The 72,089-nt window shown below is 46.4% G+C and overlaps 1 long non-coding RNA gene across 1 annotated transcript; it reads right to left on the minus strand.

The window, feature by feature from the left end:
• Nucleotides 1-14,193: 14,193 nt before the first annotated feature.
• Nucleotides 14,194-28,088, minus strand: LOC125638327 (uncharacterized). The gene is made up of 3 exons (XR_007357201.2): nt 27,589-28,088; nt 15,813-15,903; nt 14,194-14,402 (listed from the first exon to the last, which is right to left on the minus strand). It is a non-coding gene; the product is annotated as an uncharacterized LOC125638327 (long non-coding RNA).
• Between the last annotated feature and the right edge of the window lie 44,001 nt (nt 28,089-72,089).

Consider the following 72,089-nt stretch of genomic DNA (forward strand, 5'->3'; position numbering starts at 1 on the left):
CAATTTGCAGTTACACCAGAAAGGACTATTGTAATAAAGAATAGTGAACTTTACTTCTGAAGATCTTTTGTCTTCTTCTTTTACACTAATCACTGACGGGGATTTCCCCTCTTCCCCTCCACCCAATATTTATTTTATTGCAAACATTTTAGCTAAAGTGATTAACTCAATTTAAAATTTCAACTGTTTCCTTGCCAAAGACTTCAGGAATTTTCATTATTTCCTTTGGGAATTCTGAGGCTGTGGTTAGCCAGTTTTGCACTCAAGACATTAGAATGCCAGCGCAACTTAGGACTTGGCTGAAAAAAGCTTTTTCGACATGAAAGAATTCCAGAGTTTCATAAAAGGAAGTGTAGTACTTGAACAGATATGTTGATATAAGTAAGGTCTTAGCAAAATGAAAGCCACTCTATTATTTCTTAAGTATCAAAGAAATCTATTTGTAAAGGTGTTAAGCCCAGCTGGAAGAGTACAAACCATGTCTATTTATTTGTTGTATATTTGGGTGTTTTATATCTGGTTAGACAGCCAAGCCGGTATTACTCAGCTGGCTGGGGTTTTAGTCTCTGGCTTTTAGGCAAACATTTTAAAAAGGCTAAACTTATCCTGTACTAATGATTTGACGGGTCTGAAAAGCTTAACAAAGCTATCATTTAAAAGAGAACCTTCTCTCGCTGTAGGTTACTTTAAAAAACTAAGAACTGCACATTCAGGTCTTTCTAAACAATGGGGTCTGAATTCTTCCCTGTTATCCCTGTGCAGCTCCATGGAGGGCACCGTTTGGTCTTGGTCATTGATTTGTAATGGAATGGCGAGCCAATGGCTGGTTACACTTTTGCAGCATATTGGACCAGATCCTCAGGGCCTAGACTAGTTATGTTTGACACAGGACCTGTGGAGAGGGGCTGAGGTAGCATTACATCACCTTTCTACTCCCCATAACAACCTGCCCCATAAGGGACTAGCAACTCCTAGGCAATACATAGACCTGGAGGGGTTTGATTGAGGAGTGAATTTGGACCAGCCCAGGCAGGCGTTCCACACGTAAGGGGGATGCCTCATTCTTTGATAAAATTGCCACTCTGGTTTGTAAATGTTTGTATAACAGGATAGAGGCCATCAGACCTAGCTCGACACAGTGCCTTGTGCCAGCTATTTCCCGGAGCAATTAAAGGTCAATATTAGGGGAAATCATTCATGATCTCCCTATAGATTGGCCGTAAGGGAAAGGGAAGGCAAATTGGTCATTTTGATCAATAAAGGGTCTTACCCAAGGGCCAGAAGAGAAACCAAAGCCAGGCAAGGAATCCCGGGGAGTTCCCTCCGCTCCTCACTGTGTGTACTCTACACCTATCTTTCAAGCTAGCCGTTAAAGGTCACAGAGAAGCGGAAGTTTTGCCAAGTTCTTCATTTACGTCAGCACACACTAGAAAACCACACGCTGCTTGTCAGTAACAGCTTTAAGAGGCCCAATTTAATGTGCCCGGATCTGAAAGGGCTTTCTGTTCTCATTTCAAAGTTTCCTCTCACCTTGAGCTAGCTTGTCTAATTGTAAACAAACATGAAGTAAGGTCAGAAATGAAAGGGTTTAAAGTGGCTGGTTTCTTTTTTAATGAGGAGCCCAGGGCTTTTGCTACTGCTAAAAAACACAGGTAATCCTGGTTTTATTTTCCTGTTCCTTAAATTTACGGTGATGTCACCCGTGTGGCTGAGTGGAGTCATTTTCCAATGGCGTGAGTGAGTCTGGGCGTTGCTAGTTATTATCAGTTTATTCATGATCTATAAAAGTGTTTGGGGCCAGATCAGCGGCAGGCCTGGGTGGGTGCTCAAAGGGAAAGAGGGCAGGGCCCTCTCCGATGCCTTGTGCTCCACACATCCAGTGCTGGCTCTGGTGCTAAGGGACCACGGGCTGCCACGGAGTGGGGGGTGAGGTGATGGGAGAGCTGTAGCCGCGCACCATTCCCCTTGCTCCTCCTCCACACCGGCCCCGTGCCTGGTGAAGTGAATGCTGCGCCCTTTCACAGGGCATGGCGGACATCCCGCGGACCCACGTTGTGCCTGTGTAACCCATGGGCCCGTGTGTGTGACACGTCTCCCCTCTGCGCCGATCCACAGAGGATACGAGCCCCCAGTTTGAGAGCCTTGACAATGGTCCGGGTGTCTGCATCCATCTGAGCTATGCCCTGCACAGGATGGGGGGTGGGAAGAGGCAAGTGAGTCAGGGGTCACTGAGCTCCATTTCTGACACGCCCCCCCGGTCTTAGCTCCACTAGAGCAGCTTCGAGTAGCTCCAAGCACTTCTCCTGGTTCCACTAGCAGGAAGGGTCCCCAGGGATCACTGGAATGAAAGGAGGTCTGACCACCAGCCCACCCCCTAGGCCATGTCAGGGCAGGAAATAGGAGGTGTAGAGCCGGCTAGCCTAGCTTTACGCCACCCAGACTGTCCCCTGTGCCTGGAGCTGCTGCTGCGGCACTTCACCTCCAGGCCGGCTAAGGTTTGGCTTCTCTTTCTGCAGGCACAGTTTGCAGAACAACCATTGTGCCCACACTTCTCCACCCCACCTCTGGGGGCTTGTGCCTCTCTCCCTTCCGTCCCTGATCTGTGCCGTCCGGCGGGCAGTTAGAGGCTCAAGAACCCAAATCCGTGCCCACAGTTAGATTGTGGAGGCAAAAACATGGGCAGAAATTGCACCCATCAAGACAGAGACTGGCCTTCTAAAAAGCTGGCCCTAAATACCCAGGTTACACAAACACCAGCTTCTTTCAGCCCCATCTGCCCATTCAAGCCCCAGTGGTGACAGGAGAGTATCCAAGAACCAGCTTGACTTTGGAGCCAGTTGACCCATCAGCGTCTCCAGTTCTCTGTGAGTGGCAGTGAACTGTTCCTTTAAATTAATGCTGTATTTCTTTTTTTTTTTTCCAAGTTGTCTAGATACCAGAGCAGCCTGATAGCAACGAGGGGTAATTAGCAACACTTCGCAGCCTTGAGAATTGATTGAGAAGATCTGTGTCTTGAATAATGGCCACCAACAGCCAAGCTGGAGTTTTGTTTTCACATCATAGGAAAAATACCAAGTGCCAAGGCGTGTGGTAAACCAAAATAGTTTATGAAGTGTGCAGTTTTTGGAATAGGGGTAAGGATGAACCAGAAAAATGTCTATTAATAGAGACTAAAAAACCAGATAATCACATGACCCAATCCAAAAAAAGCTTCAGTGAAAAGTTTTTGTTGGGCTTACGAGCCCTACTCATTGCTGTAACTATGTGCGGTATGTCTTCTTTCACAAAATGTCTACATCAAATATTTTTAGGCTTTTCTCATGTAAGGATCTTAAGTTGAAAAGCTTGTGAATATGACTCAAATATTAGCCTTTCCAGCACTGTGTAGGATGGCTAGATATTTCCCAAGGGCCAGATTAGGCCATCTCTGCTTTCAGGGAGCAGGGTCTTACTCCACTGATTTCAACAGTGCGTTACTCCTTGCTACTCAAGGTGGCAAAATCTGGACCTAACTGATGGCCAGATTCTGCCCTGGCTCACACCTGGCTCAGCCCAAACACTTTGGACTCAGATCACTGAGGCCCCAGCAGTGTTATTACGTCTAAAACTGACTTGGCAAAGGAATTTAAGGTTAAATTCTGCTGTCACAGCCTGATGCTGGAGGGTGCAGTGAGCTCGCTGGACCCTCCACTCTCACTGATCCTCCAGTCCTATCAGGTCCCCAGTTACACCAGTGTAAATCGGGACTTGCTCCATTGAAGCTAGGGGTGTTGTGCTGGATTTATACCAGCGTTGCTGGGAGCAGAATCTGGCTCTTTGTCTTCGGGTACAGCCAGAGCACTGGATTATAAATATTCCCCCTTCCGTATTCCTGGTCTGCAGGTGAGAATTGGGAGCCACAAAGCACTTAGCTTGCATTAATCCTAAACATGTGCATTGTCCCGATGGACTGCTTACGTGCTTAAAGTTAAGCACGTGCTTAACTGCTGTGCTGGAGTGGGGACTAAACTGGGATTTCTTTTGCAGGCAATGCAGACCCTCCAGTTAGATGTGCAGCACCAGAGTAAGAATGGGCTTGCATCAGCACCAATTAACCCAATGCTCAGAAGGGGTTTGCACCGACATAACTACATGAAAGGAGCTACACCAGTGTCAATGTCCTTAGACTAGACAACCCACAAAGCTCGACACTTCAGTCCATTACTGATAAAAAGAAACTGACATGATGGCAATGAGTTTTTCCTTTTTATTTTCTTATAGCCCTGAGGAAGGAAGACTTGATTTTTTTCTGATCCACCCAAAAGAAACCACAATAACCACAGCTGCAATTATATATATATAAAGCTTTCTGGCAATTCTTTCACATTCTTTTTTGAGCTTCTTTGCTGCATTTAGAAGAACAAATGATTTTAAGACAAAATGCAAAGACGCTTGTTTGGACACAATATTCAAAATTAAATTTGTTAAAGCCGACAGAGAGCAGTTATTAGCGGATATTGGCTGACCCATGCCACACTGTACTCAAGTAATACTATTAGCAAGTCAACAGGATCCAGGTTAGATCAAGTTTCTTCCTAAGGTAAGAGCCACTTTTTCATAGCTCTCTAAATGTCACATTGTAATTATAAAAACGGGCCCCAAAATGTGTGCTTTCCTAAAACTATTTTTGGTATTGAATCATTTTAGGATTTTTCCTATGTCCTAAAAAGTCACACAAGTCAACTATCATTGATCACAAAGCAATTTTCTCATGGATTGGATGATGCCAATCTGTCACCAATCTCAAATCCTTTAGATTCGATGAGTTTAGAATAATACGGTAGAAATTAAATTTAAAGCAATAAGATTCCCTCCCCTGCAAAGACAATAAGGAGATCTTCAGTTTTATGCCAGCCAGATATTTAGTATAATCTTCAGCTCCTAAGCTTTCCTGTCCTGACACTATGCCCATTGAAGTCAATTGCAAACCTAGCTTTGCTTCAGTAACCCAGGATCAGACCGTGAGAGAGAGAGGTTGGACTTGTAGTTAAGGCACTTGACTGGAACTCAGGAGATCTGGCTCAATTCCCAGCTCTGCTACAGACTCCCCGGGTGATCTTGAGGAAGGTCACTTCATCCAGCTGAACTTCTGGTCCCCGTTTTGAAAATGAACCTGAGTCTATCTTGTCTCTTTAGAGTGCAAGCTTGCAATGGGGGTTCCATGCACCACTTGCGTGCTTCCTTGAGTCTCTGTTGGGGAATGTAGCTCTCGCTGAGTCAGGTGCCCCCTTGCTGCTCATTGCTCGCTCTGTAATAGTCTTTCTTCCGGTCACTTGGCCCTCCGGCCAGATCACTACACAGTCCACTCCTTCGGGGGGGCACAAAGTTCAACAAGATCATTGTCCAAATGCTGCTGCCAGATGGTGTTCAGCCAGATGGGGCTCTGTGCTGCAACACCAGTGGCTGGCCGAGGAACCTGGGGCTGGCTGTTATACTGGGTTCCAGCCCAGGACCTCTACAACCAGCAATCCAGCTCTGCTCACTCCAAGGCCCTGTTGCTGTTTCCCTGGGCTCCTTCCTGCCCAACCTCTCAATCTTCTGTGGCCTGCTTCTGGGTTTACATGGGAGTCTACTCTACTCCCCATGGCTACTTCAACCCCCACCCTCTTATTAGACTCCTTACTCCAGGGGCAGCATCCTAGTTCTTAGTCTCCCCCGGGCTTCCTTCTTGCTCCTGACGACCTCCCTCCTTCCAGGGAGTGACTGCAGACCCCTTCCCCTCTAGCTCCCTTCTCCTTTCAGCCTCTTGGCTTTCTAGTGCTGGCCCAGCCCAGCCCCGGTTGGGCTTCACTCTCAATTAACCCTGGCTCTACCTCTCTCAGGTAACCTAATTGGCCAATCAGGCCCTCCTTAACATTATTGTTGCTGGTGCAGGGTGCACGCCCCATCACAACGCTCTTGGGGCATTTCCCTCATAAATTCCTGCTCAACCTGGGCACTGTATCAGGGGCATGATACAGACACTGTTAAGTTCTCTGGGGGCAGGGACCATCTTTTTTCCCCTCTTTTTACTGCCCCTAGCACTGTGGGGTCCAGGCCCATAACTGGGGTTTCTAGGCCCTTCATAGAATCATAGAATCATAGAATATCAGGGTTGGAAGGGACCCCTGAAGGTCATCTAGTCCAACCCCCTGCTCGAAGCAGGACCAATTCCCAGTTAAATCATCCCAGCCAGGGCTTTGTCAAGCCTGACCTTAAAAACCTCTAAGGAAGGAGATTCTACCACCTCCCTAGGTAACGCATTCCAGTGTTTCACCACCCTCTTAGTGAAAAAGTTTTTCCTAATATCCAATCTAAACCTCCCCCACTGCAACTTGAGACCATTACTCCTCGTTCTGTCATCTGCTACCATTGAGAACAGTCTAGAGCCATCCTCTTTGGAACTCCCTTTCAGGTAGTTGAAAGCAGCTATCAAATCCCCCCTCATTCTTCTCTTCTGCAGGCTAAACAATCCCAGCTCCCTCAGCCTCTCCTCATAAGTCATGTGTTCTAGACCCCTAATCATTTTTGTTGCCCTTCGCTGGACTCTCTCCAATTTATCCACATCCTTCTTGTAGTGTGGGGCCCAAAACTGGACACAGTACTCCAGATGAGGCCTCTTGCAGCCCCCAGCACAAGGGGGCCCCAGTTTTGGTTGAGAGCTCCGATCTCTACCACAATGCAAAAAATGAGTAATAATAATATCAACATAACACAGTTTGTTTCCAATTCAATATATTGAATTCTTGTTAAACTCTCCTAGTTATGTGTCCTCCTCTCTCTCTCTTCCACACAAAAGTAAACCTGAGTTTGTTATCTTTCACGCTGAGTTCCCCAGGGTAGCTATCAGTTAACACAGATCTCTTTATGTTGGTGGGGAGGAGAAGACAGGAAATGTCCCATGGGCTTCCAATGTCATAGTGAACTGTAACATCTAAGCAAGAATGATTTGCATGGGGCTGAGGGTGGGAACAATCCAATATAATATTGCATTGGCTTTAAGATGCTGTAGCCTTGTCCCTGTAGTTGGCTATTTTCCCACATAAAAACTGCAACTGAAGAGGTGAAATTTACAAGTCCCATGACTTTCTGCCGTTTCTCTGACAGGCTAAATCATCAGCGCATGTGGGCTTTCATCCTGCATTCCTTACTCAGGCAAATCTCCCCTCACCTTCAGGTTCATGGCAAGAAATTCTGGGGACAAAGAAGCCAGCAGGCAGCTAAATTTAGAGTTACCAAGCTGCCAGCAGGAAATTCAGGGTTGGATTTGAATCTTATCATTTCTATAATAAAGAAGCCGTGTCAGTTCCACAACCCTATCACCACAACACTGGGGTAATTGCTATGGTCTTGCAGAGTATTTGCTCCAGAGGGTTATTTCTGTCCTGCCAACTATAAATTACATGCTAAATGTAATAAACTTATAATGAAAAACGTGGCCTCCTCAAAGTAGCTACCAACAGCATTTTAAATTTGCCTGTTTATTGCTAAATTATGGAGACGCAATAATGAATCCATAGTTAAGGTCTGGTTCTATTTTGCTCTTAAAGCTGGGGGTTCAATCCTCAATTTTTGTGGGGAAAACAGTGTATCTGCCAAAGATTTTCAGGACTCAGTAAAGCTTACATTTTCTGAGGATTTTCAAATAAACTAGTTCATTTCAGTCCTAATTGACTGAAAATTGACCTTTAAGAAAGACCATATATTGAGTCTCCTAATTTTTTAGATGCCTCTCACTTAAAAACCACAGACTATAGAAAGCCAAAAGTTTATATGAAGTGCGAGTTCAAAGGCCTCTTTAGACGTATGTGATTATTTTTGTTGATGAACAGAGAGAAAAATAATTAGCATTGTCTGTCAAAACTGAAGGCTTCCAGGCGTTGCATAGCTAACTGAGAACATGATTTACATTGGCTTCTTCTATTTTGTCTAAAATACCTACGGGCATCAGCAAATTTCCGGGATGACTAGCATAGCATGTCATGGGGGAACATTTTCAAAAACACCTAAATCCCATTTTCAAATGGGAATTATGGCCAGATTTTCAAAGGTACTTAGGCTCCTAAAGATGCAGATAGACACCCATTGGGCTTTTCATAACCATTTAAACAGGTTAGGTGCCTAGCTCCTATTGAAGTGAAAATTGACAGGGTTCATAAAAGAACTAGATAAATTCCTGGAAGATAGGTCCGTCAGTGGCTATTATTCAGGATGTGCAGGGATGCAACCCTATGCTCTTAGAGTTCCTAGCCTCTGTTTGTCAGAAGCTGGGAGTGGACAACAGGGCATGGATCACTTGGTGATTACCTGTTCTGTTCATTCCCTCTGAAGCACCTGGCATTGGCCATTGTCGGAAGACAGGATTCTGGGCTAAAGGGACCATTGTTCGGACCCAGTATGGCCGGTCTTATGGGGCTTATGCGTCTAAATCGTGTAGTCACTTTGGCGAATTTTACCAATGATCACTTGTAGCTTTTAAAATGTTGCTAATAGGATTTATACCGAGTTCTAGACAATACAACTGTGCCACACATTGTTTGTAGTTCATTCTCAGGACACTAGAGTGAATAAACTGAAAATCTCATTTTTGAACAGACAGGTGACTTTGGAAACCTACCCCCCATTTTAACTCAGAGTTAAGGAATTCTTAGGGCAGGCCTACACTACCGCTTTTGTCGCTATAAATTACGTCGCTCAGGGGTATGAAAAAGCCACCCCCTGAGCGACTCAAGTTACACTGACCTAAGCACTGGTGTGGACAGTGCTATGTTGGCGGGAGATGCTCTCCTGCAGACATAGCTACTGCCTCTCACAGAGGTGGAGTCGGCATAGAGCATCTTCGTCAGCTGAGCTACAACAGAGCAGCTGCATTGGTTCTTCCTAGAGTAGACTAGCTCTCTGGGACAGGTATGGAGGTATGTAGACCTCCCTGTCCTTGTCTTGAACCCACGACTTTTCACTGTTAGCTTGTAATTTGCAGTGTTGTTGCAGCCATGCTGATCCCAGGAGATATGAGAAAGACAAGGTGGGTGAGGTAATATTTTTTATTGGACCAACTTCTGGTCTCTTCTTCAGGTCTGTGGAGCTTGAAAGCTTGTGTCTCTTACCAACAGAAGACAGTCCAATAAAAGATATTACCTCACCCACCTTGTTAGCTTGTTAAGGTATTTTCAAACAGGGAGTTTCTTGGCCGGTCATTCATTGGCAAATCCTATTCCTTCACCCGTGGAGATGCCAAGAGAAGCTGTCTGGAAAATGTTTCCTTTCTTTTTTAAATTCAGCAGAAAAATTTTGATGAAAGTCAACATTTTTTCACTTTCATCAAATTCTTAGCCAAAAATGTTCTGACGTGATGCCAAAAACCCGAAACAGAACAAAATTTGGCAACCAAAAAGCTTTCTGCTGAAATGTGCAAAATTTCATTTTTCTGGCTTTTTTGGTTTTACGAATGAAAACTCACAAATTTTAGAGGAAAGCAGACACACTTTCTGCTGTCAAAAAGGTCAAAACCCCAATTTTCCATTGGGGAAAAAAATGTCAACCAGCCCTAGGGCACAGTACGTAGCAGGCCTGGCATGGTTCCCTGCATGGGATGAATAGACAGTGGCCTGGGAGCCTAGACTTGGTGTCCGTACCCCCATATACCCAGGAGGACAGCTGAGCAGAAGATCTCTGTGTGAAATTTTTCAGACAAATAATTTATTAGTTGAAAAATGTAGTTTCAGTCGGCATAGAACTATTTGGGAGTTTGACCTGATAGTTTTGGCTGGGGAAAAGTTTGTCGGGGCCAGCAAACAGTGGGTATGCTTTGATTTACCAGCTCCCCTTTAGCCCAGGGGTTAGGACGCTTGCCTGGGATGTGGGCGAGCCAGGTTTGAATCCTTATCTTAGAGTATAGAACTCAGCTCTCCTGGTGAGCAGCCCAGCCACCATATTGTAGGCTATCCTGTGGTGGGCTGCACTCTCAATATCTCCTGTTGAAGTTATTCTGCTTTGTATTAACATTTAAATATTCATTGGGCCAAAGAGAGAGACAAGAGCAGCTCTATAGCCTGGTGATGAAAGCGCTTTCCTGGAGGTGCGAGATGTGGATTCAAATATTCTCTCTGCCTGCTTCAGAGGAGGGATTTCAATCCACTCCTCCCAGCTCTGCTGTTATCCTGTGCAGAGGAGCATAGCAGGAGCACAAGCTATGGCATCTCTGACGGTGCTTACCTTTCTGCTCCCCATGGATTTCAGCTCATCTACCAGGTGTGACTTGGGAAGGCTTGGATTTGGATCTGGCTGCCAAGTGCCTGAGCATTTGGAGTTGGGCTGTGAGTCGGTTATAGAGCTGGGACATTTGGAGCTGCAGGTTATTGGCTGGATCCCATCTCCAATGTGAAGCCTACGTAGACATGTTTGCTAACAGGCAAAAGGGTTCCAGGTCTACCTCTGAAAGGGAAAAGTTGTTATTTACGATGGGCGGGGGTGACTATAAAAGGAGGAGCAATGGAGAAGGCAGACAGGTACATTAGCACAGGGAATGGTGAACCTTGCAGACATTGGACCACACTCGTCTGTGTTGTAAACCCAGTGACCTCGGGGAGTTGAGAGGAATTGGGTCCATAAGGTTTCCAGTGGAAAAAATTTCTAAAAAAAAAAAAAAGTTTCCAGTTACAAGTTTCCCTCCCCCAAATTAATACAGAATGGAGAAAAGGTAAATTCTCCCAAGCCCAAACACCCACTTCCTAGCCTCCAACCCAAGACATGAGGCAGACATTGCAGCTGCAGTAAAAATACACTAAATTAAAAGCATGTACATGATGACAGATGACCACTCTAACACCAGAAAAGAAAACCCAGGGGAAAAGCAAGCCAGACTAAGACAAACAAACAAACAAACAAAAGAGCTTTGAAGGTGGGTGGCTTCCATGTACTACCGTTTGCCATTGACTACAACAACGTCATGCTGTGGTTTGTAATTGAGTGGATGCGAGGGGAGGGGAGGAGCCTTTGAGGTGGGTGTGGTTAGAGGGCATTTAGGACTGTGGTGTGTTGGGCTAAGTATGGAGATGTTCTTATTGCGGCACTTGACTTTGAACACAAACGTTGTCCAGAGTGTGAGGTCGGGTGCCAGCTGAGCGAAATGTCACAACAAATAGTTTTACATTTGAGTCTGAGTCAACAGAGAGCAGCCCCTGGTGTAAAGGCTCAGTCCGACTTGTCTTGCCTATTGTCTAAGAGGGCTTCTAAAGAAGTCATGGATTCATGGGGGCTGCCCAACCAGGGGTGGGTTTGGAGAGAATTGAGTCAGGTGAAGAGCTCAAGTGGGGAATCTCACAAGACCGTGGAAGGAAAGAAATGGAACGGTTCCAAACAGCTGTCTAAAGATCCATTTGTTTCAAAATAAAAGGGCATGGACAGCGATGGCTGGACCTGAAAAACACCTCTGAGCAGAGTGAAGGGAGTACAGGGGGTGGGTTATGAGTTTACCAGGGAGGAGGACAGGTGGGGCCAGTGTTAGGTTTTGTAGGGCCCTCCAGAAAGTAAAAAATGCAGGTCGCCAACCATCTCCCTCTCTGTGTCTCAGCCCCCAGGCTCTGTGGCTGGGTGAGAATGAGAGTGAAAGAAGAGAGGGGTGGGAGAAAGGAAGGGAGAAATGAGTGACGGGAGAAGAGTGAAGATCCTACTTCAAGATCCAATATTTTAATACACATCCCTAGAACGCTGTGCGAGCTTCCAGCGGGTGACATAATACAACACCAGCTGACTCCAAGGAAGCCGCATCAGTGTCCTTTATGAAGTACAGAGCCATAAGGTTCCTTGTAACATGTTTATTAGCATTGATCCTTATTACGTGGAAAACGTATACACTGAAGATGCACGCAGTGCTTCAGACACTGTCAATCAGAATCACCAGAAAGGTTCAGATTCGGCTGGTGTCTGTGGTGAAATTAATACACATTGGATGCATTTTGGACACGTAAAACTTGTTAGGAGCATATTTGCAGGCTAAGCCCTACAGACTCCCTCCTGTGGTGTAATTATGGTCTGTCAGGCAAATAGGCACTTTACAGTATGTGCAATAACTCAATACAGGATAGACTAATCTACTGCATCAGATCTCACGAGTTCCTGTAATCAATTTAGACCCAATCTGGGAACTAACAGCGTGTTGTTTAGTTGCAGGATCAGGGCCTCGTTCCTTTCTCTACAGCAGGAGCAGAAAATAAATTAAGCTGCAGAAATCCAAGTCATGTCAATGATCTGACTTGCAAGTTGCAGAAGGTTAACTCCATTAGTTGGCAGCGGTAGTAGACTCCTACCCTCTGACGGGGCCTCCCATGCGCCCATTGTGGAGTACAGAAATATTTTTGAACCTCCAAAAGCATCGTTCGAGTTTGGGGTGCAAGGTTGGGGGCATTTTTTAAAATCTTTGAACTGATGCTGGGCCTACGAGGAAAGCAAGCCAGCCAGCCAGAATTTCACTCCAGAAAAGATGGCTATAGAATAGACTACATGAGCAAATGCCACCAACAAAATTAAAGCCTGTGCCCCTGCCCACGGAGCCACACTTTTGAGGAGAGAAAATGAGACTGACTAGTGAATGGTGTGAGAGAACTTGGAATAGCAGGTTCAGATTTTCTGTACATCACCAGGAAATTAAATATCTGTGTTCATGTCACGTGTATCTCCAAACACTCACCTAGAACCGGATCCTGCTGTCATTTACACCTGTGTACGGTCTTCCTTCAGGCAAGTTTTCCTTATTCAGAGCAGTATTTAAGCACATGCTTAAGCGCAATTGAAGTCTATTGGGGTTTAAGCACACGCATAAGTGCTGCCCTGAATTAAGGCCTATGATGAGGTTGTGTGGCCTAGTGATAGGACCCCTGGACTAGGACTCAGGAGATATGGGTTCTTTTCCTGTCCCTGGCCTGTTGGGGGACTCTGGGTGTCTCTGTGCCTCAGTTTCCCCATCTGTAAAACTGGGATAATGATACTGCCCTCCTTTCTAAAGCACTTTGAGAACTAAGAGGTAGGTGGTATTGTTGCCAAGAGTAAATACAGTGGAGTTACTCCAGTGTGAAAGTGGTATAAGTAAAAACAGAATGCAGTCTGTTAATTTGGGGGCTAATGTTAAAAATTCCAGTTAGAGACACCCAAAAGGACTTGTTCAGATTTTTTTAAAGTAAAGAGTTAATTAAACCCAGAGAGAAATAACTAGTGTTTTGCTTAAAAGGCTGAGGTGTGAATGACCAAAAAAGAAAGAGGACTCGCATGAGGACAGAATTCAGTGTTGTCCCTTCCTCACTGCATTTCCAAGAGAGAGGAAACATCTCTTATTAGTTATTATTTGTATGACTGAGCACCAAGGAGCCCTAGTCATGGACCAAAAGATGGACCTTGTCCCCTTCTGATCTAAGTATAAGACAAGAGACAACAGACTGACGGGGATTGTAAGGAAATGAGACAACACTAGTCAGCGTGATCAGCAGTGGTCTCAGCACACCAGCAGTTAGCTGCGAAAAGTTTTTTATAACATCACAGCCAAGGAGAGTTTTGAGGTGGGATCTGAAGACGGATGAGGCAGCTTTGTTGAGAGAGAGAAGCTATGGTTGATTGCAACAAATGGCACATAGAAGAGTTTCGAATCATAGCCAGTCTTGGTCTGCACATGGGAGAGCTGAAGTATTTGCAGTGTGATGAGTTGCTACCATGCATCATATTCCACGTGCTACTAAAAAAAAGACAAAAAAGAAAAGCGAGGCTGAAATCTTTAAACTGCTTGTTTGAGAGAAGATTCAGTAGCTACCCCTGGGTTACTCTGCTGAGCTGCTGCAGGGACCTCTCTCCTCATTTGATCTTAGCTTCCAAGACTTCTGTTGCACCTCACTAGAAATATGGTTTCCCCTTGCCACTGACGGGTCCTAGGGAGTCTAGCATAAGGGATAAAGTGACTTTTGGAAGATAAACGACAGCAAATGAACATGCCGCAGGCAAACACAGAAGCATCATCAGCGGAGGCTGGCTCAGCCAACCACTTCACTGGGCGGAAAAGTCCCGCCACATCCGTACCTAGAGAGCGTGTTGTCACAATCCAGATACAGCTCCTGGCCTGATTCTGAGGCGTGGGCACTTTTCTAGGTTAGCAGGAGAACGGAGAATACTTTGTTTTATTGCTTCCCCCGCCCCTTCCCAAGGTTTTGTTTCTCACTCAATTTCATTCACCAGCTGCATTAGCCCTGAGCTGGGCCTGGTCATCTCCAGGGAGAGCCTTCGCCATGCTCCTGATTGAAGCTCACAGATCCCCTGATGCAGATGCACAGCCCTGATTGGTATAGGCCTGCCAGGGGCTTTGTGTGCTGCAGCAGGCCTGCCTGTGCACTGATACATAACTCCTAAAAGAGATAAGAAGGTAACAATATTATCTGAATCAGAAAACAGACTTGGGGTTTGTTTGCAATTTGGAGTAAGGCTCTTTATACTTTCCAGACCGTTTCCCCCATCTTTACTTCTAGCCATCTTTAATAACCGTGACACACAGGAATCGAGGATCAGTCCAACGGGCCATGTAAACTCTAGCTCTGCCAATGGTTAGAATTAGAGGTTTCTGAAGGAGGTGCAGGAAATCCCGCATTAGGCAAGTATGAAATAACCAGCCCCCAGAGAAAGTATCTTCCTAATCGCCGTTAGGTTGGCTTAGTGCCCTGAAGTTTGAGAGTTTATATCCCTTCCAAAATGTTAGATTTTGTTTTAATCCTTCCTAGTGTAACTCTGTGGCAATGAGTTCCACTGGCCAATGGTGCTTTGTATGAAGCAGTATTGTGTTTTCTCTGTGTTCATTTCCTGGCGTGTCCCCTTGTTTCTGCATGCTCAGGGAAGGTGGATAGAAGTGCACCACACTTGTCTCAGTGCTGTAGTGTTCTTTGGCCAGACAGTCATTTTGTACAATATCGTAATTTGGACTGTGTTCCAGTGTTAATCGGAAACTCAGCCTTGTCTTCCATGAGTCAGCATGTCAGTGTATTACCCCACTCAGATAACCATGAGCTATTGTTTTTAAATTTAAACCAGAAGGTTGGATAGACAATAAGCCCTGACCTTCAGAAGGACTGAGTAAAATATTTTACATGATCTAGAGGGAAAAGCCTTAAATTCAGTGACTTTGCAAAGCGGATTTGCTGAAAGGCTGATGCTGTAGTGAAAGCAGACAGCTGTGAGTGGTGAGTTCCAGGTTCAATTCCCTGCTCCACCAGAGATGTCTCATGCAATCACTTGTGTGCAACACAAGGAGACGAATAGTAGGAGAGGGACCTAGGTGCAGTGATGGATTAACACTCAGTCGAGCCTGAGTCCAGTTGAACCATAAGGCTTCACACTGCATGTACCGGGGTCCCTGGCACTCCTGGTACCTTGGCCTTCTATGCTACTTGCTGCTCCCAAGACACTTTGGCAGAAGATCCCCACTGCACGGATGTTGTGCACATCCATGGGACCTCACGTAGCCCAGCCATGGATCCTACTTTAATTCACCCCTGACAAGAAGCTCTCTCCTTACACCTGCTTGAGGGCTGGGTACCACATGGGTGGGAAGTGCAGGTGCATGACCAGTTAACGTGTGTTAAAGATGCTAAACCCTGCCGCTATTAGCTGCTAAATGATGTTTAAAACCATGTTAATTAACATGCATTAGCTAATATGGTTTAAAACAACCTACTATCCTTGTCTAGGCATGCCCTATTTAAAATCCAGACACCCCTGCACAACATGAAGATAGCCCATACAGCAGCTCCAATCTTCTCCCTGACCTGGGGTGCTCCAAGGGTTCCTCCTTGTAGGCCGCTCTGCTCACATACTAGATCTTCTTTCCTGAAAGCAACACTTCCTCCGCTCTCATACCTAGGCAGGGAAACAAGTCACCTGATTTAGTGAGACAGCAGAACTCACTTTCTCCTCTCCCAGCAGGGTGAGGCCCCAGCTAACAAGGTCCTCATACACTGCTGTCCTGTTACATTCCAGTTCCCTTTTACATTTCTGGCACAGCACCGTGGTGATATAACAGGTATTTTTGCCAATGACATTTTGCTGAGGACTTGGACTTACACAAAGGGTGAAATCCTGTTTCCATTGACATCAGTGGGAATTTTGCCATTGTCTTCAACAGGGCCAGGATTTCACCATAGCGTCTTTTGTGCAAGGATCACAACGTGCTATATAAGATTAACTAACGACTGCACAGAATGGGACTTTTGCCTGACCTCCCCTACGGACTAGTCCTCTGCTCCAGTGGGGCACCAAAAAGACATGTTGAGTGTTGTGGCATTTGTAATGGTACTGGAACAAGCTGGCCACAGTCAAGATGTTTTCTGCGGTACTCATAAAAATCAAATAAACCAACAATGTGTTGAATTAACTTTGCTGGCAGGGGACATTGAGAGTCTATTGGTAAAGTAACTGGAATGTGATGCTTTTGCTATGCAGGTCATTTCTAGGGGGAGTGTAGCATTGTACTCCTGTGTATGAACCAACAAAAGAATGTAAATGTATGAGAGTCTCACAGTCAAATCAAAATGTCTGTGTTTCTTGGTCACCGGCTAGGGATTAGTAAAGCACCATTAACCCTCCTGTAAAAACACACCAGCTCTGGCTTTCTTTCGTCCCAAACACAGGTTTATAAACACAACCTTATCACTCAGAGACTGTTTATCTTCATGTGCTATAAATGGATTCCAAAAAAGCACCAGTAGCTAATGAAATTAATCTGCTGTTTGGGGATACAATTTTCTCCGTCCAATCAAAAAAAAAAAAAAAGACGGAGATAAGAGTAACAGCAGAGTTTAGTTTATTTTCACTGCTTCCCCCATTAATTTAGAAGCCTTGTTAATAAATTTTAAAAAGCTGGGAGGGAAGGAGAACATATCTATGACTTTTCTTGTTGTTTAAACAAGCTTTCTAAAAGCAATTCAAAGGACAGGACTTTGTAGTTTGGGCTCTGGGAAGATTCTGAACACATTTTGTAATTTATGATCATTCACTTGGGGAAGAGGTTAATGGCAAAGGAACCCTAATTATAGACTCCCTAACTCAGCACAGCATACTTTGGGCTCCATTTTTAATTATTTTCTATTTATATTCAAGCTTCCAGGGGCTAATTGCCCAGCAGAAGGCCGCCAACTAACCTCGTCCACTAAAAGCTTCATTTATTCTTAATAACATGTTTATATATCTAGCATCATTTTTCATTAGCAGGTCAGGTTTGTCATGCATGGTTGGTAAGGAAATGATTAAGGAATCCCAGAAACAGTGGAAGATCCTATTAAGGAACAGCAAAATTTGTATGGTAACAAAACACTTTCCCCACTATTTGAAAATCAGTTCTTAGATATAGTCAGTGTACAGCAGTAGACCAGCAAAACTTGGCGACCACACGTCAGGTTGCTACGTCCCAATTAGTCATGTAAGCCTTGACCAAAACATAAATTATCACCAGAACTGTTGTTTTTATCAATGGGAAAGGGCCTTGGGTACAGAAGAATTGAACCAATACGTCTCACACAGGTAGGAAAATATTATTGCAGACTGTAAACTTGTCAGTACTTAGATGGGTAACTCATATCAAGTTGCTATATCGCAGTGTCCAGGCCAAACGCAGTGTCCAGGCCAAATAAAGCTTTTGGGGGGGGCGGAAGGAGTGCTAGAGGGACTTCCTAAAAGAAACCTCACTGCATGAATGGAAAACAAAGGGAACTGGGGCTGAGTTAGGAAGATGAGTTAGCTTACTTTTATTATTTATTCAGATCACAACAGGCCCTAATCATGGACCCAGGACCCTGTTGTGTTAGGCACTGTACAACCACACAACAAAAAGGCAGTCCCTGCCCCAAAGAACTTACAGGCCAAGTACAAGACAACAAGGTCATACAGACAGACAAGGGAGTCCCAGGAAACAAGGTATTAGCCAGCATGATAGCCAGGGATCTCAGTGTACCAGTTGCCCAACCGTTGCGTTCATAACCAGACTAACCAGCTTTCAGACATGAATCCAGTTCATTATCTAAGCCCAACCATCAACACTTATCAATGCAAAAACATCTATAGATCATGGAACTACAGCGCTGATTCCATAGTTAAAATGGGAGAACAATCACCCCCGAATCCAGCTGCTCACTGACAAGGAAAGGTCATGTCACCAGCGATGTTCCAGAGAGAGCTGGTCGCCTGATACAGGATCATTCTTTTGGCAAAACTGGAAGTGAGGCTGAGCCATTTCTGAGCTATGTGACTTCTCACAGCTGCGGGGATTTCACTTTCTGAAATGTCGTGGGAGTGCAGCTGGCGGAAATGTTTTGAGGAGTAATGAGAAATTTGGTTGAATTTTTATGAAGAAAAAAAAAATGAAAGGAACATTTTGGACAAAATGTCCCCTTCTTTTTTATGCAATTGTAGAGATGCTTGAAATAGCCAAATTCAGACATTTTGATCATTTCAATGAAAAAACAGGTTTCAGAGTAGCAGCCGTGTTAGTCTGTATCCGCAAAAAGAACAGGAGTACTTGCGGCACCTTAGAGACTAACACATTTATTAGTTTTTTTTTTAAATGGCAATTTCTTCCTTGGCTTTTGGACCACCTCAGCTTCTAAGATTTTGGTTTTTGGTTTTCAGGGAGGGGATGTGCAGGGCCATCCCTAGGGAGGTGTGGGGCCCAGGACATAGACACTGAGCTTCTAATCTACTGTGGGGTGTTCCCCCTGGCTCCACCTACACCCCACCCCCACTCCACCCCTTCCCCCAAGGCCCCACCCCCTCCCTGATTCCCACCTCACCCCCGCCTCTTCCCCACCCAGTTCCACCCTCTTCACGAGTGCGCTGCACCCTCGCTCCTCTCCCCTCCCCCCAGCGCCTCCTGGTGCTGCGAAACATCTGATCCACGGCAGGTGGTAGGCACTGAGAGGGAGGCAGAGGTATGGATCAGTGGGGCCTGCTGGTGGGCAGGAGGTGCTGTGCGGAGGGGGAGGTTCTGGTAGGGGGGCTGCCAGTAGCTGCTGGTGGATGCTCCAGTTCCGGAGCATGGGGACCCCCAAAGTGTGGTGCCCAGGGCAATCGCCCTGATTCGCCATACCCAAGGGACGGCTCAGGGGGTGTGACACTTCCTGCAGTACCCAGGTTGTGAGGCACCTCGCTACCACCTGCCCTTCGGCTGAAGAAACCTTGTCTGTGCTTGCCATGAGTCAGTTCCCTGACTCCATTGGCCAAAGTCAACACATGCACTCTTCTAGGCCTACGCAGGCCCTGCTGTCTCTTTACATAGAATCATAGAATCATAGAATATAAGGGTTGGAAGGGACCCCAGAAGGTCATCTAGTCCAACCCCCTGCTCAAAGCAGGACCAATCCCCAACTAAATCATCCCAGCCAGGGCTTTGTCAAGCCTGACTTTAAAAAGCTCTAAGGAAGGAGATTCTACCACCTCCCTAGGTAACGCATTCCAATGTTTCACCACCCTCTTAGTGAAAAAGTTTTTCCTAATATCCAATCTAAACCTCCCCCACTGCAGCTTGAGACCATTACTCCTCGTTCTGTCATCTGCTACCATTGAGAACAGTCTAGAGCCATCCTCTTTGGAACCCCCTTTCAGGTAGTTGAAAGCAGCTATCAAATCCCCCCTCATTCATACAAGTTAGTAACAGGCACTCTCCAACCCCGGAGACCTCCGAGCATCTGCCTGAAGTGTCCAGTCCCTGATCCACTGGTCACTCACAGATTCGCTGCTTTCAAACAAGCAGTACAGCTCACATCACCGTTCCACTTAACACACAGCACTTAGATATGTTTATGATTAAGGCTAAGATTTAGTCATGGGTATTTTTAGTAAAAGTCATGGCCAGGTCACAGGCAAAAAAGCAAAAATTCACAGCCAGTGACCTGTCCATGACTTTTACTATAAATATCCCTGACTAAATCTTAACTGTTCCTGGGGCCCTAGGGTGCTGCTTCTCTGGAGGGCTCTGGGGGCTGATGGCTGGCCCCTGCTCCAGCAGTGGGGATTGACTGACCCTGGCCACCTGCTGCTCCAAGGCCCCTGGGGCCACCCCCAAGACTGCTTCTCCAGGGCGGCCCCCAAAACCGCTGCTGCTCCGGTGGCCCCCAGGGCCAGCCACACTGGCCACTGCTCAGTTGGCTCTGGGGCCGGCTGCTCGGGCAGCCCTGAGGTCAGCTGCACAGGCCGCTGCAGCTGCAGAAGTCTCAGAGGTCCCAGAAAGTCACGGGATCTGTGATTTCTGTGACAGACTCATAGCATAATTTATGCTGAAATCAAATAAAGGTTATTTAATGAAGTGTTGAGATTCATGTGATAGCAAGTAGAAGTATTGGAACTAAATGCGTACATGTAAAATAAAATCATAACACGCCTTCTATAGCCAAGTCTAACTTAACTAGATACTTTCCTGTCTTATGGAGCAATGCTCATCCGACATCTTCCCAGTAACTCACAGCCAGGCTTGGCGTGATCTTCTGATCACGAGACATGTCGTGCTGTCAGCATGCCTCCTGGGTGAAAGATACAGGGTATCTGTTTGCACCCCCAGATAAATCAGAACAATCCATTGTCCTTATTTATAAGCAGGCTGTCTCCCCCACTGGTTGTTTTTTCCTGAATATTTCTTTCTTGTATATTTCACAATCTCTTAATCAGCGTCTGGCTCAGTATGAAAATAGGCCTCCATTGTGAGGCACACAACACACAATGACCAGACAGGGAGATAAGCCTCTGTTACCTACTGCCTGAAAGGAACCTCTCCAAGACATGTCACTTCCTGGGGACCTGCCTTAAGAACATGTTTTCAGTACCGACACAACTCCTTACATGTCATCCATACACAAATGTTTGCAATGATTATGACAACCTGTGGGCTACTGGCTCTCAGTAGAGACCTTACATACCATCCTTTAGTCAATTATGCATATATCGGACACAGACGATCCCTGTAAAATCCTGTGCATCCCCTCTGTTCTCTGCCAGATGGCACCAAGCAATCCCTGGGTCACAGGGGAGGTGATGGTGGTGTTTTGGGGGCCTTTGCATCTTTCTAAAACAGCTTATGTTGCATTCTCTAGGCTTCCAGGGGAATTTAGGCCTGATTTTAGAATAATAATAATAATAACAATGGCCATATTGGGTCAGACAAATGGTCCATCTTGCCCAGCATCCTGTCTTCCGGCAGTGGCCAGTATCAGATGCTTCAGGCGGAATGAATAGAACAGGGCAATTTATCAAGTGATCCATCCCCTGCTGTCCAGTATCTGTCTTTGGCAGTCAGAGCAAGGGGTTGTGACCCTGACCATGTATTCCTACCCTTTGTTTCCTATCTTTTAACTGTTTTCTGATCCATGAGAAGACCTTCCCCCTTATTCCAAGACTGCTTACTTTGCTTAAGTGCCTTCGGTTTTGAAGGCTTGTCAAAGGCTTTTGAAAGTCCAAATACACTTTATCAATTGGATCACCTTTATCCACATGCTTGTCAATCCCCTCAAAGAATTCTAACAGATTGGCGAGGCATGGATTTCCCTTTACAAAAGTCATGTTGCCTCTTCCCCAACATATCGTGTTCATCTATGTGTCTGATAATTCTGTTTTTTAGTCTAGTTTCAACCAATTTGCCTGGTACTGAAGTTTTTGCCAGCTGCTAAGCATCTCCTGCCATGGGAGGGTGAAATGAAGTCAATGGGCAAGAGGAGCTTAACACATTATAGAATCTGGCCACTGCTGCATAGGGGTATGTTGACACCTGCTGAAAGGATAATACAAAAATTATTCATTACAAAAGAGGCTAATTTCTGGGGGCTGATTCTCCTGTCTTCTCCGTATGAGCCTGTAGCGTTACAGACAAGGGGACCGACTGTCAGCCAGCCGGGATGAGGGCGGTCTAGCCTAGTGGCAGGACCAGGCAGGAGGCCTGGTGGCTGGAGCAGGCAGCATGCCTAGTGGCCAGTGTCAGTCACCAGAGCCAGGGGTCAGAAATGGAGGTCAGGAACTGGGTACCAGAGCCAGGGGAGTCAAGCCAGAGTCCGTAATCAGGAACCAGAGCCAGGGGTCAGAACCAGAGGACAGGAAATGGAGCAAGCAGGGTATTAGGCAAAGAAGGATTCAAGGCAGTGATGGGAGCGAGGCGAGACTCGGTGCAAGGCAGGAGCAGCAGGAACAAGCTAAGACAGGAGCAGGCACAGCGGTGGGCCTGAGCGTTGAGAAGCCAGTGAGCTGCTGCTGTTCCTGGCCTCAGAGCCAGTCTGTTGGCTTTGGCAGCCAATCAAGTTGTGTGGCTAATCAGGCAGCTGCTGCAGGCCAGCCGTGAGGCTGCCTGGAGACTAGCTCTGCTGCAGGCCCTGGTTCCTGACACCGACTGCCATTCGCAATTCCAGCAGAGTATCTGCTGAATACGGAATCAGACGGTATCAATGTTCAGTGACTTATGAGCAGGCCCGCACTTGTCACCTAACCCTGGAGAGCTCAGAATTCTATTGTCGACCCCCTAAAAATATAGTTCCCCACTTGGTATGTGACGTCTCTATGGCCAGGCCCTTGGTTCAAATCCAGCTCTGTTGAGTAAGAACCGAAATTTACCACCATCTGATGGCTCTTAATGGTAAACACAGTCCAGTGGAAAGGATTATTACAGATCATCTTATCACTTCCTATTGGCATTGAGGTATTGCCCAAAGGCTCCAGTCAGGGATCAGGACTCCATTGTGCTGGTCCTAGACCAATGTAACCCACGGATGAGTGTGTGAGTTACAGGTTTCTCTCTGTGCCCGATCTGGTCTGAGTCTGCTACAAGCTGTAGCAGCCCATGGTTCAGTGCTGGAGGTGCCTGGGTTAGCCCCTACTGTGTTGGCTAAGATGGCAGCAATCACACAGACACACAGGAAAATTCCCCTCCCAGCCAGGAAGGCACAGTTGGCACTTGGTTGGCTGCCTCAGCAAAGGGGCTGCTGACGGAACAGGTATAGGGACTGAGCTTCCTCCTCACCCATGGAAGTGTGGTCTCTCCAGAGAAGGGCTGAGGCACCCTGGAAGGCCAACCCGCACTGCCATTGTCCAGGCTGTGCTTCTCTTATAGATAGCTACAGGACTGCAGGGTGGGCGCCCGAAGGAGTGGAGTGGCCAACTCCAGTTGGCTTCAGTGGGATTGAGGTGGCTAAGACCCTTAGGTTTCTTTGAAAATCCCAGTGTTCATCTATGATCCCAAAGGAGGCAAACACTGAAGAGAGGACACTGAAGAGAGGACATTGCAGTTGGAATCAAGGGTAACTTAATATCCTCCGCTCCCTCCTTTCAATAACTCAGCATGCACCTCCTCCCAGTTTCAAACTGCCTGTGGTTTGTGTCACTCCAGACATGCCTTCTCCACACAGACCCTCAATACTCTAACCTTCAGGGTCCGTTTGGACTTGCATTTTTCCCTTCATTCTCAGTGGGGGCTTCAAGACGTATGTCGATCCTCTCTGCCTCGAGTAGCCCCAGATCAGGAGCCATTGCACTGACTTGAAATATGGAGGTCAGGGGATTTGCTGCCGCTATGGAATTTCACGCAATTGGATTTCAGTGGGAGGCAGGCATCTGATCTGGGCCAATCCATTAAATATCTTCCCCCCTCCCCCCCTCCATTTTTTTCCCTCTCTGTACTTCTTCCAGTCGCTTGCATTTTATATCCCCAAATGGGGACACTCAAAAGATGAATATAAATGTGTATATGTAAACAATATAAACACGTTGTCTCCTTCTAGTGGCTTGACCACATAAAGAGATTTATGAGTCTGCTAATGGGCCCAGTCCTTTACTGCAAGGAACAGAGGCTTATGCTTTTAGATCCGGATATTCTGGGTCCAGTCGCCATGGATAGTCCATCCAGGGACATCATCACAACAGTCTGTGGGGTTGTTACCCTTTTTGACCTGAGCGGTTAGCTAATTTGAGTGGCATTGCTGGTTGGGTCGGTTAGGTGGAGAAACCAATGATGGAGTCAGATATTTCTTTGATGCAATACTGAGTATTTACAAAGAATGTACAAAGTCCTGCTTCCCTGAACACAGTAGCAATCCAATAGGAGATGGGTTCTTTGCTCACGATTCCAAGTCTCTTTCAGCCAGCACTTTAACCAAGCAGCTGTCTCTAGACTTTTTCGCAGGGCCGTGCTACCAGGGTAGCTGTGTCTGGGGCTTCTGTGCTCCTTCTCTGTCTCCTTCTGTCTCTTTCGGTTGCTTCTCTCCCACACATACAACTCTGCCGAACAATGCCCCAGCCCCTGTGGTTGCTATGTCAGTCTCCAAGGGAACCCCTGAGCCACAGCTTCTACTCAAGTCTTGCCGTGTGCCTGTGTTTTGGGTGGGTGATCCTATTTGGTTCCATAAAGGAGCTTGCTTGTTTTTGTCATTTATCCTGAATGAAGGGTCGGGAGGAGGGGTATGACACCTACCAGCTTTCATGCGGTTTTACCTAACCCCCAACATAATATTTGTCTTCTCATTATCCCCTCTTCTAGATATATTAATCGGAGAATTAACTAGAGTCTTGAATTGCCAAATAAAATGTTTTTGCCAGTCCCACAACTCCTTAAGGAAAGTTTTCCTCTGTGAAGGAAAGAAGAGATTTGTATCTATAAAGGATCATGAAAACAAAGCACATATTAGCTCATTAGGCTATGCTCTTGGATAAATGAAGCTTGTAAGTCCTTATGGCCATATAGAGACCCATTGCATTCAACGTGATTCTGCACAAACATAAGGAGCTACCCATGCAGGACCCTTAGTAGGATCTGTGTCTAGGAAGGGGACAAGTTTCTACAAATGCATACCAAAATCATCCTGATTTCTGCTGTCGTTTTCTTTTAAATAAGCATTTTAAATTCATTACTTAGTGCCCATGAAAGGCATATTAGTTGGGCTTTACTGGAAATCAAAATCCTGGATTTGGCCACTGAGCCAGTCAAATACCAGGAGAGAAGTGGTATAATACCACACCAGTGTATGGGCTCTGGCCTGGTGTGGGCAGCTGTAGAATTAAGAATGAAGGTAGTTCGGTGCCCATTCAACTTTAGAACTAGGGCCAGTCCAAAATTCTGTTTTTTGATGGAAACTTGGCTCTGTGACTCAATGAATTTTTTCATCAAAAGTGTTTGCTTGCCACAGAAAATTTAGATTCCCCCCCAAACAAAACAAACAAACAAAAAACCTCTGAAAACAAAACAAAAACAACCCCACCTAACATTTTTTAGTTTTGTTGGCTGAAAACCTAACCACTTTGGAGCAACCCCAAAATATTTCATTGCGGAAAGACCACTGCAGTGCCTCTCGGGAGCTGAAGTTTAGTTGCCTCATGACCTCATTGCCAGGGGCTCTTGTGAAGGCCAAAAGTATAACTGGGTTAAAAAAAGGAGTAGATAAGTTCATGGAGGATAGATCCATCAGTGGTTATTAGCCAAGACAGTCAGGGACACAAGCCCATGCTCTGGGTGTCCTTAAACCTTTGTCTGCTAGAAGCTGGGACTGGACACCAGGGGACGGATCACTCAATAATTGACCGGTTCTGTTCATTCTCTAATGTCTTTATAGCCTCCTTCTTCTCCATGGGCCAGGCTCCCCACCCTTACTACAGCTCCCGTGATGCACCATGGCCATGGGATTCCCAGGATGTACCACCTCTTCTCACCAAGAGGGAAGACTGGTGTATCATGGGAAGATGTAGTCCAATCAGGGTTCCGCAAGCCACTGAATTCACCTATACCATTGAATACACGTGGCATGAGGCCACCTGGTCACTAGCAGCCTGGGCTAATTTATAACCAAGGTAAATGTTTTGCATCCCGTTTATCAATTCCTTCATCCTACCAAATAGCCTAGGGCAAATGGTCTCCAATCTTTTTATGCTCAAGATCACTTTTTGAATTTAAGGGCAACCCAGGATCTACCCTGCCCCTTCCTGGGAGCCCCGCCCCTTCCCCAAAGCCCTGCTCCACTCACTCCACCCCCCCCCGTCACTCACTCCCCCCACTCTCTCTCACTTTCACCGGGCTGGGGTAGGGGGTTGGGGTTCGGGAGGGGGTGCAGGCTCTGGGCTGGGGCCGAGGGGTTCACAGTATGGGAGGGGGCTCTGGGCTGAGCGTGGGGCAGGGGTTGGGGTGCAGGAGGTGGTGAGGGGTGCAAGCTCTGGGAGGGAGTTTGGGTGCAGGAGGGGGCTCCGGGCTGGGGCAGAGTGTTGGGGTGCAAGAGGGGGTACAGGGTGCTGACTCTGGGAGGGGGGTCAGGGCTGGGGCAAGGGGTGCAAGTAGGGGTATGGGGTACTGGCTTCAGGAGGGGGCACAGAGCTGGTTTGGGGTGCTGGCTCTGGGTGGGGGCTCAGGGCTGGGGGTTGGGGTGCGGCGTCCTGCTGGGCAGCATTTACCTCCAGCAGCTCCCGGTTGGCGGCTCAGCATGGCTGCCACTAAGACAGGCTCCCTGCCTACCTCGGCCCCACGGCGCTCCTGGGAGGGGCCAGTGCACCCCTGCAGCCTGGGGGGGGGGGGCGGCATGTGGCTCTGCACGCTGCCCCTCTCTGCAAGCACCGCCCCGCCCTGCAGCTCCCATTGGTCACAGCTCCCCATTCCCGGCCAATGGGAGCTGCGGGGGTGATGCTTACAGGCAGAAGCAGTGTGCGGAGGGAGACCCCTGCCCCTGGGGCCACGGGGCCATGCTGGCCACTTCCGGGAGTGGTGTGGGGCTGGGGCAGGCAGGGAGCCTGTTTTAGCAGCAGCCCCACTGCGCAGCCAGAGATCACGATCGATTGGGAGATCCTCCACGATTGCCTGGTTGGTGACCACTGGCCTAGGGAATACATTTCTAATTGTACAGTAAAGTCGGTACAAATTGCTTTAATTTTTTTTAGTGTAGGACTTGGATTTTCAAAGGTGCCTAAGGGAATGAGGCACTCAATCCCACTGAAAGTTAACCCAGCACTCTGTCGTGTCATGCTAATTTCTACATTAAATAGAATTTCACCTTGCTCTTTTCTGGGCCAGCATTCACCCTTGACTTAGAAGAAGAAGAATGCTGGCTGGAGGAGGAAGAAAGGTCTTGAGATGCAGTCACTGGCCTAGGACCCTGCTAATCTTGGGTCGTTTCTCAGCTCTCCCACAAGCTCCCTCTGCCCCCTTGGAGAAGTCACTTAGGGCACAATTTCCAAAAGCATTTAAATCCCACATACTTTCAATAGGAGTTAGGTCCTTTAGAAAATGGTACCCTTTACTCTCTCTGTGCCTCAGTCCCCCAACTGTAAAATGAAGATAATAATTCTTCCTTTCTCTTACTCTTGGTCTATTCATGTTGTAAACTCTTTGGGGCAGGGACTGTTTCATGCTCTGTGTTTGTACAGCACCTAGCACAATGGGGCCCTGATCTTAGCTGGGACCTCTAGGCATTACTGGAATAAAGATACATCACAAAGCAACCAAAGAATCTGAGGCCTGGTCTACACTCTGGGGGGGATCGATCTAAGTTATGCAACTTCAGCTACATGAATAACGTAGCTGAAGTCAACGTACTTAGATCTACTCACCACGATGTCTTCACTATGGTGAGTCGAGTGCTGCTGCTCCCCCGTTGACTCTGCCGGTGCCGCCAGTTGATTTATCACATCTAGACTAGACGCGATAAATTGACCCCTGCTGGATCGATCGCTGCCCGCCGATTCGGCAGGTAGCATGGACATATCCAAAGATGCATGATCTTATCGACTGCAAATTGTTATGTAGCTTGAGACAACAGAGGTATGTACAACTGGTAAATCTTCAGCAAAAATCCCCACTCCAACAAGTTATAACTTTGTCTTTATAACCACAGTTTGTCTTTTGAAAGCAGAATCAAAAATGAATTTGGCTGCCTGGGATCACTTGGTTTGTAATGATTTCATTTCCCCCTTCTCCACTTCCTTTATAGTTTCTATTATGTAAAATCCTAAGAACTAATTAGAAGTGGGTGGATCAAAGATTATACATTTTAATTTTCCTTCCAGCCTCACCCACTTAAAGTAAAGAATCCCGCATAGCCCATTAAACTGTAGGTACTTGCTGACAGAAAGGAAACCAGCTGGTGAACAACTTCTGTTAATTATGTTGGAACATACTAAGAAGAATAAAGTATGGGCCTTAATGACCTTTCCCTTGGTGGCAGAATCCAGTGCAGAGTAGACAGTTGTGGCCATGAGCCAAAAGCTAATGGTTAGTATTGGCACAAAATGCTTAAGCAAACTAGTACTTATTAATTTCCCTTAGCAGCGAAAGTATTCCAGGCATTCTAAGTATAAAGCGTCCTAGCACCTGCATGTAACCAAGCTCCAAAATATTCACTTAGTGCATTATTTAGAGTCCCTTAGAAAATGTGCACTTTGCATGTTTACTTCCTTGTGGTATTCTTTTCATTTTGTCCCATCTGATTTGGTCCCAGCTGCCCTTTTGTTTGGTTTTGTTGTTTTAACAATCGCAATATTTAGATAGAGCCTTTTGGCAAATGAAAATGGCAATTATTTCATATCCTTGAGACACAGAGAGATACGCAGAAACGTATGTCCATTGTGGGTCACATGAATTGAGTGCACATACTGTACGTTCATTCTTACATATCTTGTCTGTTTTAGCTTATCGGTTAAACCAATATTGGGCTTTTTTCAGGCAGATGGCTTTGGAGCCAGATCCAAAACCAATTGAAGTTGATGGAAGTCTTTTCACTTACTTAAACATGTTTGACTCTGGATCAGAGCCACAAAGTATCTGGAAATCTTGATTATGAATTACCCATCTGCCTTATTACTTATCCACTGTGAATCTTTATTTTATTTATTAGCATATTTTGCAAGGCATTTGGACTTGTATTTCCAGGGAATAAATTGGGGGAGGGGAGGAAGCAAAGGGGAGAAACACCTCATAAACAGTGTATTTCCACTACAGCTATGTCCCTCGATGTTAAAAGAAAAAAAAATCAAACCTTTGAACTGCGTTTTAAATTAGATGAGAAATGTACATGGATGCTGTTTGAATCCATTTAGTGTCCAGGCTTGTTTACATTCTAAAGTGGAGAGTTTCTGCACAGAACGATTGTTCATTTCAGGTAATATTTCTTCACATCACCACTGCAGACTTCAGCTGGGAAAGCATTTTCTAGGTATCTTTTTGCTCACTTATTGCTCTGATAGTAATAGGTATAGTCAAGGCAAAACATCAGTAGTAAATTAAAAGCTGTTTATGTCTAAATCCTCCCATCTGTGTCTTTTGGATAAAAGTCAACCATCTTTGAAACCACATGCATCAAGCAATTGGCTAAATGTCCTTGTAGACAGGCTGTCTCCTATTTGCATTTGAAGTGCTGTTCTTTCTGTTTAAACTATAAATGCAATTCACTTGTATTATTTACTTAACCTGTTTATAGATAGGGACTATTGCATAACTGAAAATAGGTGTCAATGTGCTAAAGTTGTCAAAGTGCTCTAAAGTATCCTTGTGTGAAATACATGAGATTTATTAAAAACACTTGAGTTACAGCTTATCCAACCCTCCCCTCCCCACACTTTAGCCACCCCCCTCGCCCCCCCGATCATCTTTGAAGTTTGCTTGTTGGTCAGAAACATGTTGCATGCTAGGGTACACACCTCTCATTGAAAGGGCTATATGTAATCTACATGACAGGTTTAATCAGTCCCTTGGTCTCTTAGAAGTGCAGCTGTTGGTAAATTCTTTTTTGTTAATGTAATATTATAAGGCCTTGTCTACACTACAAAATTAAGTTGAATTTATAGAAGTCGGGTTTGTAGAAAGAGTTTTTATCCAGTCGATTGTGTGTGCCCCCACACAAATGCTCTAAGTGCATGTAGTCGGCGGAGTGTGTCCACAGTACCGAGGCAAATGTCGACTTCCGGAGTGTTGCACTGTGGGTAGCTATCCCACAGTTCCCGCAGTCTCCGCCGTCCATTTGAATTCTGGGTAGAAATCCCAGTGCCTGATGGGGCTAAAACGTTGTTGCGGGTGGTTCTGGGTACATATCGTCAGGCCCCCGTTCCCTCCCTCCCTCCATGAAAGCAAGGGCAGACAATCGTTTTGCGCCTTTTCTCTTGAGTTACCTGTGCAGACGCCATACCACGGCAAGCATGGAGCCCGCTCAGCTCGCCGTCACCGTATGTCTCCTGGGTGCTGGCAGTGCATTGCTACACAGCAGCAGCTCATTGCCGTTTGGCAGCAGACAGTGCAGTGTGACTGGTAGCCGTCGTCGACGTAGTCCTGGGTGCTCTTTTAACCGACCTCGATGAGGTCAGGGGCGCCTGGGCAAACATGGGAGTGACTCAGCCAGGTCATTTCCCTTTTAAGTTTCGTCTCATGGCGATTCAGTCCTACCGGCAGTGAATTTTAATCTGCAGCCAGCAGAAGACGATGGCCAGCAGTCATGCTGCACCGTCTTCTGCCGAGCACTCAGGAGATGACGAAGGCTAGCGGCCGTACTGCACAGTCTGCTGCCAGCAAGATGTATAAAGATAGATGAAGTGGATCAAAACAAGAAATAGACCAGATTTGTTTTGTATTCATTTTCTCCTCTCCCCCTCCGAGAAATCAATGGCCTGCTAAACCCAGTTTTGAGTTCTATCCTTGAGGTTTTGAGTTCTATCCTTGAGGGGGCCATTCTGTTTCTCGCAAAGCCACCCCCTTTGTGGATTTTACTTCCCTGTAAGCCAACCCTGTAAGCCATGTTGTCAGTCGCCCCTCCCTCCGCCAGAACAACGGCAAACAATCGTTTCACGCCCTTCTCCCTGGATTGTCCGAGCAGGAGCAGACACCATCGCACAGCAAGCATGGAGCCCGTTCAGCTCACCGCAGCAGTTATGACCACTGTAAACATCTCGTGCATTATCGTGCAGTGTATGCAGAACCAGCACCTGAAAAACCAGGTGAGGAGGCAATGGCAGTGCGGTGATGAGGACATGAACACACTTTTCTCTAAAACCGCGTTTCCCCGCAATTTGGAGATCATGGTGTTAACGGGGCAGGCTCATGCCATGGAACGCCAATTCTGGGCTCAAGAAACAAGCACAGAGTGGTGGGACCGCACAGTATTGCAGGTCTGGGATGATTCTCAGTGGCTCCGAAACTTTTGCATGCGTAAGGGCACTTTCATGGAACTTTGTGACTTGCTTTCCCCTGCCCTGATGCGCAAGAATACCAAGATAAGAGCAGCCCTCACAGTTCAAAAGTGAGTGGCAATGGCCCTGTGGAAGCTTGCAACGCCAGACAGCTACCGGTCAGTCGGGAATCAATTTGGAGTGGGCAAATCTACTGTGGGGGTTGCTGTGATGCAAGTAGCCAATGCAATCACTGAGCTGCTGCTATCAAAGGTTGTGACTCTGGGAAATGTGTAGGTCATACTAGATGGCTTTGCTACAATGGGATTCCCTAACTGTGGTGGGGCTATAGACGGAACGCATATCCCTATTTTGGGACCAGACCACCAGGGCAGCCAGTACATAAACCTCAAGGGGTACTTTTCAATGGTGCTGCAAGCACTGGTGGATCACAAGGGACATTTCACCAACATCAACGTGGGATGGCCGGGAAAGGTTCATGACGCTCGTGTCTTCAGGAACTCTGGTCTGTTTAAACGGCTGCAGGAAGGGATTTACTTCCCAGACCAGAAAATAACTGTTGGGGATGTTGAAATGCCAATAGTTATCCTTGGGGACCCAGCCTACCCCTTAATGTCCTGGCTCATGAAGCCGTACACAGGCACCCTGGACAGTAGTCAGGAGCTGTTCAGCTATAGGCTGAGCAAGTGCAGAATGGTGGTAGAGTGTGCATTTGAATGTTTAAAGGGTCGCTGGCGCAGTTTACTGACTCGCTCAGACCTCAGCGAAAGCAATATTCCCATTGTTATTGCTGCTTGTTGTGTGCTCCACAATCTCTGTGAGAGTAAGGGGGAGACATTTATGGCGGGGTGGGAGGTTGATGCAAATCGCCTGTTGCTGAATATGTGCAACCAGACACCAGGACGGTTAGAAGAGCACAGCAGGAAGCGGTGTGCATCAGAGAAGCTTTGAAAACCAGTTTCATGACTGTCCAGGGTACTGTGTGACACTGCTGTTTGTTTCTCCTTGATGAAAACCCACCCCCTTGGTTGCCTCTAAATTCCCTGTAAGCCACCCGCCCTCCCGCCTTTGATCACAGCTTGCTTGCAAAGGAAATAAAGTCACTATCGTTTAAAAAACATGTATTCTTTATTAATTGATTATAAAAATAACTCACAAGATAGCCCAGGTGGGGTATGGGAGGAGGGTAGGAGGGAAGGAAAAGGCCACTTTAAAACTTGTTGAATGCCAGCCTTCTGTTGCTTGGGCTGTCCACTGGGGTGGAGTGGTTGGGTGCCCAGAGCCTCCCACCCCACGTTCTTGGGCGTCTGGGTGAGGAGGCTATGGAACTTGGGGAGGAGGGAGGGCGGCTAAGCAGGGGCTGCAGCGGCAGTCTGTGATCTTGCTGCCATTCATGAACCTCCACCAGACGCTGGAGCATGTCCGTTTGATCCCGCAGTATCCCCAGCGTTTCCTCATGCCTCCTCTGATCTTCCTGCCGCCACCTCTCCTCATGTTCATCGGCCACCATCCTGTACTCTGCTACTGTGCCTCTCCACACAGCTCTGTCAGTGCCTGGTGACTGCATGAGCTCAGAGAACATGTCATCGCACGTGCGTTTTTTTCGCCGCCTTATCTGAGATAGCCTCTGGGATGGAGGAGGGAGGCTTGAAACATTTGCAGCTGCTGGAGTCAAAAAAGGGAGTGAAGTATTTAAAAAGATACATTTTACAGAACAATGGCTATACTCTTTCATGGTGAACAACACTATTCACATTACATAGCACATGTGATTTTGGTACAAGGTCGCATTTTGCATCTTATATTGAGTGTCTGTGGCTTTGGTGTTAGAGATCACACATGCAGGGCTGGGCAACAGAATTCGGCTTGCAGGCGGCCATAGTAAGCCATAGTCTTTCAGCTTCTGCAACCTTCATAACAGCAGCCCCCTCCTTTCCCATACCAAGCAAAGCCCGTTGAATTGGCCATTTACTAGTGCAGTTTTCCTGTTAACGTGCAGCAGCAGAAACCAAACTAATCCCCTCCCCACATCCAATTTTCTGGGATGATCGCTTTTCCCCTCCCCCACACCGCCTGGCTTGTATCAGGGAAGATCCCTACTAGCCAAACGCGAACAGCTCAGCGCCAATAGCCCCCCCTCCCACCACGTGGCTAACTGCTGGGAGGATTTCTTTTCAGCCACAGGCAAACAGCCCAGTAGGAACGGCCACCTCTGAATGTCCCCTTAATCAAATTCCCCTATTTCAACCAGGTTACCATGAACGATATCACTCTCCTGAGGATAAGACAGAGAGATAAAGAACAGATGTTGCTTGAATGCCAGCAAACACCGGGACCATAGGCTGCCAGGCTTTGTCATGCAATGATACCAGATTATTTGCAACTAGCATGGCGTGGTAAAGTGTCCTACCATGGAGGACGGAATAAGGCTGCTCTCCCCAGAAACCTTCTGCAAAGGCTTTTAGAGTACCTCCAGGAGAGCTTCATGGAGATGTCCCTGGAAGATTTCCGCTACATCCCCAGACACATTAACAGACTTTTCCAGTAGCAGTACTGGCCACAAATGCATCCCAAGTCCTCAGGGCTACTTAATCTTTAAAAAATGCTTGCTTTTATAACATGTATTATATTTTAAAAGGTACACTCACCAGAGGTCCCTTCTCCGGCTTCATTGGGTTGGGAGGGTATTTCAGTCAGGGTGAAAAAAAGATCCTGGCTGTCAGGGAGAATGGCGTGCTGTGTGCTCTCCCCAAGCTCGTCCTCCTCCTCATCTTCCCCATCTGCAAAATCCTCAGCCATGGCGGAAAGTATCCCATCCTCAGAGTCCACGGACAGGGGTGGGGTAGTGGTGGCGGCCCCCCCTAGAATTGCATGCAGCTCAGCGTAGAAGCGGCATGTCTGGGGCTCTGTCCCGGAGTGTCCGTTTGATTCTTTTGTTTTCTGGTACGCTTGTCTGAGCTCCTTAAGTTTCACGCGGCACTGTGTTGCATCCCTGATGTAGCCTCTGTCCCTCATGGCCTCGGAGATTTTTTGAAATGTTTTGGCATTTCATCTTTTGGAACGTAGTTCTGATAGCATGGATTCCTCTCCCCATGCAGTGATCAGATCCAGTACCTCCCGTTTGGTCCATGCTGGAGCTCTTTTTTGATTCTGGGACTGCATGGTCACCTGTGCTGATGAGCTCGCCTGGCCAAACAGGAAATGAGATTCAAAAGTTCCCAGGGCTTTTCCTGTACACCTGGCCAGTGCATCAGAGTTCAGAGTGCTGTCCAGAGCAGTCACAATGGTGCACTGTGGGATAGCTCCCGGAGGCCAATACCTTTGAATTGTGTCCACACTAACCCTAATTCGAAACGGCAATGTCGATTTCAGCGTTAATCCCCTTGTTGTATGTCGAAAAAATGGCTTCGTTGTATGGACGGGTGCAGGGTTAATTCGGATTTAATGCTGCTAAATCCGACATAAACTCGTAGTGTAGACCAGGCCTAAGAGACTTAAGTTAAAACTGGAGCTTCCATTGAAACCTCATGTCGGTCTCAAAGACGAGTATTTTCTGCGTCTAACTGGCATAAACGTTTTTGTGGGGCAGCACTGGGAAATGCTGAATCACAGTTTAAGGGACCATTTCAAAGAGAAAATCCAGCTAATGAAGGCATTGGAGAATAATCCATCTCCTGTTAGCACCAGTTCTCCCACAATTATTATTAATAATTATTTGCATCACACTTGCACCCAGAGGCCCATTGGGCCAGGCTGTTACACACACAGAGAGTAAGAGACAACACCTGCCCTGATCTTACAATCTAAATGGACAAGACAACAAAAGGAACTTCGTATTCCTATCATTTCACAAATGGGGAAGGCGCACAGCCTCAGTTGGGCAATTTGCCCAGAATCACATAGGGAGTTTGTGGCTGACCTGAGATTTGAACCCCAACCTCCCAAGTTCCAGTCCAGTGCCTTAACCACAGGCTCATCCTTCTCTTTATTGGGAAAATAAAAATCTGACCTGCTTTGCAGTGCAGATGCTGCTTTTTCGATCACAGCAGAGGTATAAAGGAACACGTTGGGGACTTACAGCAATTCTTTCTAACTACAGATTGTCCTGCCTACAAGTGTCATAATGTCAGCCCTGAAACATACCCTCAAGCTTTCCTTCAGCAGAACAAACATAACCCCCTAGAACAGTTCTCTGACAAGTAAATAAAACAGAGGAGTAATCATGGCTGGAAAATCACTAGGTTCTTATTATGACCTCTTGAATCGTTGTTAGAGATGCTGTGAAGAAACGTAGGGAATGTTACAAACAACCCACTTTGTGAAAGAGACGCTGGAGGAAAGTCTGTGAATGAAAACTTCTGAATGTAAACTACAGTCAGTGCGAAGCACTCACGTGACTCTGGCAATCTGGACGGTCTGAATGTATTTTTCATCATGTGCTGGTGGGATGAATGAGGAAGATGATGGATTCCAGGCTGCTAGAAGCTACTAGATTGTTAGCTCCCCTGACACAGAAGATAAAAGCTCCAGCACTTAGGGGAGTACTCAAATTAATAAACATGCAAGTGGAATGTAAGTGATGAAGGAATAAAGAGGGTACAGTATGTCCCTGAAACCCACCTTTCTCATATAATCATGTGTTGCTTATAAATTTTGCAGTGTATATGTATACACCAGTCATACAGATGATGTATGCATGCACATACAGAACTCAGCCCCAGTTATCTGAGGGTCTTGAGAGATTCCCCCAAACTCTTGGGTAATCAGAGGTGCTGAGCGAACAGCATTTGAGTTCTGGGGTTAGGATCAGGGTGCCCATAGGAGAGAAAAATTACTTCCACTGTCACATGTTGCCTCTGCCTTCAGCTTTGGGCATTCTAATTAGAGTCTCAATAAGGTTTCTGTTTCACAGCTATTGACCTTGCAATCGGGCACCATTTGCGACGTTTCAGGGCCTATGTCGCTCTCAAAAGAGGGTTTCTGTTTCCTCCTTGCGTGTCGATATGAACAGAAATGACTGAATACAATGATCTCAAAAGGCTGATAGTCACCTCTCGTAACAACTGGAAAAAGAAAGGAGTTAAATTCCCCCTCCTGATAGTGCAGGCATTGTTCTGCAGGAGAAGCAAATGGGAGTTCTGCATGCTCACAACAATTCTGGACCCATAAATTTGTAACTTCACGAACCTACCCCTATCCCATGGGAAGGCCATGTTAGGGCCTTTTAAAGCTACCTACTAGCTACTTCTGAAAAGCTCCTGCCCTAACAAACTTTTGAATCATGCTGATTCAAAAAGAGTGGACATGGCTTTGGAGTAACACCTCTAACGAGGGAGCAGGTGCTGTGATGTGGGAGTGTGGAAAAAATGGCATTTTGCTGGCAGATTTTTTTACCTGATTTTTAGCTAAAGCCACCTTGAAGAGCGATGTAGGGGTTTTTAGCAGCTTGGAAAGACATTTCAGCCCGTTTCCTTTTTGTCATTCAGTCCAGCAGTGCAGCCAGTGATATCACTAAAGACTTTTGATAGATCTCTACATTATCTAGTGTGGTGTATGTAAACTGGGATGTTGTTTTGTTTCAGCAAAACCAAGGCAATGAATTCCACAGTTGAGCTGGGTGAAAAAGTATTTTCTTTTATTGGTTTTAAGTTTGCCACCTTTTAATTTTGTTGAATGTCCCCTTGCTTCTGTTCTCATAACCTAGGAACTCCTGAGTTAGCTTCTCTGGACCATTCATCACTCTATATACTTCTATCATGTTCCCTTTTATTAATCTTGTTTTTAAGGAAAAGAATCCCAATCTTTTCAATCTCTCTTTGTATGTATGACACCTTTCAGGCCAAAACTGCAGATTTAACCTCATGACAAGTCAAGGCTTTACATTTACATAACAAAGCCCTAAAGATATTTAGACACCTAATTAAAGCAGGAGGATAATCTTAGCTGACCTACTCTGGCTCCTTCTGCAGTGATTCTTGTTTTTTAATTCCCACACTGCTCTGTGCAAAGCAGCACATTCAGGTATGAGTTGTGGTGTCATATGTGGAGGGAGCTCTGCTCAGTCAGTTGGTAACAAGGTGGACTTAAACCACTGCAAGAACAAGGGCCCCAATCCTGTGACAGCTTGAGCAGACTCCTGCATCCACATGGAGCCCTGCTGACTTCCAGGGGGGCTCAGCACCAGTGCAGAGGTCCTCCCATGCAGAGCAAGTTGCAAGATTAGGGTAAAAATGGTAGCTTTGTGCTGGTGGGCTAGCTGGTGGCATCCAATGAATTTAATACTGTTTTGAAAGGACTGATGGAGGCCAGCTAGGGAAGGAAACAAGAGAAGCATTAGGATGTGACCTATGCTTATGCATAAAAATACGTCTTTGTCCATCATTTTTTCTCCTCATAGTGAGGTTCTCTCTTGACTTCAGTTATATGTCTAGACCCTCAGCTCCCAAGCCTGATGCCTGGGGGGAGCTATTTAAAATGAAGAAATGCTCATCGGCTGGCTTTTCTCAAGCTAAGCCAGTTCCTCTCTGTGCCGTGAGGCAGTCTCCATCTGACTGAGGCCGACCCGGGCCCATCTTGGTTTGAAATTCAGAAAGATGTGTCCATGTGGTCGGAACAGCACGGGGAAGTTTGCAAATGACTCTATCCTCGGACATGTCTCAGGGAGCACATACTTCAGCATCACCGTGTAAGGGAGCAAATCACAAAAGTGCAGGGCGGAATGGGATCTAAGAGGACTATGAACCCAGAGAGACTATCAAATCTGCCTGGCCTCCTATGAGTCCTGAAAACACATCTGCCGCATGCAAACCCCAGCGTGAAATCAGCAAGGAACGAGCCAGAGAACCTGCCTCTGACCCTCAGGACACGGCTTGGAAAATATTTTCCAGAACTCGGTGCCTGGGGACCTACAGCTAACAAACATTCTGGAAGTGTGATCTCTGCCTTTGGCTCTGCTGCCTAGCCACCTACGGGAGGTGGGTTTAAAGACAGCGGCTTTAAAGCTGTCAACAGGAGGAGGCAGGAAGCCAAATTGCTTTTGTGCTCGCAATCTCGTGCCAATTGGTTTGTCATCGGATTGGTATGTAGTAAAGATAGAGTTGTCTGCAGAAAAGCTGTATTATTCTTTTTTGGATACCACTGGAGATCTTTCGAGGCCTGCAGTAATCTCTCGAGGGGGCCCAATTCTGCCTCATTTACCTCCTGGTGTTGGTTGCACAGGGTTTAAAGTCAGATCAGAAACTGTCCGCTGGAGATGCAGAACTGCTAGGAGACTAAGGCTAAGAGAGCTCACCAGCTCACCTACCGCACCGTAAAGTAAACACACAATAACCCGAGCAGTGATGACTGATAACACTGTACAGGTTCCTGTGGGCCAGATTCTGCTGTCCTTTACCTAAGTGTGCATCCAGAGTAACTCCAATGGCTTCTCTGGAGTCACTGCAGATTTATGCCAGTGTAACTAGACTGGATCCTGCCCGGTGCTGAGCACTCTCACCTCCCATTGACTCTTGCTGCAGTTGGGGGCATTCAGCATCTTTTGGAATGAGGTCAACTGACAGCAGAATTTGGCCTTTTGTGGTCAGTGATAAGGACTGAATTGAATATTTGCCAGGAGCTCGCATAGCACAGAACAGGATGTAGCTGTTGATATCTTAAATACAGAGTTTTGCCCGTAAAGATTACCAGTTCCAGTATGTAATGCTCTGTCTTAATCCAAGGGGACCTTCTTGGATTAAAAGGGAATGTTGTGTTATGGATTAGAATTCATCAACATAAAGAAAAATTCAACAACATAGGTATTTACACTGGCAGAAATCCTGAAGACCTTATTCTGTTTTTACTTTATCCCTTATGTAATACACTGACAGTGTGTGCCCCATCTCCCTCTGGTGGCTGGTCTCTAGAGGATAATTGCCTACTACTAGTAAGAGCTAATGGAGTTACTTTTTTAATCTCAAATGGTAGAGGTCTGTGTTGAAGGTCCCATGCTGGGCATCATGACACTTATTCAGAAGAACTGGCATTGAATGCCTCCCTGATACTTCAATGAGTGTTTTGTCTGAGTCATAATTTCCAATGCTATTGTTCAATATTTGTTGTTAGATAGTTTACAACACTGCAGTGAGAAAGTGGTTAACAGTGAGCCTTGAGCGTTGCATGCTGGGAAGCGTAGTTCTTAGGAAGCAAGACTTGTGGAGGAAGTAGGTTGGTTTCACGCTCCCTCCTGTTCCATACAATGGTACTTGCTGTAAAGTACGGTTATGTTGTTTCACAAATATTTTATTGAATCATATGAAAAAAGACACGAAACAGCCAGCTCCTACTAATCAATCAAATACATTTGCTGTCTGAAAATCTAATTTATTCTTTTAATTTTTTTAAGTCTCTTGCCCACAAACTTCCAGAGCTTAAATTAGTAACATCATCTGTGATGCGTACAGAACACTGCAGCAATATGATAATGGTGGAAAGGTGTGATCTCTGTGACTGACCCACTAAGAATTGGGCTCCTTCTATTATCTATTTTTCTTACCTTGTCTCCTTCACCTCATTCTGTCCACTTGTTTGTCTCATCTCCCATTACATCTTTGAGACAGGGACTGTCATCCGATGAAGTGAGCTGTAGCTCACGAAAGCTTATGCTCAAATAAATTGGTTAGTCTCTAAGGTGCCACAAGTACTCCTTTTCTTTTTGCGAATACAGACTAACACGGCTGTTACTCTGAAACCTGTCCTTTATATATTGTACATCATCTAGCTACCTGACTGTGGTCTTTATACCTACTGCAGTATAAATGTTAAATAATAAAAGTGAGTGATCCAAGATGATCTGTGATCCAGGATGAGTGATCCAGAATGATCTGTAACTGAACATGTGGATCACAGGGCTTGTGAGCAGGTGCCTATCCCTCCCTTACACACACAGTCCACCTGTAATGTATAGTCCGAACTTGCACCTTTCTGCTTTGTGGCTTTATTAACAATGAAAACAATAAAATAACGACATTCAGCTCAGATCTTCTCCCCGTATTTAACTGCTCCTCCCTCAGGAATGCTCAGCCCACACCCTACATCCCCTTTCCCTCAGAGAACAACTTCCACTTCATTATATCCAGTTGGAGTAACCAGCCGTCTTCCCAGGGGCAATGCTTGTGGTGGGTATTTGCAGTCACGTGCTCCCCCCCCCCCAGATTTGCTGCTTGGCTTGTACTGAGCATGCTCAGTCCATGTGAACATGCTCAATGACACGGCTGAAGCTGGCTGCCCTCACTCTTCTGCCCCTCTATTGGCAGCCACGGGTTGTCTCTGCATCTGCCACAGTGAGCCAGGAGAACCCATTTAGCCCTTTCCTACCATAATGAACCCCTGCTTCACAGGTGCCGGCTTTCTCCATTCCCCGGGGGTGCTCACCCTGCACTCAGCCCCAGGCCCCGCCCCCACTCCAGCCCTTCCCCAACCCCCCACCCAGCCCCACCCCTTCCTACCCCTTCCCGCCCCAGCCCCCACTCCACCTCTTCCCCCATGACCCCACTCCCACCCCGTCACTTCCCACCCAGTTCCGCCCCCTCCCCCAAACACGCCCCATCCCCGCTCCTCCCCCTTCCCCACAGTGCCTCCTGCATGCTTCGGAGCAGCTGATCGCGGCGGGCAGGAGGGCTGGGAGGGAGGGGGAGGAGTTGATTAATGGGGCCACTGGCGGGTGGGAGGCACTGGAAGGGCGGGGGAGGAGTTGATTGGCGGGGCCACCGGCGGGCGGGAGGCACTGGGAGGGTGGGGGAGGAGTTGATTGGCAGGGCCACCGGCGGGTGGGAGGGCTGGAGACAAGTTGATTGGCGGGGCCACCGGCGGGCGGGAGGGCTGGGAGAGCGGGGGAGGAGTTAATTGGCAGGGCCACTGGCGGGGGGGAGGGCTGGGAGGGCGGGGGAGGAGTTAATTGGCAGGGCCACTGGCGGGGGGAGGGCTGGGAGGGCGGGGGAGGAGTTGATTGGCGGGGCCACCAGTGGACGGGAGGGCTGGGAGAGCAGGGGAGGAGTTGATTGGCGGGGCCACCGGCGGGGGGGAGGGCTGGGAGGGCGGGGGAGGAGTTGATTGGCGGGGCCACCGGCGGGCAGGAAGCATGGCGGGGAGGGGGGCGCTGGCTGCCAGTGGGTGCTAATCACCCGCTATATTTTTTCCATGGGTACTCCAGCCCTGGAGCGCCCATGGAGTCGGTGTCTATGTCCTTCTTACAGTGTGTGGTGTTTCAGGCCAACGCTGCCAGCCTGTTCCAGGGTTCCATTGTAACAGGATAAATGGACACAGATCCGATATTAGGAACGGCAATACACAAAAACCTGTAGGAGAACACTTCAACCTCCCTGGACACACAATAGCAGATTTAAATGTGGCCATCCTGCAGCAAAAAAACTTCAGGACCAGACTTCAAAGGGAAACTGCTGAGCTTCAGTTCATTTGGAAATTTGACCCCCCTCAGCTCAGGATTAAACAAAGACGGTGACTGGCTCGTCAACTCCAAAAGCAGTTTCTCCTCCCTTGGTGTTCACACCTCAGCTGCTAGAAGAGGGCCTCATCCTCCCTGATTGAACTAACCTCGTTATCCCTAGCCTGGTTGTTGCTTGCATATTTATACCTGCCCCTGGAAATTTCCACTACATGCATCCGACAAAGTGGGTATTCACGCACGAAAGCTCATGCTCCAATACGTCTGTTAGTCTGTAAGGTGCCACAGGACTCTTTGCTGATTGTTCAATCAGTTTTTATTGCAAGGAAAACTCCCCCTGAAGTCAATAGGAGTTTTTCCAGGAGGAAGGGCAGCAAGACTGGATACCTAGGAGGGACCACAAAGTAAGTTGGAAGGAAAGTTAATCTACTTTTATTGTCTAGGCCAGGAGCTCCCTTGTGCAGCACATGGTTCCCCGGGTTTGCCTGAATCCCGTACGCCTAATGGAATATCTTAGAACCCCTCTTTGATTCCCATCTGGAACAGTTCAGCAGCCATTTCAACTGCCTCCTGTACCAACCTGGGGTGTACAACTTATCAGCTACCACCTTCTACCACAGAGGTGGCTGCATTTATTGGTGCATTGAGTGAGCCATCCCCGATCTCACAGAGAGGCTGTGAGGCTCAGTGAACGGATCTTTATTGCATGGATTAAGATCCTTAGATGCAAAGCATTATAGCACCCTCAAATATTACATCACGTAAAGCCTCATTAACATGCAGTTTCGATATGCTCTAAAACGTTCTCTTTCCCCTCATTATAGTTACTATCGGGTCTGTAGTTGAGTGGCTTGAGCAGGGGGGGAAATGGGAAATCGAGCCACTGAGCATTCCCACGTAAATGTAAATCAATGCTATTGATCTAGTTTGTGTCACCTTTGCAGCTGACAAACTGTAGGTGAGCTCCCAGGTTCTTCCCATGCAGTGAGGCCAGCTCCCACATGCTTGGCTACGAATGGGGTAGAGGCCTGCCATTCACTCCAGATTCACATGGGTATGTTATGGTGTTATGGACTGTGCCTGACAAGGCCTAGCAATGCAGGCAGGCACTGTCAGGCCCCAATAGGTCAGAGTGAACTGTTAGAATCAAGATTGATGGCCACCTAGTTAAGACAACCAGAAGTTCTGGGTTCAAGTCCTCCCTGTAGGATCTTGGGCAAGTCCCTTAGCACTTGTCTACATGGCATGGCAAAAAGGACCCCTGGTGGGGTGAGGTTTGTAAAGTGCTGAATGGGCTGCACTGTAATTGCCCCCAGTAGACCCCGCTGGCACGCTTCAAAAGGTACCTAGCTCCCATTAACGTGGGCACCCTGTAGACAAGCCTTTAATTTCTCTGCATCTTAGTTCCCAATCTGTAAAATGATGGGCATTATTTATCTTTCACCTATTGTCTGTCTTGCCTACTTAGGTTGTAAGCTGTTCAGGGCCAAGATTGTCTCTTACTGTGTGTCTGTACAGCGCCTAGCACAGTGGGGCCTCCAATCTCAATAGAGGCCTCTAAATACTAGTATTATACACAGAACTGTATTAAGAACTCTTCTTAGGGTTGCCAACTTTCTAATGGCTGAAAAACGAACATTCGTGCCCCGCCCCCTGCCCCGCATCTTCCCCTGAGGCCCCACCCCTGCTCACTCTTCTCCCCCCTCTTCCGTTGCTCATTCTCCACACACACACCCCTGCTCACTGCCCTTCTCCTGGGACTCACCTGCCTGCAGAGCCAGGCTGGGAGGAGCTGATGCAGACCCTGCCCAATTGGGACACAGCAGGGCGGGGTGGGGGGGCAGGGCATAGTGGGACATTGCACTCCGGTCCCCGGAGCAAGGGGGCGGGGAAGGGTCAGTCCTCTTAGCGAGGGGCCAGAGTCGGGGCAATTGGGACACAGTGGGGTAGAAGAGGGGCGGAGAGTATCCCCTCCCCCTGGGCGGTGGCTCCTACCTCTTGGAGCCTGGTCTGGAAGCCAGCCACTGCTGCTGTTTTCCCCCTGCCCCCCTCCAGTGGCAGAGGCCGGTTATTGCAGCTAACAGGACTTTTAGCATCCGGTCAGCTGAGCTGACTGGACGCGGCCAGGTTCCCTTTTTGACCGAACGTGCACGTCCAAAACTGGACACCTGGCAACCCTAACTAATGTCTAATGTTAAAACACAGTATATGCCTTTAAATAGCCACCATTAAAATTACTTTTCTGATTTTAGTAATCAGACCAAGATTAAAAGAGGAGGTGGAAACCATCATCCCATAGAGCAGTGTTTCTTAACGACCGGTCTGTGGCCCGGCACCGGTCCCAGAGATCTCTCTGACACAGTTTAGGAAGTCAGCAAGCCGGTCCCGGGTCTCAAAAAGGATCGAAAACATGGCGGTAGAGTACAGCATACACAGCTCCTGCTAAAAGAACAGGAGGACTTGTGGCACCTTAGAGACTAACAAATGTATTAAAGCATAAGCTTTCGTCAGCTACAGCTCACTTCATCAGATGCGTGGAATGGAACATATAGTAAGAGACATATACACACATACAGTTAAGTTGGAAGTTACCATACAAACTGTGAGAGGCTAATTAGTTAAGATGAGCTATAATCAGCAGGAGAAAAAAAACTTGTGTAGTGATAATCAAGATGGCCCATTTAGACAGTTGACAAGAAGGTGTGGGGATACTTAACTTAAGGAACTAGATTCAATATCTGCAATGACCCATCCACTCCCAGTCTCTATTCTGTGATTTTGCAGCTGAAGGGCCAGTTGACACTGTCCCCACAATCTCAGCTGTAATTAAACACAAAGGGCCAATGCTCTCCTTGTGGAACTCCCTGGCCGCCTATTTTCCAATCCATCATGGCTCCCCCCCGGGGAGCAGTGCTTGCTCGTCACCTTAGAAATGTTTGCAGCCAAACAGATGCAAGTGGGAGCGCGCAGTATGACTTGCACCCATTTGGCATTCAGCCGGTATGAAAAACAAGTGTAACTTACATGCTGAAGGAGGGCATCAGGGATGCCGGAACAGGGGTGGGGGCAAGGGGCCATGGTCCCATCACTTTGAAAAGCGGGAGGGGGCCGGATGATGGAAGGGAGGGGTTGGAGAGAGTGAGCAGGGGGTGGGGGTCTTGTGGGGAAGAGGCGGTGCAAGGGTGGGGCCTTGGGGAAAGGGGCGGTGCGAGGCCAAGGGTTCAGGGAGAAGGTGTGGCATGGGGTAGGGACTGAGGGGAAGGGGCGGTGCAGGGAGCAGGGCCACATTTCAGGCATCCCCCCCACACACTTTTAGGGTGCTTCTGCCACTCTTGGTACAACTAAGGCTTGGCAGGAAGGGCTGCCGAACAGGAGGATGTAATAAAGTAGGACTGGAGGGCTGCATTATCACACATTCCTTAGTCATTTTTCCTTCTTCACCTCCTTAGCTGCTTTGGGAGAGATCAAATCAAAGGCCTAAAGGTTAATGCAGGCGTAACTCCATTGAAGAAGACCTGATTCACAGTAGGGGGAGTGGGATCAGAATCAGGTCCGGCTGTGGAGGATGGGAAAGACTGATACATAGGTATTTAAACCCTGCTGTCTTTAGCATCTAGAAGGACCAAGCTGGTCTAACGATCAGACAGCAGGCAGAAGCTACCTGAGTCTCCTCCAAGGAAAGCGGGCAAATGACTTTGCTTCCATACTGTCCCACGTACCTTTGGGAAGACAGCTCTCGGAATTCCTTTCGCCGAGCCCAGGATTCCTTAAACCCCATGCGCCAGGTCCTCGGCCGCCCGGCATCGCCCGGTTGACCTCAGCGGAGCTGTGCTGATCAGCCTCCCTGTGTTCACAATGATTCCACTCACACTCCGCGTGGCTGGGGCTGATATTTGGAGACTGAACGCAGGAGTGGAGCCAGGGTTAGCAGGAGAAATGGCAAGGGTGGAGGAGGCTGACCCCTGAGTCACACAGGCTCCAGGGATGGGCGGGGGAGGGCAGAGATTTTTTTCCTGGGTCATATTGGCATGGGGGGTAAGGGGAAGATTCACTTCCAGTTCACATGGGCATGGGGGGAGCATTCAGGGCCAAAGAGCTGAACGAACACATGCTTGCTGTGGCCTGGGCCTCCTCTGCCCTGCACTGATGTAAGGCAGGAGTCACTCAGCTGAAGTCCGTGGCATTGGTTGCACCAGTGTAACTGCAGTGGCAGAGGGAGGAGACACAGGCCCTGTACACGGGCCATAGACAAGGTACCCCCCCCCCGCTGCCTTTTGCAGGACTGGGGATGGGGCTCTTTTCTCTCTCTTCTCCAGAGCACATACTTGCTTGAACTTTTTTAAAAGAAAAAAACCAACCCCATTTCTTCAGCCTGAATCAGCCTGTGGGGGCGGGCGGGAGGGGGGAAGGGTTTAAATTCCAGGGAAAGAAAAAGTTCACAAACTCAAACTGCTTTTTCATGCTCTCTGAACCCGGCAAGGCTCATGGAACATCAGGCTCTATGAGAGGTGAGCACAAAGAGAATCCAGGAGACTAAAAGTGCTCCTCTTTACTAGAAACAGCTTCACTCCTGTCATGGGAGGAGAGTGGAAAAGACAATCATTTCTTGGGTTTAATAGTAAAAAGTCAAGCCTGAATCTGCTGTCACACACACTGGAGTGGGGCTTATCACCTTTTTGAAGCCAGGCTTATCAACGTCTCCTACATTAGATGGTGAGATCCGTGGAAGCTTTTAGTAGCATTGCTATGGAGACAATAGTTACTTGTATACAGAACAGCCCATGAAGTCCTGGAGCATCAATAGGCAGAGCAGTGGCCTTGTAGAGCGGCAAGAAGACGTTTCTCTGACATCAGTATCCACCTACAGTTTTTTTGTTTACAGCAGGTAAAATCCACTTTGTTGCACAGGGCCAGAAAAAGGCCTATCACTACTGAAGTTCTCAAAATAGGATTTAAGGGCTGCAAAGCCTTTGAGCTGTCTCTCTGCACCGAGTGAATTCCCTTCCCCCATACCCCTATCCCCATACCCCAAGAGAGAGCTAGCTCCGGCTTGCTCAGATCGTCCAAAATTCAGAAAAATGCCCTCACACTGTTTATTTTTGCAAATCTCGGACGGCTCTGGTCACGCAGCTCCTGAGCAGTTTCCCATCCATTAGAGAGAGACGTGTCGAAGTGCGCATAGTTGTCAAGCCCGTGTTCTGCAGCCTTGCCCGCTGAACGAACCAGGACGAAAGCACCAACGAAATCTCACAGCCCGCTCCTCTTCTTAGAACACGCGCTATCAGACACAAAGGGACTTGACTGATGTTAGCTGTTCTGTAGGATTAAACCAGTTCAGCTATAAATGTCTGGGATCAACAGGTGGCCACGCTGATAGAACAAATGCAGCCATTGTTCGTGTTTTTAATGAGTCACTGAGTTACTGATCAGCAGTGACCACTGGAGGCAGTTAAAAGCAGAAAGGAAACACTGTTGAAGGACTGGCCTGCCAAACCTCCCATCCGGAGCACGTGCTTACCCAATGGGAGCTCCAGAGATGAGGGTTTGTGTGTGCTCACGCTGCCAAATATAACAAGTAGCAGGGGGTTGCTTTGTTTCTAATTGGGTGATGAAAGCCAGTTTATAAGGCCAAGACCAAATGGCCAGAATCAGGAGTGGCAGGAAGTGAAGCTGGACTGATCTGAGATGCAGGGAAGACTAACCAACAGTGGTTTGCATTGGTATGTGTAGCACCTGCCTTTCCCTCATTGGTCATCAGGAAAGAACCAAGGACTCAAGGGGCTCAGGAAAAGACAAGAGCGGTCACAGGACCAGGCCAATCAAGAAAGTGCACGCCAATGGGAAAGGCTTCCCAATTGTCGGGGGTCGGGGAGAGAAAGAACCACAGCCCGGAGCGCTGAAAGGAGGATCGGTGCTGGGATACCACAGAGCAGGGGCGCCGACTCCGTGGGTGCTCCGGGGCTGGGAAACCTACAGGAAAAAAATAGTGGGTGCTCAGCACCCACCAGCCACCCGCCGATCAGCTGTTTGGCGGCCCCCACTGATCAGCTGTTCAATGGCAGGCGGACGCGGGGCGGAGGGAGTGGAGCAGGGGTGGGAAGAGGCAGAGTGAGCGTGTGGCACTGGAGGGGAGGAGGCAGAGTGGGGTCAGGAAGAGGCAGAACAAGGGTGAGGCCTCAGAGGAAGGGGCAGAGTGGGGTTGGGGCCTTGGGACGGAGCGGGCATGGAGCACCCTCCCAGAGAAATGAAAGTCAGTGCCTGTGGTATTCAAATAGCTGCGGTCGTAAGAGAAGAACACTGCTGACCGGATGTTAGAGCTTGGAATTTCCATCCCATGGGAAAGTCCAAGATTTTGAAATTTGCTTTCCTTCCAAATCAGAACAAAACATTAAAATCTGGAATTTCCTGTAAAATGAAATATTTCAAAATATTTTGTTTTGGAACAGTCTAAACATTTTGTTGCAATAAAATTGAAATGTTCTGACTATGATTACATTAGATTAGGATTAGGGCTGTCGATTAATTGCAGTTAACTCGCAATTAACTCAAAAAGATTAATCGCCATTACAAAAATTATTCAGCTAATCGCAGTTTTAATCGCACTGTTAAACAATAGAATACCAATTGAAATGTATTAAATATTTTGGATGTTTTTCTACATTTTCGTATATATTGTATTCTGTGTTGTAATTGAAATCAAAGTGTATATTATTTTTTATTCTAATATAAATATGAATTATTTTTCAATTCACCTCATACAAGTGCACTCTCTTTGTCGTGAGAGTGCAAATTACAAATGTAGAATTTTTTTTTGTTACATAACTGCACTCAAAAACAAAACAATGAAAAACTTCAGATCCTACAAGCCCACTCAGTCATAAGAACATAAGAACGGCCATACTGGGTCAGACCAAAGGTCCATCAAGCCCAGTATCCTGTCTTCCGACAGTGGCCAGTGCCAGGTACCCCAAAGAGAATGAACAGACAGGTTATCATCAAGTGATCCATGCCCTGTCACCCAATCCCAGCTTCTGGCAAACAGAGGCTAGGGACACCATCCCTGCCCATCCTGGCTAATAGCCATTGATGGACCTATCTTCCATGAATCTATCTAGCTCCCTTTTGAACCCCGTTATAGTATTGGCCTTCACAATGCCCTCTGGCAAGGAGTTCCAGAGGTTGACAGTGCGTTGCGTGAAAAAATACTTTCTTGTGTTTGTTTTAAACCTGCCACCTATTCATTTCATTTGGTGGCTCCTTGTTCTTGTATTATGAGGAGGAGTACTAACACTTCCTTATTTACTTTCTCTATACGACTCATGATTTTATAGATCTCTATCATATCCCCCGTTAGACACCTCTTTTTCAAGCTGAAAAGTCCCAGTCTTATTAATTTCTCCTCATATGGAAGCCGTTCTATACCACTAATAATTTTTGTTGCCCTTTTCTGAACCTTTTCCAATTCCAGTATATCTTTTTTGAGATGGGGTGACCACATGTGTACGCAGTATTCAAGGTGTGGGTGTACCATGGATTTATATAGAGGCAATATAATATTTTCTGTCTTATTATCGATCCTTTTCTTGATGATTCCCAACATTCTGTTCTCTTTTTTGACTGCCGCTGCACATTGAGTGAATGTTTTCTGAGAATTATCCACAATGACTCCAAGATCCCTTTCTTGAGTGTCAACAGCTAATTTAGACCCCATCATTGTATATTGTGACAAAGCTCTGTCCTTGCCCCCATGGGTCCTGCGTTTCCTAGCAGATTTCACTAGCCTCAGAGGCTCACTGTCACCCTTCATGTAACCCTTCTCTCTCTAGAGTCAAGGGTCACAGTCTACTGAGCCATTTTCATCATAAGCCAGTGAGGGAGGTGAGGAGAAGCTATCCTCCCTTGCACAGTCTCTGTTGTCTCCCATTCTCAGTGATTAATTGGAGGGGGGGGCAAAAAAGGGAGCCCGGGCCCACCCTCTACTCCGGGCTCCAGCCCAGGGACCCTAATAGTATCAACTGTGGTAGCTGACCTTTTAGACACATGACACGTACAATTCCCTGGGCTACTTCTGCACAGCAGCCCCCACTTCCTCAAGCTCCACTTCACCCTTACCTCAGGGCCTCCTTCCTTCTGCCTGACATGGTGTGTACTGCTCAGTATCTCCAACAGCACAACTTCCTCCCACAGCTCCTGACATCCACACCCACCTGACTAAATGGGAGGCTTTTAACTAGTTTCAGCCAGCCCCTGATTGGCTTCAGGTGTCCCAATCAACCTAGCGTTCTCCCTGCCTTCTGGAAAGTTCTTAATTGGCCCCAGGTGTCTTAATTGACCTGGAACAGCTGCCATTTAACTTATCCTGGTACTAGGGATTTGTTTAGCCTGGAGCTAATATATCTGTCTCCCACTAGTTTTCTATAGCCATCTGGCCTTGCCCCGTCACAATATGTATAGCTGGGATTATGTTTTCCAATGTGCATTACTTTGCATTTATCAACATTAAATTTCATCTGCCATTTTGTTGCCCAGTCACCCAGTTTTGTGAGATCCTTTTGTAGCTTTTCGCAGTCTGCCTGGGACTTAACTATCTTGAGTAGTTTTGTATCATCTGCAAATTTTGCCACTTCACTGCTTACCCCTTTTTCCAGATTGTTTATGAATATGTTAAATAGGACTGGGCTCAGTACAGATCCCTGGAGGACACCACTATTTACCTACTTCTTGTTCAGCCAATCGCTAAGACAAACAAGTTTCAGAATAACAGCCGTGTTAGTCTGTATTCACAAAAAGAAAAGGAGTACTTGTGGCACCTTAGAGACTAACCAATTTATTTGAGCATAAGCTTTCGTGAGCTACAGCTCACTTCATCGGATGCATACTGTGGAAAGTACAGAAGATCTTTTTATACACACAAACCATGAAAAAATGGGTGTTTACCACTACAAAAGGTTTACATTTGGGGACAATGTACACCTTCAAATCAGCGGCACTGCTATGGGTACCCGCATGGCCCCACAGTATGCCAACATTTTTATGGCTGACTTAGAACAACGCTTCCTCAGCTCTCGTCCCCTAACGCCCCTACTCTACTTGCGCTATATTGATGACATCTTCATCATCTGGACCCATGGAAAAGAAGCCCTTGAGGAATTCCACCATGATTTCAACAATTTCCATCCCACCATCAACCTCAGCCTGGTCCAGTCCACACAAGAGATCCACTTCCTGGACACTACTGTGCTAATAAACGATGGTCACATCAACACCACCCTATACCGGAAACCTACTGACCGCTATTCCTACCTACATGCCTCCAGCTTTCACCCTGACCACACCACACGATCCATTGTCTACAGCCAAGCTCTGCAATACAACCGCATTTGCTCCAACCCCTCAGACAGAGACAAACACCTACAATATCTCTATCAAGCATTCTTACAACTACAATACCCAGCTGCGGAAGTGAAGAAACAGATTGATAGAGCCAGAAGATTCCCAGAAGTCACCTACTACAGAACAGGCCTAACAAAGAAAATAACAGAACGCCACTAGCCGTCACCTTCAGCCCCCAACTAAAACCCCTCCAACGCATTATCAAGGATCTACAACCTATTCTGAAGGATGACCTAACACTCTCACAAATCCTGGGAGACAGGCCAGTCCTTGCCTACAGACAGCCCCCCAACCTGAAGCGAATACTCACCAGCAACCACATACCACACAACAGAACCACTAACCCAGGAACCTATCCTTGCAACAAAGCCCGTTGCCAACTGTGCCCACATATCTATTCAGGGGACACCATCACAGGGCCTAATAACATCAGCCACACTATCAGAGGCTCGTTCACCTGCACATCCACCAATGTGATATATGCCATCATGTGCCAGCAACGCCCCTCTGCCATGTACATTGGTCAAACTGGACAGTCTCTACGTAAAAGAATAAATGGACACAAATCAGATGTCAAGAATTATAACATTCATAAACCAGTAGGAGAACACTTCAATCTCTCTGGTCACGCAATTACAGACATGAAAGTTGCGATATTACAACAGAAAAACTTCAAATCCAGACTCCAGCGAGAGACTGTTGAATTGGGATTCATTTGCAAATTGGATACAATTAACTTAGGCTTGAATAGAGACTGGGAGTGGCTAAGTCATTATGCAAGGTAACCTATTTCCTCTTGTTCCCCCCCGCCCCCGACGTTCTTGTTAAACCCTGGATTTGTGCTGGAAATGGCCCACCTTGATTATCATACACATTGTAAGGAGAGTGATCACTTTAGATAAGCTATTACCAGCAGGAGAGTGGGGTGGGGGGAGAGAAAATCTTTTGTAGTGGTAAACACCCATTTTTTCATGGTTTGTGTGTATAAAAACGTCTTCTGTACTTTCCACAGTATGCATCCGATGAAGTGAGCTGTAGCTCACGAAAGCTTATGCTCAAATAAATTGGTTAGTCTTTAAGGTGCCACAAGTACTCCTTTTCTTTTTGCAAATACAGACTAACATGGCTGTTACTCTGAAACCTGTCATTAAAATGAACTAAACTTTTCCAAACCAGCTAAGAGATTGAGCCAAGGAGCAATATGCGGACAAGGCAAAGGTTCAAGCCAGTTCTTATTTTATCTAACTCATTCTACCCATTCCAATGTAGATCCAGGAGAATCTTGGGCCTATGTTTTCATAAGTGACTTGTGAGTTTGGGGGCCAAACTTGAGACCCCGTAAAAAGGCCTGATTTTCAGAATGTGTTGAGCCACCCACCCTCTGAGAACCAGGCCACTTTCAGGTGCCTCGAGTTTGGCATGCAAAGTATCACTTTTGAAAATCTAGGCCTTGGGTCCTAATTCAATCAGACACACAGATTTACTGGGCCAGGTTCTAATCTCAATTGGACTGTGATTTAAGTGGAGTGACACCTGTTTTACATTGTGTAAAACAGATCAAAGTCTGCTGTGTGGTCACTGCCAGGTTACCTGGACTCCAGGTGGTTCTCTTAACCCTGTCATAAAACTGGTTTAACTCCCCCCTCCCCGCATTAGGTCCTTTGAGGGATGCCTGCTGCGTCCCCCAGTGTCTGATTGCTTTATATGGTGATCAGAGTGGGTGGAGAGTGGGCAGGGAGTAGCCATAGGCATCTGCTAGCAATGACAGCCTCTCCAGCTGCAGAGCCCCTTGGACCCAGGAAGTTTCCATGGGTCACTGCCATGCACGCTGCGTTTTATTGTTTGTTTAAGTTGGCTGGAGAGATTCTTAATATATGTGTTTACTATATGATTAGTCTCTGCCTGCATGTTGCTATCCCGTAGGTAGCATGGCACTAGGAAGCAGGGCCCCTACAAATGCATTTGAATTTAATCAACATTGATTCAAGTTTAGATTAATATGGCAGCAGTGCTTGAAAAATTCCCCTGAACAGCAGATCCCCTCTGTAGAAAGCAGCCAGCAGTAAACACACTTGCCTAGGCTGGGCTGCAAGACATGAGCTAACTGCCAGCTTCTATTTCCATCTGTGCAAGCGAGAGAGCCAAGATCAATAAATCATCATCATCACCACCAAGGATTTGGTTTTATTGGAGGATGATACATTTCCTACTGGTGAGACCATGTATCAGCCTCTGGGAGAGGAACAAATGACTATTTACAATGTAGAGCAGGGACTTCAGAGAAAAGAAATAAACAACATATCACCTGTGTTATCTAGAGATTCCAGGAGGGCTGGTCTCTGCTACGAAATTTCTCTTCTTGAATTGCAGGAAAAAGGATGACTCTCGGTAAATGGCCTGAGAAGTGAATTATTCCATCACCTCGCTCTCCCTGTGTCTCACATGCCACAAGAGGAGTCTCTTTCTCTCCCACCCTATACAAACACACCATAAATACAGTACATGCAGTTGGCCAGATCCTGCTGGTTGTGTCTTTGCTATCTATACATCATTCGGATATTAATATGTATGCTTCTGCTCTGTCAGACTTCTGGTGGCTTCTGCATTAGAAGACAGAGGCTCCCATACTATTTAAAAGGACACTACCCAAGTCCTATATGCCAGTGGTTTTCAATTTTTTTTCCTGGCGACCCACTTGAAGAAAATTGTTGATGCCTGCGACCCAGTGGAGCTGGGGATGAGGGGTTTGTGGTGCAGGAGGGGGCTGGGGCAGAGGGTTGAGATGAGGGCTCTGGGGTGGGGGCCGAGAATGAGGGGTTCAGGGTGTGGGAGGGGATCAGGGCTCTAGACTGGGGGTGCAGGCTCTGGGGTGGGGCTGGGATGAGGGATTTGAGGTGCAGGAAGGGGATCTGGGTTTGGGGGGGCTCAGGGCTAGGGCACAGGGTTGGGATGCGGGAGGAGGTCAGGGCTCTGGCCTGGGGGTGCAGGCTCTGGGATGAGGCCGGGGATGAGGGGGTAGTGGTGCAGGCTTACTTCTGGTGGCTCCTGGTCAGCGGTGCAGCTGGGGTGCAGAGGCAGGCTTCCCGTCTGTCCTGGCACCGCAGGCCGTGCTGCGCCCTGGAAGTGGCCAGCAGGTCCGGCTCCTGGATGGAGGAGCACATGCGGCTCTGTGCAGCTCTCACCCACAGGCACCGCCCCCACCCCCCACTCTCATTGGCCAATTCCTGGCCAATGGGAGTGCGGAGCTGGGGCTTGGGGCGGGGGCAGTGCATGGAGCCCTACGGCCCACCTGCCTATAAGCCGGACCTGATGCTGGCCGCTTCCAGGGTGCAGCACGGTGTCAAAACAGGTAGGGACTGCGAGTTTTTACTGGCTGGCTGGCAGGGTCCCTGGATGCTGAGCAAGGCAACCCAGTGCCTTGCATTCCACGACCCAGGATCCGAACTTTGAAAACCACTGCTATATGCTACACTGCCCTAACTTACATTGGTGTAAATCCAGATGTAGACTCAACCAAAGTTACTCCAGATTTACTCTTGTGCAAATAAGAGCAGAATTGGGCCCAATATAAGTAACCTCATGGGCCAGATCCTAGCTGGTGTAAGTGACTTCGGTGGAAATATGCCAATTCTCACCAGCTGGCCCCTTGTGCATAAGAAAAGCAATTGTTATTCTTCGTAAATCAGTAGTTTTAAAATTCTCCTCTTGTGTGAAAAGAAGTCTTCCTTCGTGAGGAAGAACTACTGTATTTTGTACCTTGTTAATACTCTGAGTCTTCCACTCTATAAAGAAAACCTGTTCTCTTAATATGATCTGAAATGGCACAAAAACAGGGATAGGCAACATGGTGGTGGAATAGAAATTATATATTAATAGACCTAGATAGCGTAATGCGGTTCCAATCCTGCAAATTTGAATAGAGATGGATTCAGTTGCCTAAGGGGGACATATTCAGTGCAAGCAGGTCACATAGATGAAAGCAGAGAGCACAGATGAGTAGATCATAGGAGGAGACAATGCGAGAAAAAATAAGTGATAATTCCCCAGAAGGTCAGCTTTTATTCTAGAATGGTGTAAATCCTGTTTTAGTACTTTAGTCTCTGTGTTAAACAAAATACCGCCTTTGTGGGTCGCGCTGCTATCCTGCAAGGCAATTTTTACCAGTGAAGTCAATGTGGAAAGTTCCTTTTGTTCTCTAGTCAGGGGAATCATGAAGGCCACTAGCAGTTGTACTCAACTAAGCACAGAGCACATATACCTTCTCCGAGAGGTGGCCTGTGCTTATGCAAAGTATCCCTGGTAGTGACTCACAAGACGGATACAGCAAAGTGAGTCTGGCCACATTGGTCATCACCAAAGCCATTACGGACAAGGCAAACTGTAAGGAAATCCCTTCTGTATCAAGTGGAGGTCAAGGGGACATTTGTATCCATGTGTGCACCAGTTAATGAAAAACATCTGGATCCTCAGCATATGAGGAAGGCTGATTCCTCTCAACCTAAGAAGTCACTGTCAGTTTATGGTGATACTCCTGTAGCTGGCTAGAAATCCAGACTGGAAACCCTATTAGTGTCCACTGAGTTTGCTGAGCCAGAGGATGTGACTATGGTGCAAGGAGTAAAATCAGCATAAGACCATAACTTCCCTTGTCTTTTCTTGTCCTGCTGCATAGGTGCTACTTCTGTCTTAGTCCCACCTGTCTTCACATGTCCATAGAATCATAGAATATTAGGGTTGGAAGAGAGGTCCAAGAGGTCATCTAGTCTAATCCCCTGCTCAAAGCAGGACCAACACCAACTAAATCATCACTACAATTTCTAGTGAAATAGTGTTTCCTAATATCCAACCTAGACCTCCCCCACTGCAATTTGAGACCATTAATAACACAAGGCCAGATGCTCTTCTCAATGGGCTTGCAGTGGTGTAAGCAAAAGGAAAATGTGGCCAATCATTTTGCAATGAGCTTCTCTCAAAGGAGGCCAGCACGATCCGCTTTTGAGGCGGGGCAGAGGCGTTGTCATTGTTCCATGTAGCCTGCACTCCCTGCAAAATACAGACTTTAAGGGAAAAGAGATGGGTAAAGGAAAACATCAGGGAAACCAAACCCATGAACGATCACAGCAAAATCTGATTAAAATAGGGAGGGTTTTTCATCCATATATTCATCCTGATTCGGATAGTCTAGTGGTTGGCAGCTGCTTGCCCAATGAATCAGTCATGCTGTGATTTCTAATGGTACATTGTAATATATTGGGTTTGTTGATGTGAGAGATGTAGGTCCAGATGCACATCGGCAGTAATTCAGCAAAGCTGAGTTGATTTCAGTGGCGCTATGCTGATTTTTACCCGCTGAGGATCTGGCCCATGACATAGACCACATGTACAACCGAAGCCTCTTTTTTAAAATTCTGCAAAGAAAAAAAAAAATCTCCAGCAGAACAAAGTGCAAATCACGCCGTTCGAACCAGAGTAAGCACCAGGGGGGCCATTTGCTGTAAAACCCTGGTTGTTACCACCAGGTGCTGCTAACGGTGGAGAGAAAGAAAAGGCGGTGCTAAAAAGCTCTTTCTTCGGGCCTCACTTTCGGTAGCTGCGGGGGATTTCCACTGCACTCACTTACTACTAAGTGCTAATGATCCCAGATCCCCTTAGTATATCCCACCAACAGACGCTGAAACATTTCATCCTGACTTAGGAAAGCTTTAAACTGCAAACCAAATCTATGGGTAATATCTGTGGTGCTTTTAGAGGACTCAGAGAAACGACAATAAAGACCATCCTAGACACTGTTAATTTACTTTAACCCCAGGGAGTTTTATTTCCCAGTAGAATGAGCAGGAGCACAGAACAGTAACCCGCAAGACACCAGTGAGGAACACGAAAGGGAAGGGCCGAGTATAGTTACTTGGGTCACATTTTATATTAAGGGTACATTTATAAAAAGCTCATAAAGTTTCTATAAATGATTAACAGATGTTTTAAAAATGGTTGCTCATTATAGACTTGCTTAAATCCAATACCATTATGCTTATAGCCATCTATGATATATACTACTCATGTCTGCAGTGTTGCTGTAGCCGTGTTTGTCCCAGGATAGTAGCGAGACAAGGTAGGTGAGGTAACAGCTTTTATTGGACCAACTTCTGTTGGTGAAAGAGACCAGCTTTCGAAGCGTGTCTCTTTCACCAACAGAAGTTGGTCCAATAAAAGCTATTACCTCACCCACCTTGTCTCTCTCATATACGATGCATGTCTGTAACATGCTTATAACTAGAGCCAATTGAAAGCTTTTTTCGGATGGAAAATGCCTTTTTTGCAAATATATATAATTTTTTGCAAAGATTTGTTTTGGGCAAAAAGGCATTTTCCATCCGAAAAAAGCTTTCATTTGGCTCTAGTTATAAGCATGTTACAGACATGCATCATTATGTATGTTACAGATATACATAGACATAATTAATGAGATATTTCTCTCTCTTCATATATATAAAGAGAGAGAAATACCTCATTAATTATTTATTATTATTATTATTATTATTATTATTATTTTGGTGGTGGGGTGGTGGGAAACTCTCTGACTTGTTTAATTCGCCTTTTCCCCCTTCTTCCAAGCTTTTTCCAATACAAAAAATTCCAGGGAAAATTCCAAACAAAATGAAAAATGTCAATTCTGAAATGTTTCATAAACCTACCTACCCTTTCTTGTTTTCAATCAGGTCCACTTAAAACATCTCTTCATCACTTAGTACCCTTTTAAAAACTATTTGCAAACGTATTCAACATCAAAATTGACCATTACAGCAATATCATGCTGCTGCTATAGAATCTATTTTGCAATTATGAGGCCAAATCCAGAAGCCCTTAGCTAGTTTTCAGTCAATGGAAATTTGCCTAAGTAAGGACTGTGTTAAATTTGAATGAGGAGATCAGGTTTGATCCACTGATTCCATGCAAATTTGCCAGAGTGAGAAGTGATCAGGAGTTCAGAACTTGGCCCATGGCCAATGATTAAAGGGAACCTTCTTCACGCAACACAGGGAGTTATTGTGCTTATTGTATAATAAATGTATTCCTGGGAGAGGATGGCTGAACACTTCACTGGCTTTTTTAATTTACTAACTTAATAATAAATATATTTATATAGATCTTTCTTCTCTGAGGGAATTCTATGGCCTTGTGAAAGTTTTTCAATACAGGGGACAGTGTAGCATGGAAATGCAGTGCTTTCTGGGGTGGAATGCATCACCTGTTCATCACTACACAAGAGTTAAGATAGAAAAGGAGAAATGTTTTATATCCAGTTGAAACTGCAGGGGCAATTTAGATAGAGTATAATTAGCCAGCCTGGAATATGATCAGTAGAACTGGTCAAAAATGTTCATGCAAGACTATTTTTTGGTTCAAGAGCCCCCCCTCGCCCCCACTCAGGAACAAAATTTTTCATGGATCTTTTTTCTTCAAAATTTGCTGCGGTGTTTTAAACTGAATATTTTAAATGTGGGGTTTTTTTGTTAAAAAATTGTTTTCTGTTAAAAAAATCTGCAGAAATGTTCAAACTCCTCCCCCCAGAAAACTTTCATTTCTTGAAAAAATTTTCATGAAAAATACCTTTCTCTGGCTAGTTCTACTGGTCAGAACAACAGAGTTACCCAACAAGCAGCTGGATTCTCCTGTCTCTAAGATTGCCTCTGGACGGTTGAAATCCGTCGGCTTCAGGGGAACCGCTTTGGATTGATGCTGCTGTGAGTGAATAAAGGCTCTTGCTAGGTGACATATGCCCAAGGATCTTTAATGACCAAGTGGCTGAGAAGTCTGTGATTTTACATCTCATCTCACAGAGGGCATTTCAAAGAGCAGTGTGCTTCCCTTCCCTACACACTGCCTTGGTTCGGCACTGACTGAGAAGGAAGGCTGCCAAACTATTGAATCATCAGCCCTACTCCCTGTAGTATTTCTGGGGGCCCCCATCCGTGTTAGGTAAACAGTCAATTCCAGCGCTGCTTGGCTTGTGAGATCTGATAAGATCATAGCTCAAGAGGGGACGGTGCCAAGCATCTTAAGGTTTTCAACATTCATACTTTTAATGTTCATAGACTTTATGCCTGGAAGGAACCATTAGACCAGGGGTAGTCAATAGGCAGACCACGGGCCAAATCCAGTCCAGCCAGACACTTTTGAATGGACACCAAAATCTTTGTATTTATTTATTATCATTCGTCTTCTTCTTCTTCTTCTTTTCTTCTTCTCTGGAGTCTGGACCTTGACTATATCTTGACCCAAGAAATGTGGACCTTGTCAAAAACTAATTGGCTACCTCTGCATTAGATGATCTCATCTGACCTGTATATCACAGGCCAACTAATTTAGCTCTGTTGCTCCTGTGTTGAGCCCAATAAATTATGTTTAGCTAAAGTGTATTGTCCAGAAAGGCATCCAGTCGCGACTTGAAGACATCAAGACATCACTGTTAAACTGTGCCTCATTCCCAATTTGAATTTGTCCTGCTTCCGCTTCCAGCCATTGGTTCTGTGCAAACTCACCTCCTGACAGTTCAGCTCCATTTACATCTCCTCTGATATTCCATTCTCCCTACTAGGTCGTGCTACAGAAGCATCCATGAAACCCCCATTACCCAAGTTGTTAAAATGACCATTTACCTGTAAATCAAATTATTGCTACTTTTGCTCTTTTAATTTGTTAATTGCTATTTCACTCATCACATGAGCATCTCCACACCGCTAGGCATATGTTGAGATTAAACTGCTTTCACGTACAGTAACCTGAATGCCCTATAACAGTGTTTAAATGTCGGACATTGTTTTGCTGCAGCCGAAGTCAATAGGCGCTTTGCTGTTGATTTCACTGGGAGCATGATAAAGTGCCTAGAAAAATGATGATCGCCTCAGAATTACTCCTTTTCCAGCTCAAGTGCTTGGCTTTGATTGCTATAGTCCCCAGATTGAAAGGATTTTTCAGCCACTTTGTTTCACCTGCTGGTGAGGGTGGTGTTCACCCCATATTTGCCCTGGAAGAGTTAATGTCGATTAAGAAGGGGGCTAATTAGCCAGATTGACCACATCTGAGGGGAATCGGGGCCTAAGTAATCCCCTGACAGGGTGAGGGAGTCCAGCTGAGGAGAAAGGAGCTGGGCTGGGTCTATAAAGACAGGAAATTGGCAGCAGAGGGGGTGGCTGGGAAAACCTGCAGTCACTCCCTGGGAGGGGGAGTGGTGAAGCTGGCAAACCGAGAGGGAGAGGGTAGTGCCAGATGGTAGGGAAAAGCGGTAAGGTATAGAAGGACACAGACTTTGGCTGCTGTCTAGAGAGTCCCTGAGCTGGAATCCATAGTAGAGGGTCGGCCCGGGTTCGCCTGCCGGGCACTGGGGAAGTAGCAATGAGGCTGTGTATGGGAAGCCTACCTCAGACTGCTGAAGAAAGACTTTGATACCCTGGAAGGGGAAAACGAGTGCAGTGACCTGGCCAGAGGGCCAAAGCAGCTCCTGGAGCGAAAAAGGGGCTGAAGACTGTGAGACTGAGACAGAGAGATGGAGTGTAACCGCAGGAAGGGGCATCAGCCTCGCAGAGCTAATCCCCAGAACCACCAGGGGGAGGCACCATCCTAGCAGTGAGTAGAGTACCCCCTAACACTGCTCCACAACATCTAGGACACAACAGGCCAGACTCCTCTCCAATGTATCTCAATTATGAGATGAATTGGGCCCAATATATTGATCTCCGTGCTCTGGGAATACTTTTCCATGGACTGCTCCCTTTTACTGATGCTACTTCCATGGATTGTTTGTGTTACCGCAGTGCCTAGAGATTAACTGAGATCAGGGCCCCGTTGTGCTAGGTTCTGTACAAACACATAATGAGAGACAGTCATTGTAAACAGTTTACAGTATTTATAGATGAGACAGAGATTTGCCAAAGATCATACAGCAGATTAGTGGCAGAGTGACCCGGGTCTCTTGTTTTCTAGGTTAGTGCCTTATAGACCATGCTGCCTCCTACTTGGTTCTTTGCTTTCGATGGTTTTTGCAGTTAGTTGTTAACCCCTCCACTCCCACTTAATTGCTAAACACAAGTGCCCAGTAAGCAGGCGTTTGGAATCAGCTTTGCAAGCTGATTATTGAATGAGAGTCGAGGTTGTGCAATGTGCAAATGATAACGGTCTCAGAAATAAGAGTTAAAGATAGAGTGAGCTTGATTTTCAGCCAGGAATTGCATCCACGCCATTGACCACCAACTCTGCGTGTCTTTGAGCTCATGGGAGCAGATAGATTTCAATCTAGTCCTACCAGGCAGGGTAAAGGAGGCCTGGTGGATGTCACTGGAATGCTGAAGCAACGGCTGGTGAAGCACAATTTGCTGTCATGTGCTCGTTCACTTGCCAACTGCAATGAAAAGGAAACCTACTGGGCCATTCAGATGGCAGCATTTGCAGTTAGCAGGGAGTGGTGTGAAATGGCCACAGGGGACACAGTTCATGCTCAGCCCTGCTACTGCTGCCCTCAAGGGTCCAAATTCCATCAGAGCCAGGGGAGTTCTACCAGTCTCCCACTAAGGCGCTGAGACCCGAGAGGGAGAAACCTGAAGAATGACATGGTAAGTAACTTTCCCTATTAGAAAACTCTGGCCTAGCCTCATTTGTCTTCAAGCCAGCAGGGCCTGTCCTATCTCTCCTTTCTGGGCACTTGAGACAGCAGTGCGCTTCCACCATCTGGGTATAATAAATGAAGAATTTGGGTCATAAAAAGTTCCTACTCAATTTAAGATGTACGGTATTGCTTTTCTCAAGCTAACTGCCCCTGGCAGTTCCAGTTAATACTTCCGCTTGGAATAAAAACCTTAAAAGCCTTTTAAGCTGCCATTTAAAATAATTTGGAGAACAATGCAAAACCGTCATCTCTCCTCCACGGAGCTCTTTGCAAGGTACGGGGTTTGCCAACTCAACAAACCCGTCCCCCATTGCAGGCAGAAGCACTCAGCAGAGCTGTGCAACCTGGTCTCTGGTTTTGTGCCTCGCCCTGCGTCTGCCCATGATGAAACCTGTGTTTGTGATGCTGAATCTACGCTACAGGCTTTTCTGCCAAATTTTACTGGCTCGAAGTTGAGAGAGGATCAATCCAATAATCTTAGGTGCAAGTAAAGATGGGTCCCAACCAAAAACCTGGATTTGCATGCCTGCTGGGGGAGAGGAGTGTCTGACTCGGTTCCTTCTTCCAGAAGTCTTGCCCTTTTCACGGCAGCTTCTCCAATCATTTTTTTTCAAGACCGCTTGTATCAATCTGGGCCCACCTCTCGGCTGCATGGCAGCTGCTTTTTTCTTTTCCATAGGGGAACCACCTGGTAGCATAACGCAGCCAGTGGAATCAATTGTGATATTTCTTTGAGGGGGGAGGGTGTCAAATTCCAGTCTCCCTTCACCCCCCACAGGGATCACATTCCAGTTCCTGCTCCTCCCCCACCACCCCTCCTATGAGGATCTACATCCCTCTCCTTCCAGGCCACAATGTAGGGTTCATTGCTGAGGTATGTCTACACCACAGTGACCTGCTGGAATGGTCCTGGGTGAACCTGTTTGTTTGTTTTTTAAGAAAATAGTTTTCTGTAAATGAAAAATTTTGAAACTGATTCCAGTTAAATGTGTTTAACTATTTTGTAGAAAATGGAAAAATTTCAGTCATGTAGCCAATTTTCCTCAAAACGTTTTATTTTTTTGAAAAGAGGACATTCCCCACCCCCCCCCCACCCCCCGCAAAGAAAATCTTTTTGTGTGAAAAATTCCTACCCGCCCCAGTGATAAGAAGCTGATAAGCCTCCAGAAGAAACAAGGAAGGGCTTGCGGAGCCCTGAGGTGGGTCAAAGAATAGAGCTGGTACTTTGGGGTCGTGCAGACCAGTCATAGGGGAGATTGGGAGTTGGATGGGACTTTTCAGCAGTGTTCCCTATATATGTACCCTGTTATCTCTCACGATCTCTCAGTGAAACTGCACTCCGAATCCATGAAGATGAGGGCACAGCAGGGAGTAATTTCTTGACTGAAGCAGACCCTAGTAAATATGCTACATAAATTTGTCTCCAAAAGGAGAAGGCCAGAAAGAAAGAGAGAGACATTTCTCATTGGAAAAAGGAGAAATATAGAAGAAAATTTGGATCCCTACAGCACAGACTGTGATGCTGGTAGACCAAGTGCCAGCTCTTGCCATGGCTGTAGGTGTCAGCTGAGCACTTACAAATTCATACCTTGAAACCAGACTAGCTCTCCTGCATGTTAGCATTGGTCAACATAGGGGTTAGGTTTGCAAAGATGTGTTTATTAGACTCTATAAAATGCTTGTAAGTTGGTGCATGCATTAATCTTACTTGTAATGCCTGTATCCCGTGCTATACAGTAATATGTAAATTTTGCTTTATCACTGGAAAAATGCCTGCTCTGAACTTGTGAACCTAAGCAGGAGGAGGATTCCCCCGCCCACCAAGAACTATCAAAACTAAGTGGGCCATTGTGAAGCATCACAATATAAAGACTGGGCTAATTGCCCTCTCACACCCATGAAGATACTATATGCAAGGAAGCTCATCCCATCAGTTTGAATTCTGCACGAGGGAAATAAATATAGCTGGCATGAATTTTTTTCATCTTTTCGCTGGTTGAACTTTCACAGGGCTGGAGCTAGGAAAAGAAAGATCCTCAGAGCCAACCTGGGTTAGCCCTAAAAGACATTCAGTGCTGACAGATTACTACATCGCTGTTACTTTTCAGAATCATAGGCTGTAACTCATTCGTGTATACGTGCTGCCTACTTTAACCTGAAATAACTCTCTCATTTCTTTTTTCTAGTTAGTAAATCCTTAGTCAGTTTACTATAGGATTGGCCAAGTGTTGTCTTTGGTGTGAGATCTAAGGGCTTGTCTACATTACCCACTGGATCGACGGGCAGCAATCAATCCAGCGGGGGGTCAATTTAGCGCATCTAGTCTAGATGTGATAAATCAACCGCCGAGCACTCTCCCGTCGACTACAGTACTCCACCAGGGCAAGAGGTGCAGGCGGAGTTGATGGGAGAGTGTCAGCCATCGACTTACCGCAGTGAAGACACCATGGTAAGTAGATCTAAGTATGCTGACTTCATCTACATTATTCACGTAGCTGAAGTTGCATAACTTAGATCGATTCCCCCCACACACACACACACCCAGTGTAGACCAGGCCTAAGGTACAGATTGACCTGGAGTAAGTGACTGGTCTCTTGGAGCTGGGAGCAACCTGAATATGTTGTGACCTTTGGTGCAAGTGACCATTTATCACTAAGTCCAGCTTGCCTGGGTGGCAAGATAGACCTGTAGTGCCCAAGAGGACTGTCTGTGACTCCATGGGAGGACAGTTCTAGTACTTCAGGACTTCACATTTGTTACTGGGTTGGGGAGATCTAATTATAGAACATACCACCAGTTTGGGGTCTCTGCCCTGCATCTTGACACTCTGCCCTGAGATTGGCACTCAGAGTCGTGAGCCGCTCCAGACAGCGTGACACAGACAATCAAGGAATTAGACTGCTAAAGTACCAGGAGCTGACCGAGAAATCTGAAAGAAGCAACTAGATAGATGGGAAAAGTCTGAAAAGATGCTTGAAACTGTGAGCAGAGGGGAGGTGTTGGTAGACGGCAGAAAAGCTGATAAAGTACATTTATTTAACCAAGGAACTTGGAAAGATCTGGGTGAAACTAGAGACATATTGTTTGGCCTCTAAAATGGTACTGGGAAAAAGAAAAATTGGGTCGGAGTGGGGATCAGTTGGAGTAAGCACCTGGCATGAATGAGAATAAGGGCCCAGGAAGACAAGAGCCATGCCCGTCACTATGTAAAGAAATGGAGGTACAGTAAAATCTTTGTTATCCAGCATGTTGGAGGAATGGGTGGTGGCGGATAGTCAAAAATTCAGGTTAACGAAGAGTTATACTTACCAATGGAATACCAATTCTCAAAGAAATAGAATACAATAAAATGAATAAACTATAAAATACTACACAGGAACTCACCAATCCAGTGGTAGTACTGCCCTGCAGAGTGGTTGGTTTCCTGAAGCACTTAGGTGTATACAGGTAAAGTTTTCTCTACAGTAGGTTATCTTATGACACTACATATCACTACGGGCAGCGTATGGCGTACATCCCGATAACTTAAAATACACAACATTAAACTATACTGAACATAATTTAAGCTTTGATGATTCAGAAGGCACTTCAGGAGCTTGCAGTGCTTCAGGGTCGTCATTATCTACATCAATTATCATTGCAAACGTAGAAGGCCTAGGAGATTGGGCTGAATCTGTCATGACCCCTGACACACCCTGGGAGCTGCTTTTTTGAATAAATCCCTGATATCAGCTTGCTGCCTTGTCTTCTGCCTCTTTTGCATAAAAGTAGAGTGCAGAATGTGCAATTGCATAACATGAATCATAGAATCATAGAATATCAGGGTTGGAAGGGACCTCAGGAGGTCATCTAGTCCAACCCCCTGCTCAAAGCAGGACCGATCCCTGACTAAATTATCCCAGCCAGGGCTTTGTCAAGCCTGACCGTAAAAATATCTAAGGAAGGAGATTCCACCACCTCCCTAGGTAACCCATTCCAGTGTTTCACCACTCTCCTAGTGAAAAAGATTTTCCTAATATCCAACCTAAACCTCCCCCACTGCAACTTGAGACCATTACTCCCCGTTCTGTCATCTGCTACCACTGAGAACAGTCTAGATCCATCCTCTTTGGAACCACCTCTCAAGTAGTTGAAAGCAGCTATCAAACCCCCCTCATTCTTCTCTTCCGCAGACGAAACAATCCCAGTTCCCTCAGCCTCTCCTCATAAGTCATGTGTTCCAGACCCCTAATCATTTTTGTTGCCCTCCGCTGGAGTCTTTCCAATTTTTCCACTTCCTTCTTGTAGTGTGGGGCCCAAAACTGGACACAGTACTCCAGATGAGGCCTCACCAATGTCGAATAGAGGGGAACGATCACGTCCCTCGATCTGCTGGCAATGCTCCTACGTATACATCCCAAAATGCCTTTGGCCTTCTTGGCAACAAGGGCACACTGTTGACTCATATCCAGCTTCTCGTCCACTGTAACCCCTAGGTCCTTTTCTGCAGAACTGCTGCCTAGCCATTTGGTCCCTAGTCTGTAGCGGTGCATGGGATTCTTCCGTCCTAAGTGCAGGACTCTGCACTTGTCCTTGTTGAACCTCATCAGATTTCTTTTGGCCCAATCCTCTAATTTGTCTAGGTCCCTCTGTATCCTATCCCTACCCTCCAGCGTATCTACCTCTCCTCCCAGTTTAGTGTCATCTGAAAACTTGCTGAGGGTGTAATCCACACCATCCTCCAGATCATTTATGAAGATATTGAACAAAACCGGCCCGAGGACCGACCCTTGGGGCACTCCACTTGATACCGGCTGCCAGCTAGACATGGAGCCATTGATCACTACCCGTTGAGCCCGACAATCTAGCCAACTTTCTATCCACCTTACAGTCCATTCATCCAGCCCATACTTCTTTAACTTGCTGGCAAGAATACTGTGGGAGACCGTGTCAAAAGCTTTGCTAAAGTCAAGGAGCAACACGTCCACCGCTTTCCCCTCATCCACAGAGCCAGTTATCTCGTCATAGAAGGCAATTAGATTAGCCAGGCATGACTTTCCCTTGGTGAATCCATGCTGACTGTTCCTGATCACTTTCCTCTCATCTAAGTGCTTCAGAATTGATTCCTTGAGGACCTGCTCCATGATTTTTCCAGGGACTGAGGTGAGGCTGACTGGCCTGTAGTTCCCAGGATCCTCCTTCTTCCCTTTTTTAAAGATGGGCACTACGTTAGCCTTTTTCAGTCGTCCGTGCCCTCCCCCGATCGCCACGAGTTTTCAAAGATAATGGCCAATGGCTCTGCAATCACATCCGCTGACTCCTTTAGTACTCTCAGATGCAGCGCATCTGGCCCCATGTTCTTGTGCTTGTCCAGCTTTTCTAAATAGTCCCGAACCACTTCTTTCTCCACAGAGGGCTGGTCACCTCCTCCCCATGCTGTGCAGCCCAGTGCAGCAGTCTGGGAGCTGACCTTGTTCGTGAAAACAGAGGCAAAAAAAGCATTGAGTACATTAGCTTTTTCCACATCCTCTGTCATTAGGTTGCCTCCCTCATTCAGTAAGGGGCCCACACTTTCCTTGACTTTCTTCTTGTTGCTAACATACCTGAAGAAACCCTTCTTGTTACTCTTAACATCTCTTGCTAGCTGCAACTCCAGGTGTGATTTGGCCTTCCTGATTTCACTCCTGCATCCCCGAGCAATATTTTTATACTCTTCCCTGGTCATTTGTCCAATCTTCCACTTCTTGTAAGCTTCTTTTTTGTGTTCAAGATCAGCAAGGATTTCACTGTTAAGCCAAGCTGGACGCCTGCCATATTTACTATTCTTTCTACACATCGGGATGGTTTATCCCTGTAACCTCAATAAGGATTCTTTAAAATACAGCCAGCTCTCCTGGACTCCTTTCCCCCTCATGACAGGTTTCAGAGTAACAGCCGTGTTAGTCTGTATTCGCAAAAAGAAAAGGAGTACTTGTGGCACCTTAGAGACTAACCAATTTATTTGAGCATGAGCTTTCGTGAGCTACAGCTCACTTCATCGGATGCATCCGATGAAGTGAGCTGTAGCTCACGAAAGCTTATGCTCAAATAAATTGGTTAGTCTCTAAGGTGCCACAAGTACTCCTTTTCTTTTTCCCCCTCATGTTATTCTCCCAGGGGATCCTGCCCATCAGTTCCCTGAGGGAGACAAAGTCTGTTTTTCTGAAGTCCAGGGTCCGTATTCTGCTGCTCTCCTTTCTTCCCTGTGTCAGGATCCTGAACTCGACCATCTCATGGTCACTGCCTCCCAGGTTCCCATCCACTTTTGCTTCCCCTACTAATTCTTCCCAGTTTGTGAGCAGCAGGTCAAGAAGAGCTCTGCCCCTAGTTGGTTCCTCCAGCACTTGCACCAGGAAATTGTCCCCTACACTTCCCAAAAACTTCCTGGATTGTCTGTGCACCGCTGTATTGCTCTCCCAGCAGATATCAGGGTGATTGAAGTCTCCCATGAGAACCAGGGCCTGCAATCTAGTAACTTCCGTGAGTTGTTGGAAGAAAGCCTCATCCCCCTGATCCGGTGGTCTATAGCAGACTCTCACCATGACATCACCCTTGTTGCTCACACTTCTAAACTTAATCCAGAGACACTCAGGTTTTTCTGCAGTTTCATACTTGAGCTCTGAGCAGTCATACTGCTCCCTTACATACAGTGCAACTCCCCCACCTTTTCTGCTCTGCCTGTCCTTCCTGAACAGTTTATACCCATCCATGACAGTACTCCAGTCATGTGAGTTATCCCACCAAGTCTCTGTTATTCCAATCACATCATAATTCCTTGACTGTGCCAGGACTTCCAGTTCTCCCTGCTTGTTTCCCAGGCTTCTTGCATTTGTGTATAGGCATTTGAGATAACTCGCTGATAACTCGCTGATAACTTGTCCCTCTTTCTCAATATGAGGCAGGACCCCTGCCCTCTCGCATGCTCCTGCTCGTGCTTCGTCCCGGTATCCCACTGACCTCAGGGCTTTGGTCTCCTTGCTGGGCAGTGTATTAGTCCTGGTTACTAGATTGAAGATTTGCACTGTGAGATATCAGAAATGCTGGTTAATAGAGCTTTCTTGTTGATAAAGAGCCGGGTAGCACAGCTTTTACTGTGTAAGGGCACAGGAGCTAGCAAACAGAGCTGTAAACAGGGGAGTGTGAGTGGGAGCTCTGTTGGAGGAGAAGGTATTTGTGTTTGGTTTTGTACTGGTAGTATTTGTATCTGGAGAGGCTTGTAGGGGCTTTGTGCTGGGACAGAAGCTGAGCCCTGATTAGGGGGCAGCTCTTCTCTGACTAGGGGTCCTAAAAGGTAGCAGCCAGTCAGGCAGCGGCACAGGAGCCAGCAAACAGAGCTGTAAACAGGGGAGTTTGAGTGGAAGTTTGTAAGGGGAGTTTGTCTTGTGGGGCTTGTTTTTTGCTGTGGGGGGTGGTGTTTTGGTGTGGTTTGTGTTTCTCAGATTAACAGGATTTAGGTGGGAAGGCTATGACAGATACAGAGGTAGCAGTGGGAGTGACCCGTGTAGCGGAAGACACAATGAAGATGACTGGATGTGGAAGCTGCGGTATGTACATGATCCTGGAGGGGGCACCTGGTAAGAGTTTTGTCTGTATGAAGTGCCGTCTGATAGAGCTGATGGAGGAAAAGATCCGAGGTTTGGAGATGCAGGTGGAAAGTCTGGTAGAGTTTAGGAAGGGGTTTGAGCAGATTATGGAGCAAAGACATGAGGTATCTGAAGGGAAAAGCTCAGACTTGCAGATGGAAGCAGGACTGGGGAATTCTGAGGGGAGACTGGGTGAGGAAAGTGGTCAGTGGTCATGTGACTAAAAGAACCAGGCAGAGGAAAAGATGGGCTAGTGAAGGAGAAATAGAGCTTAAGAATAGGTATGCAGAGTTGGAAAATGAAGAAGGGGCTCAGCAGGTAGTCACTGAAGGTGGAAGGGCAAGGAAGAAGAGAAGAGCGGCTAGTCCTATAGGAAAAGGGGAAGAGTTAATGGAGATTACATGCAATATGAGCCCCAGGAGGATACAGGATGGGTTAAAGAGGATTACAAGGGAGAATAGGAATGGACAGAACTTGCAGCCAGAGGGAACAGGGGATAGACTGGAGAATAGCACCATCACTAGGAAAAGACAGGTCTATGTGATTGGGGACTCTTTACTGAGAAGAATAGATAGGCCTGTAAGGAGAGCTGATCCGGAGAATAGGAGGGTGTGCTGTCTTCCAGGTGCTAAGATACGGGATGTAGACCTGAGGTTGAAAAGGATTCTAAAGGGAGCGGGAAAGAATCCCCTAATTATCCTTCATGTGGGAACAAATGATATGGCTAGATTCTCACTGGAAAGTATTAAGGGAGACTATGCTAGGCTGGGGAAGACGCTTAAGGAAATTGAGGTTCAGGTGATCTTTAGTGGGATTCTGCCTGTTCCTAGAGAAGGGCAACAAAGGTGTGACAAGATTATGACTATCAACAGATGGCTTAGGCAGTGGTGCTATAAGGAGGGCTATGGGATGTATGGCCACTGGGAGGCATTCGTGGACAGAGGACAGTTCTCTCGGGATGGACTTCATCTGAGTAGGGAAGGAAATAGACTTCTAGGATGGAGGCTGGCACAACGGATTAAGAGAGCTTTAAACTAGGAATTAGGGGGAGATGGTTGGGAGATGTCCCGGTAATCTCCATGCCAGAATTTAGCATTGAGAGGAAAGAAAATGAAGTAAGAGTGGATACAGCCGTGGGTAGGAGGAAGGGCAGTGTAGATACAAGTCTAATAGGTTATACTGGTAGTAAAATGACCATGCCTAATAGGGTACAGAATGTGAGTGAGGCTAAACAGCAAAAATTAAGATGTTTGTACACTAATGCGAGGAGCCTAGGTAACAAAATGGAGGAACTAGAGCTACTGGTGCAGGAAGTGAAACCATTATAGGGATAACAGAAACATGGTGGAATAGTCGTCATGACTGGGCTACAGGTATTGAAGGGTATGTGCTGTTTAGGAAAGACCGAAATAAAGGTAAAGGTGGTGGAGTAGTACTGTATATCAATGATGAGATAGAATGTAAAGAAATAAGAAGCGATGAAATGGATATGACTGAGTCCGTCTGGGCAAAAATTAAATTGAGGAAGAAAACTATTAGAGCCTCCCCTGGGATAGTGCTTGGGGTGCACTATAGTCCGCCGGGATCTAATTTGGATATGGATAGAGCCCTTGTTAATGTTTTTAATAAAGTAAATACTAATGGAAACTGTGTGATCATGGGAGACTTTAACTTCCCAGATATAGACTGGAGGACAAGTGCTAGTAATAATAATAGGGCTCAGATTTTCCTAGATGCGATAGCTGATGGATTCCTTCAGCAAGTAGTTGCTGAACCGACTAGAGGGGATGCCATTTTAGATTTGGTTTTGGTGAGTAGTGAGGACCTCATAGAAGAAATGGTTGTAGGGGATAATCTTGGTTCAAGTGATCATGAGCTAATTTAGTTCAAACTGAACGGAAGGATTAATAAAAATAAATCTGCAGCTAGGGTTTTTGATTTCAAAAGGGCTGACTTTCAAAAATTAAGGAAATTAGTTAGGGAAGTGGATTGGACTGAAAAATTTATGGATCTAAAGGTAGAGGAGGCCTGGGATTATTTTAAATCAAAGCTGCAGAAGCTATTGGAAGCCTGCATCCCAAGTAAGGGGAAAAAAATCATAGGCAGGAGTTGTAGACCAAGCTGGATGAGCAAGCATCTCAGAGAGGTGATTAAGAAAAAGCAGAAAGCATATAGGGAGTGGAAGAAGGGAGGAATCAGCAAGGAAAGCTACCTTATTGAGGTCAGAACATGTAGGGATAAAGTGAGACAGGCTAAAAGTCAAGTAGAGTTGGACCTTGCAAAGGGAATTAAAACCAATAGTGAAAGGTTCTATAGTCATATAAATAAGAAGAAAACAAAGAAAGAAGAAGTGGGACCGCTAAACACTGAGGATGGGGTGGAGGTCAAGGATAATCTAGACATGGCCCAATATCTAAACAAATACTTTGCCTCAGTCTTTAATAAGACTAAAGAGGATCTTAGGGATAATGGTAGCATGACAAATAGGAATGAGGATATGGAGGTAGACATCACCATATTTGAGGTAGAAGCGAAACTCAAACAGCTTAATGGGACTAAATCGGGGGGCCCAGATAACCTTCATCCAAGAATATTAAAGGAATTGGTACAAGAAATTTCAAGCCCATTAGCAAAAATTTTTAATGAATCTGTAAACTCAGGGGTTGTACCGTATGATTGGAGAATTGCTAACATAGTTCCTATTTTTAAGAAAGGGAAAAAAAGTGATCCGGGTAATAATAGGCCTGTTCGTTTGACATCTGTAGTATGCAAGGTCTTGGAAAAAATTTTGAAGGAGAAGGTAGTTAAGGACATTGAAGTCAATGGTAAATGGGACAAAAT

This window comes from Caretta caretta, chromosome 6 (genome assembly GCF_965140235.1).
Source record: "Caretta caretta isolate rCarCar2 chromosome 6, rCarCar1.hap1, whole genome shotgun sequence".
NCBI classification, from domain to species: domain Eukaryota; kingdom Metazoa; phylum Chordata; order Testudines; family Cheloniidae; genus Caretta; species Caretta caretta.